Raw genomic sequence first — 72,089 nt, forward strand, 5'->3', positions numbered from 1 at the left:
AAATCTTGGGATTAGTTGGACAGTTAATTTTGTATTGTTTCAAATTTGTGTTTGAAAACAGGAAAATGCTGGTTTCTGGTCATTGGCTTGTGATTTATGATTCTGTTTTGTAAAGAGGGAGAGAGAAAGAGCAGGAAACATTGGTTTGTGTATGTGTGCATGTGTGTGTGTGAGACAAAGAGTTACACCTTAGGGACAATCACAGTCCTTTCAGTTGTTACTTTTACTGGCATCACGTCCCCTGAGCTGGTCTTCAGGAGCTGACCATATGACCCATGATCCAGTCGTACTCTCTGATGTGCTAATGACTGGTCTGTTTTTTAAAGTGGAAATCCTCTGCTTCTGTTTCCTACTCATGTGACAGTTTGATGGTGAATAGGCAGGAAGAGTTAAGTCCTTTTGTCCATAAACTCAACATGTCCTCACTATGAGCTCTTTAATAGCTGGTGACTGATGCGAGGCTGGGGATGTCACTGTGGGTGTGTGTGCCTCTACAGAAGCTGTGTTATGGGTCCCCTGCATTTGGAAGTGCTCAGACAACACACAATCACTGTAGCTGGGTCCAAGTCAAACACAAGTCTTACATGTCCTGTGCATCTTTCGTCGCAGTGTTTGTGAGGTAAATACAGTGTACGTGCTACAAAGTAATCCACCAGCAGGGTTGGATATCATTTGAATTTTAGCGTTTCTGATTCCAATTCAGAATCAGAATCAGAATCAGTTTTTATTATATTGTATGTTTCACATACAAGGAATTTGTTCTGGTGATTGGTGCAGTTGGAGGTTCTTGTAAACAACAGATTTACACAGTTTTAGTTTCTGCCTGTATGTGGGAATCAGGTGGACCATGACATGGTCAGAGTGGCCCAGTGCAGCCCGGGGGACGGCGGGATAAGCACCACTGATTGTGGTGTAACAGTGGTCCAGAGTGTTCCCCTCTCTGGTCGGGCAATTAACAAACTGTCTGTATTTGGGCAGTTCGTGGCTGAGGTTCCCTTTGTTAAAGTCACCAAGGACAATAACTACGGAGTCCGGGTTGGTCCGCTCCACACACAGTATCTGCTGTGGCCTGTGGTGGGATGTAAACACCGACCAGGATGAATGAAGAACTCCCGGGGGGAGTAGAAGGGCCTGCAGTTTATGATGAAGGTCTCCAGGTCAGGAGCACAGTGCTGCAGGATCACTGTCGCGTCTCTGCACCAGCCACTGTTAGCATAAAAACAGATTCCTCCACCTTTCGTTTTGCCGGACAGCTCTGTGTCGCGATCCGCTCTGAAGAGTTGGAAGCTGGAACGTGAAGCACAGAACGGAAGATGAAGAAAAGTCTCTGTTCTTCTGCACCAGTAGCTGAAGTTCATCCAGCTTGTTGGGCAGTGAACGCACCTTGGAGAGAAAGATACCTGGGAGCGGTGTGCGGAGTCCACGCCGGCGGAGACGCACAAGCGCACCGGCACGTTTTCCTCTCCTCCGGCGTTTCACTGCGAGAGCAACGGTCAGTGCACCTCTGACCAAAATGTCCAATAATTCCACAGGTGAGTTGAGAAAGGTGGAAAAAGATCCTCTGGAGTTGTTTCTCTGGTGTTAATGAGCTTTTCTCTGGTGAAAGAGCTCCGGAAACCAAGGTAGAAAACTGAATTTACAAAGAAAATAAGGCAAAAAAGTGCACACCAACACACCGAGGCAGCCATCCGTGGCGCCATGGCAACTGGAACCTGGAATTCTGCCTAATGATCCACAGACATAGATTAAAAATATTAAACAGTAGATTAAAATCAATATAGATCAGTTAAATAAACTAACTGCTAGCTGACCTTTGACCTTTGACCACCAAAATCTAATCCGTTCATCCTTGAGTCCAGGTGAATGTTTGTGCCAAATTTGAAGAAACTCCTCCCACCCTGGACACAAACTCTTTGTGACACTCCCCTCTGGCAGGAGGCTGCGGTCCTTCAGGACCAAAACCTCTCGCCACAAAAATAGCTTCTTCCCATCTGCTATTAGCCTTATCAACAAGGCTAGAGAGCCCCACTGTTGCTGATCAATTGCACCAATCACCAGAAAAAATTCCTTGTATGTGAAAACATACTTGGCAATAAAACTGATTCTGATTCTGATTCTGATTGAGGCGTTACTGAGCAATAGAATGGAATGGACGGACAGAAAACCAAAAACAATAAAATATAATAAAAGCAGCCAAAAATCAGACATTAAATTGTAATAAGAAGTAAATCCACTCCAGCAAGAGAAACACATGTGAATGTCAAACTGCACTTATTGATCCAAGGGTGAATTGAGCCTGGACCGATGTACAGTAGCTGAGCTTTATGATTCACTGCAGATTCAGACGCTGCACGGTCTTTCAGATCGATGCTGTGCAGCTTTGAATGTTTGCTCAGATTTGATGTGCAACCTGTCCTGGAGCTAATTATCTTTCCTCACACTCTGCATTTTGCCTTGTTGTCATTTGGCAAAATTTGAGTGAGGTTCTCTTTTGTTGCCACAGCCTTTTGCAGTGGCATCATCGCTTTGCCCACAAACTGTCTCAATGCAAATGAACGCATGAATACAATTTAACTTCTGTATTTCTGGATTTGGTTGCAGCAATGTGGCCCCACCCCCACCCCTTCTCAGCAATTACGACTAATAGTCATAACTGAACGGCAGCCAATGCTGTGTTCTGTAAATGAGACTCAAGTTGTTAGAAAAAAGAATTTTCCTTAAAGCAGCAAAGAAAAAAAGAGGAGTTTGACTGAAGTGTTATTGCTCTTGTGAAATTTCATTCATTCAAGATTGAAGATTCTCTCTTTAGATGAATTATACCATCGCCGGCTCACTTTGCTTTGACTCCTCACTCTCATCCACTTGCATTGTAAAATCATGTCATGGCTTCAATAAAACTTGTTTCCTGCAGTATTCATGGCGTCCCCATTTCATGGTTCCATTACTCTGAACTCTAATCAAATTTAGATTACTTTACAAATTAGATTGCCTTTGAATATTGAGTGCACGGCTGTACAGTCTGCAGACGCTGCTTTCTGTGGATACAGGAGTCATACGTCATCGTCCCCTCTGGGCACAACTTAATATTTGATATGTACTACTTGCATTGGGTTTGATTGACTTGTTTCCTGTTAGTGTTTAACTTGTTGTGAGCCACATGGTGACTGCTCATTTTTACCACTTGTCCTCGCAAGGTTTCAGGAAGTCTTACAGCATTACGAACTTTACTGTGTGACATCCTCCCTCTAATGAGAGCACACCTCTGTCTATGATTTCACAGCCCTCTGAGCTGGTCAGATTTTGGAGGAGATTTTGTATCATACAGACTTGAGCTAATGAGACATCCCTGTGGCTGCCCTGGAACTCCTTTCTCCACTACAGAGCTGAGTTTACCTGAGATCTTCTCATGTTTAAAGTAAGACTGGGCATCAACTGCAGCAACTGCTCCACAAATTGGTCATTAATTTGCTTTCCTTTTTATAGATTCTCCTACTGGAGATTTGAATCTTTCTGCTCTGTGTTTTGGGTATGTACTCTTCAAAAAAAAAAAAAAAAATCATTCAGCCATGGAGTTTGAGTTTGCAGAGCTTCTCTGTCTCTTGTGAATTTTCTGATGGAGTCAGTAGGGTACACAATAACATAAGTAATTCCTTTTACAACTCTTATTTGTAAAATAATACCCTTGATGCTGTTTTTAATGAGGATGATGAATCGTTGGCTCTGCATCCAGCCAGGAAGCCTTTAGGTATGTATGCGTGTGTGTCTGTATATGTGTGTGTGTGTGTGTGTGTGTGTATGTGTGTGCTTGTGTATATGTGTGAGTATTCATAATTCATTATTGCAATTTCTGCTTATGCTGAGCAACAATGCTGGAGTGGCCACTGGGAGAACCGGGACTTTTCCCGATGGGCCGCTACAAATTGGGTGGGTGGCTCAATCTGGAAAAAAAGAAACATCAGAGCGAGGCAGAGGAAGAGCAAAAGCGCAAAAGCGAGAGAGATAGATGTGTCTATGTTGTGGTGGTCGGCCCAGTGGAGCAGGCCCCAAGGCCCACTGTGGTTCTTTGTGGCGGCCTTCTCCCTCAATATGTGACACCCCAGCAAACTGCGGGGTGACTTCGGTCGAGCATGCACCACAAACCTACTGTTAATGTGTTTGTATCTTTATCATTGTTTAAAGGAGCAATTTCTAAGTTTTGCTATTACTACATAACAAATGTTAGCACAGAGCTGTTTATTACTAGGGCTTTGGCTACCAGAGGTTATAATCTGTCCTCTGAGCAGCGACTGCACACTACAGTGACTTGGTGAAATGAAGAGACTCTCCAGCTGGAAGTGATGAAAATAGAGGCAGAACAAGAGGGTTTCTTTCCACCTCTGGAGACAGCTCCTGGTGAGTAAAGGAGGGACGCTTGATGCTGAACTCACAACATTTAATCTACACTTATAAGTGAAGAGTTATTTATGCTAATGTTGGCTATGTAGCAATAGCAAAACTTACTAAAAGCTCAGTTAAATGCTGTGGCAGGAGCGAACTGTCGCTGACTCTTTTTACATGAATAGCAAAGTTTAAAAAAACAAAGCTGTGAATCTAGCAGCTGCAGCTCTGCAGACGACAGACAGGAGGAGCAGAGCAGCAGAGGTTCAGACGTGGTATTAACATGCATCTTCAGTGATCTGATCACAAGTTGACAGCTCTAAATACGTCAGTTCACACCTGGCATTAAAATGCATCTCCACATGTGTCTCCAGCGACCACTTGTAATCAGATCTGACCTCCCCACTTTATATGCAAATAAACACATATGCCTTGTATTTAGCCAATCTGAAAGACAGCTCTGTTGTCAGTGTGTTTGTGTTTGATGGAGAGAGAGAGAAAGAGAGAGAGAGAGAGAGAAAGAGAGCAGGGTAAGGAGGGGTTGAGTGCACAGCTCTACAATGAATTAAGTTCATTAGAAATTGTAAAATATTTTTGGTTCATTATTAATTATGTTGGGACTAATTAGACTGTGGCAGTGGACGTCAGTTGAGCAGGCGGTCCTTCAGTGGGGCCCAGCGCGCATTTGTGTTCAGACTGCTAAAAGAAAGTGGCCCAGACCACATCCAAATGTGGTCTGAGTGATGGGATCTCAGTGTGTCCTCAATGAGTCTTGGGTGCGTCAACACCTGCACTTTGTGCTGTCCACTTGGATGTTAATGCCAGGTTTGAACAGGGCCAGAGTGGATTCAGGACCACAGCTCCCAGTACAGCTCCCAGCAAGTCCAGGATGAAGATTGGTCTAAGTTTTACAGCATATGTGGTAAGCAGAAGAAGCCTTTTTTCTGAGTTTATTTAGCAGGTTAATATTGTAATTCTGGTTTCATGACTATTCTAATTCTAATTCTAAACACTAATTAAAGTACTTAAAGTCTGTGTGATCAGCTCAGAGCTACAGAATTTTATTACAGAGAGATCCAGTGAAGGAGGACAAAGCCATTCATTTTCAATTATGTCTGGTTTCGTATTTACTGCCACGCTGTCCAGATTGAAATCTAATCTCTCACTCTCTACCAACCTGTGGTTACGAGGTCATTTTCGAGGCTATAGCTACACCGTTGCTGTACTCTTTGAAAAGGTATGTCTTTCTCATACAGTTTTGCTTCACAAAGAACATGAATAAATTCATCATCAAATCTGTAATTGAATAATCTAAATTAAATTGTAACATGTGTAGGTGTTACTATTCCATGTATTGTTCTACAAATCATCATAGTTAAATTAACCTCTGTTTACTGCACGGTCCTTGGAAAGTGTGATATGACTCATAATTCCTGGGCTGATTTTTATCCCCACTCCAGCCCTGGTGAGCAAGCAATGTTGAACCAAGGTCTTGTGGACTGTGCAACACCACCAATTACTGTTTTTCATCTTCAAACCCGTTAAACACTTTTATTATATGTTTCTAATTCTCAGTTAAATTCTGCTTGTGTATGGACAGGCTAATTTCCTGCTCAGCAAAGAGTCACAGTATTAAAAGAACAGTTCAACATTTTGGGGGGATATGGTTATTTGCTTTCTTGTCAAGAGTCAGATAGTCACATATGTATGTTGAATTTGAAGCTTGAGTTGATTCCTAGCAATGGAAAATAAAATAAATCCAGCTCACATTTGGGCCACATAATTGTTTTCTTCTGGCCCAGTATACACCCGGTTACATGGCCTGAATCTGGCCTATATACTGCATGGCTGTCAGATGCTATTTTCACATTAGGACCATTTCTGGAGCAAACACAGTAAATCTTTCAGCTGTCAGTCAATGTGAGAAGATAACAGCCAGACACAGCCCGAATGTGGAGGTGTATGAGCCAAACTCAGGCTAGAAAGCTCACCAATTGGCTCATGATTTGTACAAAAACCAATATGTAAGAAATACAAGCTGCAGTTCTATGGGGAGTTAGTCATCACTGGTTGACTTGCAATCTCACAGTAACAATACAGAGTCAGCGTAGTTGTTTTGCCCTGTCTGTGACCTGTGTCATAGCCATTTTGCTATATAGTATAGTTAATGCTGTTTTATTTGAGGCTGAGAGTGTAGGCAATGCACTGTGCCCTCAAATACTCACACAATCTAACAAAAAAATGTGTCAATGGCATGTACATTACTTTATGCTTCCAATCCCTCAATGCAACATTTTGCATTTTATTGATCGGTGAATGCATGAACGAGGAAGTGATTTTGGACACAGACTTTATGCTAAGCTAACCTCCATGGGTTGGCTTTGACATTCTGCACAGACACATATCAATCCTCTCACCTAACACTCAGAAGAAGGCAAGAAGTGTTGAAAGATGCCTTTAGGGTGTGTTCAATGTTCAGGCTATAAACTGACAACCATCACTTACACTCAGTAAAAGGGCTGTTTGTTCTAGAAACATCTAAGTGAGTTGAAAATATTTCAAAGGGAATTTGCTCCTAGTGAAACTGTGTGACTCAACATTGTAAACATACAGTCACTAGAGAAAAGAGGAGAGAAACGTAACAGAGATAGCGGAGTTACTGGTGAGGTTTGAGATCAGACAGCTAGCTAGCAACAGCTAACGCCTGTGTAGCTGCTTTATTGGCTGTTTGTATCAAGAAAACACTGCTGGCAAAAGCACTTTGAATAAAGCAAGGCAAAATAAGGCTGTGCATTGCAGCGGAAGGCACAGTCAGACAGGATGTTTCCATAATTAGTGGCTGTAAGAGCTCAGTCTTTTTACTTCTGCGAGACACAACTTCAGTGGCTTCAAGCAGAGCTTACAGGCTACTTAGCATCTGGTAAAGAGAAAGTGACCCCTTTTTCTCTTGAAAGACCCTTTGGTTGCAGCAGTGATCATGCTGTGAGCTTAATGGACTGTAAAATCATTTGTGCAATCAGCTGGTTAAGTCAGACCCCTGCTGCAACACTAAATAGTTTCACAAAGACCAGCAAGTCCCAAAGACTTTGTCCTCTCTCCATGTGTCCATGAAATGCAGTGCTACTGTACTGCATAGTATTTTTCACTGGATTTACAGTAACACGGGGTATTACCAAGCGATTACTGGTGAAAAGCATGAAAAAGTTGTTTTTTTTATGAGCCTCTGTAGGACAAAAGCTTAGACCTAAGAGTCCTGACAGCTGTGATGTATAGTGTAAGCTTGACTGTACATGCAGCTCAGTCTGTGAAATGAACTTTAAAAAGGGTAATACAATAAATTACAAAACAGCCTCCGGTGAATTCTGGATGTGGATGCCAAAAAAAATTCAAAGGTTAAACATAGAAAGTTTGCACAAGTGTACAAGCCTTTCATAACTGAAGTGAGAAAATATGCCCAAAACTGTGCATCAATGAAAAGGGCTGAATTAAAGCTGGAAATTACAAATAACATTGTTTTCATTTGAAATGAATTGTTTTGTTCAGTTTAGTTTAAAGATTCATGGTCACTGACAATTTTTAACTATTGTTTTTCAACTAAGTAATCGCCCCATACAGAAATGAATATATGACATATACTTTGTCCTTATATCAAGAATGATGTAAGGGAAAATATTATTATCACATGCATACATTTTCTGGATATATGAAAATATACCTTTATAACATATATGAAATACAAAATATGTTGTGAAGATATATGTTAGCAATACATATTTGATTTATATACACAAGTTTATTGAAACCATAAAAATTCTATATGGTTGGGTGAATTAAATATTAAAATTAAATATTAAATACAATTTTCTCCTTAAAGTGTCATTCATTTTAAACACGACCCTTGTGGTCTCAGACTTTTGGACCCCACTGTATATAATAACGACATTCTGTATACTGACAGGCTTTCTGATGGATTTATTTTTATGTGACATATGTCTACAATATAAAAATACATATATAAATATTGGGCTGGACACATATATCAATATATGAAATTCTACCAATTTCTAATAAGTCTCATATATAAGTTTTACATATGCATATGTACATATATTTCATATATGGGAATTAAATATATGTGCATATATAACATTTGCATACTGGGCATCACTGCTCATAGTATTACAGCCTGCTTCTGAGCATCAAGCCTATGGTGAGTTCAGTGTATTGCTGGGTTAAACTGTTTCAATTCATGTCTGTACGAGCTTATCAGGTTAGTAGCTCAGTTACTCTCTATGTGCAACAGAATTATCATTGTTATTATAATGATTATTACTGATCTGATCAGTGACAATGATGATTCGACATATGCACTGTTCACCTCTAAAATAAAAGCCTTTTATCAGGAAGAAAAACTAAATGCACTGTCTGATCTCTTGATAACAGTCTCATGTGTTACACTTTCATCTGAGAATATTTTTGTGTCCCTGAGTGTGTTATCTGTTCATTATAACTTCCTAAGTGAAATGGAAATGGTGCCATATTAAAACAAAACTTCTAGCGAATTTCACTCAGTTATTCTTTCTCTCTCTATATTATTTTTTTATCCTGGGAAAAAAATGATCTAATATCAATAAGTTAAGAATCTGAACATTTTGAGTTATCAACATCAGTTCTTCCATTCTGATCTTGAAACTGAATGTCCCTCTGTGGTTGTCACCACCTGATATGGATACAAACAACACGTGTGAACCATTATGTTTTTGATCCATTATGTTTAATTTGCACATAGAGCCAGTACAACATCACTGATTGCACCTTTGAGTGAAATAAAAGATCTTTTTTCACTCAAGCAAAAATACTGTAGTACCACTTCCACCTCTGGGCTGTTGTTGCCATGGCGAGGCTGTTGATGCTACACTCATCTAGAACAGCAGCATACATATTCAGCATTGTTGCTGTAGATGCTGCTGAAGGTAACAGCTGCTTCACAGTACAATTTGAAGGCAGTGAACTGTGTTTGATGAAATCTTCTTATTCCCTTTCTGACTTTGTCTTTTTGTGCCACTTGAGTTACTGTGTAGGTTTGGTGGCAGAGAAAATTAGGCAATATATCCTTGTCCTGTATCCTTAACCAGAACTCAAAGCTGAATTGACTTTAAAGAGAGAAAATATATTTGAACTAATTATTATTAAACTGAAAACAGGCTCCATGTAACTATTCTTTGGCTTCTGGCTGCTGAGGAATCTGCTGACCTTGCTTACTCCTGTTTCAAATAGCAGCATTTTGACAAATAATGTGTTAAGACTCTGAGAGATTAAAAGCTACATCATAAGTGACAACACAATTTTCAGTAACATCAACAGGTCAGCCTGTCCGCCTCGGCCCATATTCTCCACCGAAACCAAGTGCACATAAAGCAGCTTTACATTATGCCTTTTGGGAGAAATTCTGAAAGAATGTGCTGTATATTTGATTGATTGGTTTATTTGCTTAGTTGTGGAGAAAATGAAAAGGTTTTGTTTCAGCAGTAATTATGTTTCTGCACACATATTCTGCACATATTCTGTAGACTGTGTGAGTGTAGACAGTGTTTCATATGAGGTGTTTTGCACTTTACGTGTCTGGTTTTCTGAATTGTGTTTAAGTGTTTCAAGAAAATATGTCCTGTTTCCAAAATCATGCTTAAGCAATTGTAAAAAAACAAAACAAACAAAAAAAAAAAACTGTGATAGAATAGTAAACATACAAAGACCACAACTAATAAGGAGCGAGATGAAAAGAATATGAAGTAATTCTGCATGTTGTAGCATGAGGAAAAAAATCATTGTCTCAGTCAAAACATGTTACATTTTAAATTCACTGAAGCCTTACAGGTTGCTATTCATTGTGATTTAATGCAGGTACAGATGAGTCTCATAGGCCTACTGAAGGAAGTGTAAAAGAGAGAGCAGGGACTGATCATAGAGGCAACAGCAGCTCAGCAGCAGACCCCTGAACCACAAGCTGAAAGAAAAAGACAGATGAAGGCTTTTGATGGTTTTGATTACTTTGCTCGCCCCCAGTCACAGGATTTAGATTTTTTTTTTTTTTATCATTTATTATCATCCTGAACAAACACAGAAACGCCCTATACCAAATGTATCCAACAGAAAAAGATGGAACCGACTGTAACTGGTTGACTGGACTGTGAGAAAACAATCTCTGTTTGGCAGTGGAACATGAAAAAAGTGAGATCCACAGAGATAGTGCAGATACTTACTTTCTAAATCTAAACAAGGCAGATGTGAAAAAAAAGTCTGTTGTCTGCAACCAAATGTCATTACCCAGTGAGTAAGTGAAGAAGAAACGTCAGGTAGAGGAGTGCGTAGTGGATGTCATTAAAGTTATGGGAAAATGTGGTCTTAGCTAAAGCAGAGGCTGCTTATGACTTGGAAAACATTGCTGGCAAACAAGTTCAACGTCTTAGATTTGATTCTACTCATGAAGCAAATGTGACCTTTGCCTCCGACGGCATGTAAACAGTTGCATAGAGAATAGTAAGAAGCAGCATCTCTTGTTGCCCTGTTGTCAAGACAGAATCAAAAGCTGTGGATGTCATCAGGCAACTGATAAAGACCATCTATTGGGCTGCATTTTGCACAGCTATGGAAACAAGTATGACTGAAGCTCAATATATGGGCAACTCGATGGACGGTGCAGATAACATGCAGGGACAGTATCAGGGGTTTTCTACACTTCTCTCTGAGGCAGTCTCTCGCTCTGATTCATATGGTGTGACAATAGACTGTATATAAAGATGGAGATAGCTTCTGTGACATCACCCATGGGTTTCTGAAGAGCGGTTTTGTAGCTCAGAGTGGGCTGTTTCGCTGTTGCCATCTTGGCAGTGCCTGACTCTGCCTAACTCCTGGCTAATTGAAAAATTGGCAAAAATGTGGGGCATGTGTGGAGCGCCATGCATGCCAGTTTGTGGCAAACATACACTCACCCACCTCTCACTCAAAGTGGCACGACCTCACTTATGCAGAGCTTTTAGCCTTGATAAATTTAGACGAGTGAGATATATAAAAATAAACCCCTGTACAGTTGTCAAGAAGTAGGGAATTAGCTAAACCATTTGTTGTACCAGGCTGTTTATTTATTTATTTCTGCTGTAAAGTTGGGCCTTTTAACATGGGAGTCTATTGGGATTGACTCACTTTTGGAGCCAGCCTCAAGTGGTCATTTGTGGCACTTCTGTGTTAGCTTCATTTTTCAGCCCTGGAGGTTGCTGCTTGGGTGTGATGCTCATCCTCTGAATCTTGTACTTGCAGACACAACAGGCAGTGTTGTGGAAAATGCATCACTGTGTTCACTGGTTACTAATATAGCAGTGTTCATAAGGGAGTTACACAAGCATATGCAGAAGTGGGAAGAGATGAGGTAGGACAAGTATCACAGATGACTGTGCCCAAAAGGGGAAAATACGTGGTGAAATAAGGATCAGGCTCTTCATGTTTGGGAATCCTCAGGAAGCCCGTTTTGTTGATGTGCTCATGACTTTAGACACCATTCTAGAAGACAGTAGCAAATGTTTGACAATAGAACTAAAATAGCACATTACAGTGCATTTGGGAATTCACCATCCAATAGAACAAAGTCAATAAACACACAGCGAAGACAACGACGACAATGTAGAAGTGGCTCAGGGACAACTCTGTGAATGTCCTTCAGTGGCCCAGTCAGAACCTTGACTTGAACCCAATCCAACACCTTTGTAGAGAACTGAAAATGGCTGCCCACGAACAGTCCCCATCCCACAGAGCTTGAGAGGATCAGCAGAGAAGAACGGCAGAAAATCCCAAGGTGTGCAAAGCTTGTCACCTCAGACCGGAGGCTGTAATCACTTCCAAAGGTGCTTCAACTAAGCTCTGAGTAAAGGGTCTGGATACATATGTCAATGTGATATTTCAGTTCAAAAATTCTGTTTTCACTTTGACATCATGAGGTATTGATTGTAGACTGATGAGGGAAAAAATTAATTCTCTATGAATGCACTGTATGTGATGAGGTGTACAGCTTTACATCCCAGTGGGAGAGACTATAAATGTCCCCTTTTGAGGATTACACTGTCAGGAAAGCCAGTGGGACCCTGGGAAAAGGAAATGAGGAGGATCTTTCATGGAACAGCAGGATGTGGAACTAGAAAGCAAAACGTCTTCTTCCTGTAAGAACTCTTAACCTCCCAACTGATGTCGACCAGGTCATTGGACTGGCCTACAACTTACTATTAATACTGTTGATCACACAAGTAGACTGTGAGAGAAGCTTCTCAACAGTCTCAGGAGCCTATTAACCCAGAAGCACCTGGAAGCGTTCATGCTCGTGCACTGTAGAAAGAAATCCTTGTGTCTTTGGGCAATGATACAGTTATGAAGTTGCAGAGACCAGTGCACAGCTCAGGCGTTTATTTTTCCCTGTGCATGAGTATCTTCAAGGAAACATGGCAAACCCTAAAACATTAATAGGCTATGATGTGCTACATTGCTAGCTACTCAGCTATGAAGACGACAGAGCAGTGGTAGATTGACTCTATTGACTTCCTGCTATGTTATTACCTGGTTGTTGAATCCAGTGCTGGAAAATAAATAAATAACTCCCCACTTTTTTACTCTCCTGTGACAACCGTCATTGTCACTCATTGGTTACATTAACTAGCTAACTAACCATGTAGTTACTTTCATAACTTGTCAGTATTACAATCACAGTCCACTCAGTAACATAAAACAGAGTGGCTAGGCTTCAATGTCATACTGAACAGGTGCAAGTATACTATTCATAACTATTTGACTCATTTACAACACTTACGCTTTGTGTGTTTTTAAATGAAGTATTTTTTAAATATTCAGCTTAATCTTCTGCACCACAGAGTGGCAATTACCCAAATTATTTCATTTCACTTCATATATTTTTTGTTGGTTATAAACGTATTCAAGTTAATGGTATTGCATTTTAGAATTTACTATACACATCAAGTGCATTTTCGTATTGTGATCGCCCATATGTCATTTGTGAGGAAAACTGTGAATTCAGTTATTAGTAACTACTGATAACACAACAGTCAACACCAGAAATCAAGGCTCTCTACAGAAGCAGAACATGTGCCCCATCATACATTCATGACAGGGTTTTTTTTTTTTCCTCTAATCCCCAGTCTCAGATCTTCAGTCACTGTAGCAACATGAAATCAACACTAATTATTTTGTCTCTTACAGGAATAGAAAATTCAGCTAAGCCTCATGAATTTCTTGATCAGTGTATTTGCTTGAGGTTGTACGGTCATTTTCTGTGAGCGTGACTCACAGAAAAAAACATATTTCTCAACTATGCTGTTTAAATGTCCAAAGGTAAAGATAAGGCCTTCAGATATACTGTGACTTTTGTGTTTGTCCTACAGGAATAAGGAGATTGGCCTGATAAATCCCCTTTGTGTTTTTTAACCACAGCCCATATCTCACGTTATCTGGTCTATGGCTTTGATTTTGTTTTCTTTTTGTATAAATTTAAAACACTTTCACCTTTTAAGCATTTATTTGTTTTTGTTGACTCACCGAGCTACACACCCTCCTCCTTCCTGTCTCCTCATTTGTCATGCCTGCTACCTCCAACAAAGACGGTTACTCTGTTATTGCAGAATAAAGCTCCCTGTGTCACCTCCAAGTCTCTCTGTGATCGCTTAAGACTAATTTGCTTTCATCGTAGTCAGTCATGTACTGTAGGTGTCATTAGTGACACACCTTTCTGTTTCTGTGCTCAGTCTTATTTGATCAAAGATCATAAATGCTGCCTGCTGAGGCTTGAAGTATTTTCAGGAGAAAGCAATTCCCAGGTTTGCACTCAAAAAGACGTTTAAAGAGTTTTTGAAAACAGAAAAGACTAAAGACAGATGAAGGCCAGAGGCTGAAACATCATCAGCAGTGATTTCAACATTGCTGTTGTAAACAGCTTTTTAACAGTGACAAGAGTTGTTTTACTTTTTGTCTTACCTTCTTTTTTTTTTTTTTGCTGCATTTAGCCCAAGGACACTTTGACATGCAGACTGGAGGAGCCTGGACTTGGACCACCAACCTCCTGATTGGTGGACAATCCACTTTACTTCCTCATTAGAATATTATTAATATGGACAGAGTATTGATGCTAAGCAGAAGTACATGTTTTTGAAAGGCTGATAATTGCACCAGAGTTTTGTGTCCAAAATAAAGTAGCTAATAATTTTGAAGTTGCAGCGTGTTTGCGGAAGTAGGTGCTCCAGAGGTGGGATTTACCAGCACGAAGTGGATGGGCAAAAATGAAGAACACAACGTGTATTTTCAAATATCAGTGAATTTGCACTTGCTCTGCAAAGCTGTATGTCTGCTCTTCTATAACTTTACAGAATCCTGCCCAGTTGTCAAACCAGGACTGTCTTCACTAGAAAAACAACAGCAAAACAAGTCACCTCTTGTCATCATGTGAATATGTCGTCTCTCAGTAGCAAAGGTGGAAGAAGTGGGATGTTATTATGGTGCTGCAAACCCCAGTTTGAACAGATGGGACATAAATTGAATCTTAGAGATGGCAGATATATAGATAAAGGATGCATATGAAGTCAAAGGAAAGATGCCATCTTTCCCACTGGCAGTATGATTAAAACAAAGGCACATCCATGGCAGTAAAAAAAAGTGTAGCAAAAAAATTGCAATTTGCATCCAGTGGATTTATGATTAAAATTCATGAATATTCAGAGGCAAGAGGAAAAAGTAGAGAAACTGTAGAAAAATAACAGAAGGGATTGGAGTTCCTGGTCAATCGGCACATAAACACACACACACTGCCAGTGTGCCACACTAGCCCCCAGTTTGTGCATACATTGTTAGCTACAGATGGGCCTGAATAAATGATTGGAGAAATGTAAAGGATGCAGATGCTTCCACACAGGTGCACTGTATGATACAATTAAACATGCTTTGTGGCATGAACAAAACTCTTGAACAGGTTCAGTTGATTCTGGTTTTCTATGAAGATGACAAGAGGAAGTGACTTTGAAAGAGGGTTCATTGTTAGGGCACAGATAGCGGGAGCTTCAGTCACAAAGACTGATCAACTGACGGGTCTTTCAATAGGAACAGTGATTAAAGTGACATCTGCATATTTAGATTCATGGGGAAGACGTCAGTAAATAGGTTCAGACATTTGAGGACTGTGATGTTTGTGCATTAGTCTGTTATATAAAGAAAAACAGATGAGCAGCTCTTCCTCAGGTGACTGAGAATGTCATGCAGGATGTGATCGGACTGTGTCAACAACAGTCCCTCACAATTACATAGAGAGGGTTATTATAGTAGGGCCACAGTGCATAAACATCTCATTACAAAGATGAATGCACATTTGAGAATTCAGTGGTGCAAAAACCAGAGGTACTGGTCTACAGTGATGTTGAAAAAAGTGATAAGGTGCATGTGTGGCGTACACCAAGAGAACAGAATATCCAGGATAGAATTTAAAATCCTCCTCCTCACCTACAAAGCCATTAATGGTCAGGCACCATTGTACCTTAAAGAGCTTATAGTTCTCTATTTTCCCAATAGGACACTTCGCTCTCTAAATGCAGGTCAACTTGTGGTTCCCAGAGTTTGTAAGAGTAGAATGGGGGGCAGAGCCTTCAGCTATCAGGCTCCTCTCCTGTGGAACCAGCTCCCAGTGTGGGTTCGGGAGGCAGACCCCCTCTCTACCTTTAAGATCAGGCTTCAAACTGTCCTGTTTGGTAAAGCTTATAGTAAGGGCTGACTCAGGTTCCCATGATTCACTGGGCGCTCTCTCTCTATTTCTGTCTCTCTCTCCCTCTCTCTCTCTCGATGACTTCATGCCATTAACTTTGTATTTCTTCTCTCCCGTAGTTTGTGCTTCTCCTCTCTCTCCCTCTCTCTGTCCTCATTCTGCAGGTCTCTCTGCCTCTGGAGCAGCAGGATCCAGAGCCACCACGACTCATCATTACTATTAACCACTGTTATCTGTCATTATTATTGATAACACCAATACCTATACAGCTGTTCCTGCTCTCTTTCTCTCTCTTTTCTCCTCTTTCCTCCCCCCACCCCCTCTTTTTATCTCCTAAACCCAACCGGTCGAGGCAGACGGCCGCCCACCCTGAGCCCGGTTCTGTTGGAGATTTCTTCCTGTTAAAAGGGAGTTTTTCCTCCCCCCTGTCGCCAAGTGCTGCTCATTGTGGGAACTGTTGGGTTTTTCCTCTATAACAAAGTAAGGTCTCGACCCTAAAGTGCCTCGAGATAATGTATATTATGATTTGGCGCTACACAAATAAAATTGAATTGAATTGAACTGAACAGCACAGGCCCAAATATTTGACCCATACAGTGAGGGGATCCGGTGGCTCTGGCATTTTGCTGGCATGGTTTCATGGGTCCACTTGTCCCCTTAGAGAGAAAGGTCACTGCAAATCAATAAAAAGTCGTTCTGAGTGATCTATCCCAATGGTCTCTTCCAGGATGAAAAAGTCTCCATCCACAGGGCGCAAGGGGATGGTTCAATCAGTGTGAAAACTATGTGAATCATATGTTATGGTCTTCACAGTCACCAGATCTCCACCCAGTTGAACATCTGTGGGAGATTTTGGACCAACATGTTAGACAGCACTCTTCTCCACCATCATCAAAACACCAAATGAGGGAATACAGTAACTTCAGGAATGATGATGATCATCGCTTCATAACATCTGTAGAGTCAGTACTTTATCTGGGGGACAGACTGCAAAAACACTCAGCTAGTCATGTTTGCATAGACAACATTCACAGACCCATGATGTCACTAATAATCCTTCCCTAAGAAGTAGGATAGGTTAAAATGAACCCATGGAATCAATATGTAATCTATAATGGATGTTTACAACTGACAGTTTCAGTAATAATTTTACTGTTTGCTTTTATTTTCTCTTCAAAATAAATAAATATGACAGGCAACCTATGGCTCTACGTCACAAGCAATCAGCCACTAGCTAATGGCTGACACTGATAGCTTACTAGCTGTTATGACTGGTCTGTTGGTCTTATTAATTCAACATTGACCCTTCCTTTACCCATCATTTGTCTTAAACATTTTAAATATCACATTGGACATTGTTAATCCATCTTATGCGTACATATACAAATAAACGTTCAGTTAAAGTTAAAGCAAATCAACTTTACGCAGGGTAAAGGTATTTCCTTGGAAAACTTTGAAACCCCCTCTTACCTGTAAATATTACAATATATTTCTTAAGTTCATTGTTTAACACACTTTACTTTCCTACCTTCAGAGTCTCTGAATTAGATTGAGTCAAGGCTCCATGGATAAACAACAATGTTAGTTTCTATCTTTTGCCTTAAGTTACAGTTTAGCTATGTTAGATAGCTGATAGCTTGCCTTTCATTTCCAGTGTTGACATTTCATCACCAATATAAAATGTCATATATTATCTAATGTTAACAAACTCTTGTGCTCAGTCATGAGCAGTGAGGCAGTGGAGGATTAGTTGTTGTAGAGAAACATTTTGACATCAATACAGAGTTTATTATTTCGTTTTAATAGTATTTTGTGTGGCTGTGATGGTTTAGTTTGTCTTTTACCTTTTTGATATTAGCTTTTATAATAGCCGCCCCTTTGGGGTACTTGTACTTTATTTGATTATTTTCATTTTATGCTACGTTAAACTTCCACCCCATTACATTTCAGAGGGAAATATTGTATTTTCTACTCCATTACATTTATTTGACAGCTTTAGTTAAACAAGCAAGGTACTATGCTGCTCTGTACTGGTTTCCCTTTCGCCCTGGAGAAAAAGTTGAGCCCCCAGTTGTTATTGTATAATTCACACTCTGGTCATAAGTCGTTTTGTAAATCAAAAAACCCATTTCGTTGCTCAGGCATGAGGACCTGTTTGTCAAAGCTCACAGATTTGCTTCTTGTGTTCGCACAGCTAGTATTTGCCCTCTGATGGTAATCTTGTGTCTCGGTTTCTTGTTATGTCCATGTTCAGCTGCTGATGTTGATGGATAAGATGCATGTACATGTGGTGCAGCAGTCAACTCCCAGGAGAGCCTGTTATTGATTTTACCTGACTACCTAGTTTATTAGGGTCAAGCTGAAGGGTGTGCTAGCAGAGAAGCTGCTGGTGATGGATACTTGTGTTTGGAAGTTGAATAAATCTTCCAGTTCCTATATATCCAAGCTTGAGATTTGATCAATCGATTAACCAGACAAAATAAAACCAGCACTTATAAGAAAAAGAGTCATATATCTCCTGTTTCAATCTCACCTTGCAGTCTGCTAATCCAGTTAGTCCATGCAGTCTTATTAAAGCTCTCCGATACACACTCATCAATCATTCCCATTATAGTCTCATAGAGTGAGCCTATGGCCATATGTTATTTATACCTTCCTCACCCAAAGACAAAATTTACTGTAGTTTGATTTTCCTAATTAAGTTTTTAAATGAGCTCGGAACTCTTTTTATTGCATTTCATTTGTCTTGCTGTCAGACAGGAAAGTGGTGAGACCTGATTCAAATGACACATCTGTCAAGTCAGGGGGTCACCAAGTCAGTAGGGTTCATCTTCTGTGGATCATGAAAGTCTGAGAAAAATGTCATTGGAATCCATCAAATAGATGAGATATTTCAGTCTGGACCAAAGTGGTAGACTGGCCGACAGCAGCATACAGTTTGATTGACGTCCAATGTCGAACATATTGTATTATTTCCTGCTAGTATATAATGGTAAAGTATTTTGATACTACATAAATACAGTGGCATCTACAAAAGGTATTTTGTTGTTATAACTGTCTCAGCACTTTGTTGTAAGACTTAATAATTTGTTCTTTTGTTTTCTTTACACATTCATCGCATCCGTTCTCTGTGACCCTTTTTCTGGTCTGCCTGCAGGAAGTCAGAAAGCAGTGTGTGCCAGGTGCTGCTGGACGGACAGCTTGTGTGCGTTACGTGGTCTTGCTGGTGAAGTAAAACAGTGAACGTTATATACCTCTAATGCTTTCGCAGTCTGAATGTGGTAACAATACCAACAGTATATTAATACAATAAATATGTAGTATACAGTGTGGAGAATTAATGTGTATTATGGCTTTGGGACATGTTGATGGTTTCTAGTCATTTCCATTTTGCTTTTCTTGGATCATTGTTAAATCAACGTCAATGAAACCCAACATCACTCGCATTTACTGTGTATTTCACGTTAAAGAACTTCCTGAGGCTCAGTGGGAATACCCCCCACCTTTCCTGGTGGGCTGCTGTCGCTCAGGAGGTAGAGCAGGTCATCCACTAATTGGAAGGTCAGTGGTTCGATTCGATTCGCACCTCCTCCAGTGCTCATGTCGACGTGCTCTCGGGCAAGATACTGGACCCTCCATTGTCCCTGTTGTATCATTGGTGTGTGAGTGTGTGTGTGTATGGTAGAAAAAGTGCTATGAATGTGTGGAAAAAAAATTCTATATGAATGTGTGGGAATGGGTGAATGTGGCATTTGAGTGGTTGACAAGACTAGAAAAGCTATAGCGCTGAAAGTTGGAATCTGTGGCTGTTGATGAATGAAAGATTTTCCATGAACGATGAATGATTTTGTAGAGACGTTCATGGTGCCCAGTGTATGAACTTTTATTTTAGTGCTGTCATTGAGTCAAAATTTGAATTTGTTCAGCTCTTAGTTTTTATGGTTATATACACATAACTGCTACACATCAGCATATTAGAATTGTCACTGAAAGCGTGTTAGCATGCTCAAAGCACCACTGTGCTGCTGTGCCCAGTTCTTAGAGCTGCTAGCACACTGTAGACTAAAATCTTGTTATAACATGCTGCGCTTCTCGATTCAAAGCATATGAAATGCCTCTTTTGTATCATTTGTTTAATATATACTATGTACACAATTTAATATTCAACTTAGCTTTCAGGCATGGCTAATGGGAAGTATAATCATCAGCCAACATTAGAAGTGTGCATTAGCTTGCTGTTAAGTGCTGTTTTGTGGAAACACATGGAGCCTTCAGAGAAAACGCTCTTAAACCTGTGAAATTGAGTGTTATTGGGGAAACAGGGTCTAGTATTGTCATATGATGAGCAAGCTTTGAAGGTTGTCCTGTGGCTGGTTTCCACTGCCTGCTTTTTTGGGTGATGGTGCTTGGGAGGAACAGTAGTAAACAAGCTGAGAATCAAACTGAAGTGTCAAAAAGATGGTTCACTGTGAGGCATCTGTCACCCTCAGCCTGGAGTCCGATGTCGTGAAAGTAGATGCATCCTTTCAAAACAACATCCATATGGAGAGGCTGTGCTGTTGAAATTGTCCCTGGGGACACCATAACAAGCCTTATTAAAAACAGATTCTGTTGTGTGGGGGAGGCCTGTACTGGTGCTCTTGAATTTAATCATGTTTCGGATGCCCTTGCCTAGACCTGTATGGTGAATTTATAAATGAGAAATGAGTTGGGTGCCCACGGAAAATGTATCCCCAGGGCCTTCATCAAGCTATCATCTGTTGCCAGTGAGCTGATGCTATACCTGGGTTGTTACGCTGAAGTTGCAAACAGCCAATGTTTGGTTCTCCGGCAGTTTTGTAATGGAGAAAAAAACCACTTGAGATGAAAAGCCGCTTCAGATGACCCCTTATGAGGAACGTGAAGAACTGCCACAAGCACACACAGATGCACTGAAGCTTGAAGGAACACAGTGCAACAGGTTTGGAACTGTAGCTTACAAAAATACCTCCTGGCTATAGTTTCCAGAACATAGCTCTTACCAACACCTGCATCAGTCTTCTTAAATTTCATATTAGCAAGTGAGTACCTGAATGAGCATGAGTGATGAGCTGATTTGGAGCTCTTAATGATGCCATTTAAGACTTGTGTCCTCACAGATTGGCAGTGGCAGTAGTGGTGCTGGTTGAATGCATTGCAGCACACACACCCATTCCCATATCCATTGAAGTGGATATCATATATGAATCGGGCATTGGTATGATGAGATAAATCATCATTTACCAAAAAACATCATAATGAGTACAGCACCCTGTGCAGTATGTAGAATTTGACCTTGGTTTGAAGTTGACTATAGCTGATATTTGGCTTCTCGGTGGTAACATCCCAGTTCAGTTGTCCAGCTTTAACTGACCAACATGGAAAGCAGTGACACTGTGATTCTTTACCTTCAGGGATGGTCCAGACCAGTGTTACCCTTTGTGCGGCTTCAGCCTCATACAACTTGTCAAGCTTTAACCCTAGAACGCTAACATTACTAAAATTAGTAACACCATCACGAACGTCGGGTGAAAATCTCCTGAACGCATGCCTCTTGAAAAAACCATAGATGGGAGGAGGGAAACAAACATACCATTAATGACATCAATGAGCAGCCTGAAGCTACCCAATGACCCATGCAACTCAGACAGCAGCAACACAATGAAAATCACATGACAAGAATAGTGTGGGTGAAAATCAACCGACGTTAGTGTTCTAGGGTTAATCAGTGGCCAATGTGACAGCAAATAATTATATATTAAATGACAGAATGACCTGAAGTTCTTAACGACTTCATCTTCGTATTTTTCCTCCAGCCTCTGTATGTTTATGAAGCAGATTCATAGAGCCATGAATTTCTATGAATTTTTCACCCAAGTCAAAATATATTAGTGGGCACAGACACATCTTATGCTGGAAACAGACTGCCTTGTGTTGCTGTGGTGTATCTGCTGCATCACTGCGACTGACAGCTCTGTCTACATTGAGGTTGTCTTGGATAATGGCTATCAGCAGGATACTTGAATGTTGGATTTCATGTTTGTGTCATATTCAGATTCAGGCCTTTTCGCTGTCTATTTATGCTGGGAACTGTATGGATTATGAATGAGCAATAGGCGAGACAACAAATTTCTTATTAATGCAACATGAGCCGCAAGGCAGTGTGTCCGCTCTGACCCGTAAACATGGGCACCAAAATAGAAACCAAGACGTTCCACAGCCACACGCACACTATGCTCTCAGTGTGTCCCCGGTCATAGGCTTGGCAAGCACCCTCCCAGGTGAAAATATTATGCCCAGTGGTGATCTTTCATTGATTTTGTATGCACCACTTCTTACTCACATTCTGTCTGATTACTACTACTACTACTGCTGCTATTAGTGCTACAACTAGTGCTTCTACTACAACCTCATTTCCAAAAAAGAGGAAAAGGAATGCAGGACAGTTTTCCATTTCGCCTCAGACCATCTTAAATGAGCTCGGGCCCAGAGAAGTCAGCAATGTTTTTGGATCATGTTTTGATATGGTTTCTTTTTAGGATGGTAGAGTTTCAACCTGCATTCGTGGATGAAGCAACAAACTGTGTTCACAGAAGGTGGTTTTCAGAAGTGTTCCTGAGCCCATGCAGTGATTTTCACAATAGAATCATGTTTGGTTTTAGTGCAGTTTAGGACCCGAAGATCGCGACCTTCTGCCTTGTCCCTTGCACACAGAGATTTCTCTGGATTCTTTTAATGATCTTTTAATGATATTATGAACTGTAGACGCTGAAATTCCTTAATTCTTTCAGTTTTTTTTAAATTCTTAAATTGTTGGACTATTTGCCCACACAGTCTTTCACAGAGTGGTGAACCTCTCCCCATCTTCACTGCACTTTTTTTTAGCATTACACAACTTTTCCAGTCTTTTGTTGCCCCTGTCCTAACTTTTTTGAAATGCGTTGCAACAATTTCAGCAAGTTAACATTTGATATGTTGTCTTTGTTCTATTTTCAATTAAATATGGGTTTACATGATTTGCAAATCATCAAATTCTGTTTTTATTTACATTTTACACAGTGTCCCAACTAGGAGTAGAGTAGAGTAGTAGGATTAGAAGCACTAGCAGTAGCAGTAGTGGTAGTCATAGCACCTCTGCTACTCCTTTCATTTGCATGCTCATTCCTTTCCGTTTCTTTGTAGTGCAACTCCGTACTCTCCACACTGCTGACAGATGATTTCTACATTTCCAATATATGTGCTGACTCAAAAAGGTCAGTTTAATGTTAAGTTAGTCCTTAAAGGTACAATTTTACAGAGTCATGTCCTCACAGAGTGGCAGCGTAGTTGCAGGTCTTACAGGCAGTGGTGTAACCAGAAAGTGGCTAATGGTTAAGCGTGGAAACATCAGGATGGACCTCAGTTTTTTTAAGCTTAGATAATATACAATCATATAGAATGAAGAAAAATGGCAAGAGGGTAGTGAATTTTATAGAGTGTGACGGCAGTAGATACATCACCAGACATAATTTAATTTTAATAGGTTTTCTGCCTTCATTGGATCTTTGTGTAATAACTATGTAGACCTGAGTTAACCACACTGACTTTCAGTATTTGATTTATCAACATGTTAACATTTATAACTGTATGCAGATGACTAACTTTTACTGATGGCTTATGATTTGAAAATGATCCAGTACCTTATACAGTATTTATGACTGTATTAACTTGTTTAACCGGAAAAGTGGTAGTTTATTATCTTTTTAAATGACATATTAATATTTATATCATCAGGCTAATTAGAAATCTCTCGACACCTTATTAATGACATGATTTTTAATGTCTCACCAGTAAGAGATTTTATTTAACCTGGCAAGTCAAAGTATTTGTAAATGATGTATGAACTATTAATACAAATGTTAGTTATAGAATTTAAAGCCACTATAAAGGGTAACTTATGATGAGAAAATGGCACCAGAATGATAATAAGAAGAAATATGTTTGGAGTGTTTGACACATTATAGGTAGTTCATGCTGTTTCAAGTTAAAAAATCCTGCTCAGGCTGCCTTTTAAAATCAGTCAAGGGCAGATGAAGATAAATTTCCTCAATCAGAAAGAAACCATTTGACCTAAAGGAGCCACTGCCAAATATAGGAAGCAGATATATCCGGTAGCAGGTCTTGATATAATCTAGAGGATGACACAACCTTCAGTTGCTCTTCTTCTTGTGTTGTAGCTTATCTTGATGCTTCCATGTTGGTTAGCAATCATTCACAGCACAAACACGTCTACAAGCAGCAGCCTTGCAAGCCAGATGATTCTAGCAAGCTGATGACTCTGCTGGAAACGCCTGGCCTCCTCTTTGATGACAGCGATTTCCCAGAGGGTTGCAGCACAATTTAATGCATATTTAAAGCATTTTTATGTTCAAACCAATATGACTATTATATGACATAGGCACAGTGCTGCTGCCAGGTTTGGCCATAAACAACGTAATTATGTAACCAGCAGACTAGTCCATGAGAGCAGTACTTACAAATTCAGATTTCACTTCCTCCACAGGAATTCCATTTAGATTGTCTTATTGCAATATAGCATGTTGCATGGAAGGAAGTACAGTATTGCAGTGTCATCAGCTTGGAGGCTATGCAACATTGATTTGTCACTGAATCTGCACAAATCTTAATTTGACTAGTCAAATATCTGCGTAGCTGAGCATTAAGATTAGTTCAGCTGAGCCACACAGGCAGTTAACCAGCAGAGGGACCGACATTACTTTTCACTGTCACATGGCACATAAAAGGTAAAACAGCTTTAAACGGGATCTGTTCACGCACTGTTTGACAAAACCACAGAGATGGCAACTGCACCTTTTTGTGCCATGTGATTTTCAAATGATCATGTGCTGGTGGGCGACAGAAGTGCAAATGTCTGAATCCTTTGACACCAAAATTGCACTGCTCCATTTAATTATCAGAGAAACCTCATCTCCCAGACCTCTCTCTCTCTCTCTGTGTGTAGGCTGAGTCACACCAAAGGTGAGTCACCAAAATCTGTTCTAAAAGCCTCTGGATATGACATCATCTTATCTGTGTTTAGCCAGTTATTCACGGAAATAAGATAAAGTCACCAAAATTCACATCAAAAAGAACAAAAGAGCAACCTTTCAAAGGCCCCAGACTGTGAAAGGCTCCAAAAGTTTGATTTACGGTAATTTGGTTAATTGCCCTTTATATTGTGAATACTGAGCACTAAATTCTAAGATATACTTTATGTGACAAGGGTACTGCATTGTTAGTTAATCTTCAGGTTCTGTCTTGTATAAGGACTACTTGAAAACTACTTGTAATACCTTCATTACTTAAAGTTTCTCCCCAGACATGTTTTAAACTATGTAAAAATACTTTAATATTTTGATTAACATGATTTTCCCACATAAAAAGTTAAAAGAAGACGTATTACAACAGTAAACATAGTTATTTGTTTATGTTGTTTGTTAGCTTGTAACTGGCAGTGGCTGACACAGTGTTAGTGGGTCTATTTTGCCCACCCTCCATCCCTGAAAGTTGACAGGGTTGGCTCCTTAGGTTATATGATGTTTGAATCCCTGGCTGTCTGAATTTATTTTCACAAGACTCTCATTGGTTCACTGCAGTTTCAAGGTGGAAATACACATTCAAGGTGTTGACTGCTTATTTCACTCATGAAATGTCTTGTATTATACAATTGAAAAAAAACCAAAACAAAACATATGGATGTTAAGGTTAAAAACTTGACTTTCATCGGAGGGGTTCTTTAAGGGAATACTTTCCTTTTTAAAGTTTCATAAAGGATTTTGTGGTTCAGAGTCTAATAGATGTCCTCAGATGTGTCACTTGAGTCAGCATTTGTTTTGTAACAAGGTTGTTTTCCTTGGCTGAGCACCATAACATCCTAAAGCTTTTGCCTGGCAGCCTCACAGTGACAAAAGATGAAGTCACTCCACCCAGTCACATGACCCCCCCATTAAACTGCAATAACATAACCATAAAGAAATAACTTATCGATCATTGAGCTCTAGAGTTGTGGATTGGTGCATTTTCATGCTAAGCTAACCTACAGTGCCCATCCTCCTGTGACTTGATATTTAATGAACTGACATGATATTGACAGCAAGAGAGGTATGATAACATAAGATATGATACGTGTTTCAGCAGCAAAGTGGACAGTACAATGAAAGTGAATGTATTTCCCAAATGTTAGACCATTTTTTAAAATGTATATTGTGTTTCCATGGTGCATCTGCATTTTAATACATCTGGCAGTGAGGGTGACAGGGGTCATCAGGGGCCCAAACTCCAACTTGGTTAATCCAGCCATGACTTCAAGGCACACCCTACATTCAAGGATGGGTACAACAAAACATAAAGACAAAAAATGATAAAAAAAAAATGTTCCACAACTTTAAAGTTTATTGGTATTTTGCTGGATCAGAAAATCTGTCCTCCGTTCTGCTCCTTTCTTCAGAGTAGTCTTCATATGCCCTCTACCACATTCAAAGCTTGTAATTTGTGTACTTCAGCACATCATTGGCATACTGTCTATTATTTTCAAAGCAATATGTGTGTATGTGCTTGTCTACCATCTGTATCAATATAACCCTGTCATTCAGTATGTTTTAATGCCCTGTTTGTTTTTCATTTATCTCACTGCATCTGTCATTTTAGAAAGTAACACTAAGGTGCATCTATTTGTGCATTAAGAAAGTGCAGCTAAATGTAATTATGTCAACACAGAGCTCATGTGACATTTTTGCCCTCAGCAGCAATTTTGATATTTTGCACAGCTCATTACCACAACCTCATGTTGTACCCTAAGAGCTTTATGCTATATTATATACAGTACTGTAACAATGTGCAACATGCTTGATTGATATCCACTAGTTGCTAAAAGTGAATATTAGCTAACATTCTTCACATGTAGCTTAGCAGCAGACAGCTTCCCCTCCATCATTAGTTTGCCTTCATGTCTGTATATCGAGGCTTTATGTATGGCCCATTAGACACAGCACTCCTGCTTTCACATATGATATACTGGACAATACAGTACACTGCCTGCATCAAGCATCATGTACGTGGGTTTCTTGAACAGCCTCTTCATCAATATTGTAGATGTAGTTTACGGAAATATTCAACTATAAGCAACTCTCTGTCTCTGCAGAAGTTAATATATATATGTTATATATATATATATGTGTCTGGATAAACGCATGGTGTAAGTAAGGTAGGGCAGGTTGGGTATAACATGATGATGAGGCAAGCCAGACTGATAACAAACACCTCAAGTTATGTTTTTATTTATTTACTCATTTGGCAAAAAAGCTGATTTACAGCTGAAATGAAGGTTGTGAATGATATTATTGTAGCTTTAGAAAAGCAGAGCTGCTCAGCTTTATTTATTGATGTATCTAAAGCCTTTGATTGCTTAAAATGGAGACTTCTAACCAAGCAAAGCAAAGGTTCAATAATTATTTCTCAGGCAGAACTCAGTGTTAGAAAGTTAATGGTCTCAGATCAAACTGTGTACCAGCATATTTAATGGAGTATCCCAAGGCTCTGTGCTTGGCCCACTTCTTTTATTTTCTCTTTCTATTAATTCTTCAAGTATTACTGCACATGGAACTAACACTTATGGTTATTATTAGATAAAAGGTTTATATGGCTGTAGATTCTGTCTCATAGATACATTCATAAATTAATTTGTCTTTAAAGGAATAGATTGACATTTTGGTAAATATCCTTATTTGCTTTCTTGCAAAGTGTTAGATGAGAAGATTAATGTCACTGTCATGCCTGAATGACATATTAGCATAAAATAAAAACTGGAGGCAGGGGGGAAACAGCTGGCCTGGTCAGCACCTCTAAAGCTCACTGAAAAACATATTAGATCTTGTTCATCTACTCTGTAAGAAAACTAAAACAAAAAACAAACAAAAAACACAATTTAGGAGAGTCACGTGCTGGAACTTCCACACATTTAGGTTTTGACATTGTGGTTTTGATTTAACAAACCTTTTGCTTCTAGTCTTTACACTAACCTAAGCTCACCTCCTAGCTTCACATTTAGCATGTAGCTGAGAGTGGCACTGATTTTGTCATCATACTTTCTCTGTAAGAAAGAGAAAACTAATTATTTACCTTTTGTAACCTCAATTCATGTACAACAGGTTGTTACTGTTATAAAGGAACAAGGAATTGACAGACATGAGGCTGAATGAATGATGTGAAATGAAACTGCAGTTCAGTCTGATCATCAGGCGAAGGAGAAGAGACAGCTAGTTCGTTACCAAATTAAAACCACTTCCTTATCATTGTGCCTTGTGTTCCTGAGCTGGCTGGCCACTTTATCTGATTGAGTCACTGGTATATTTATTTATGAACCCTCTCTAGATAAATGTTATTTTAGCAAACGTACCACAGAGGTAATCTTGAAATCCTAATCTTAGCTTCTGTCCCTAACGTACCGTGTGGACAGAGGTGGAGCGAAAGCTTTTATGATTTTTGCTCCTGGCACAAATTTATTCAGGATTAGTTCCGCATTTAAATGTCAAAATAAACAATTGACATTATGCACAGGTACGTACTAATGTCTCCAAAGAGTCAGTAATGTGTTTTGAGTTCTGGGACCCCAAGTCTTATCTGTGCACTATGCCAACAATGATCCCCAACACACATTTTATTAACTTTATTTTGCAATTTTGCAGGAATGACAGACAGAAGGGGGAAAAACCCTTATTCCTCAACGCAGTGGCAGTGGAGTGGAACAAGCTGCTTACTGAAATGAAACCTCCTCAGATTCCAGCAGGTATTCAGACAGCAGCTGGAACTGTGTTGAAAATGTCTCCTGAGCAAAAAAAGCAGTATAAACCTGGAGGTGGCTTTGGAAGATGGTTGTTTTATGTGCTGTCCCATTGTCCCATCTGTGTGTACTGTTATTATTATGCATACTGTCAAAGCCGTTTGTCTCCATCTTCAGAGACAGAATTAATTTATTTGCTTGTTTAAATATTTTTTGCCCTCGCATCTGTGTATAATCGCAAAATGCTTTCTATTGATTGTGCCTGTTGCACAGAACTGTGACAGCCATTAAACACATTTGCTTTTGACTTGAAAGCCTCTTATTCTTTTCTCCTTTAGGGCCGACACACCAAGCTGTGCTCCTGCACCTCCCCACTGTTACTGTGCAAGCTGTGTGGAAGCCTTTTTCCTTTGCCTAAACTCATCATCATACTGTGGACCATTAGACACCCAACAAAGCCTAACTGTCAACAGATGCTCCCATCCACAGAAAACACCAGTTAGAAAAAGGTTAGTCAAAGTTTTCTGACATTGCTGGGTGTCATCTGTTATTTAAGTTGCAACACTTTGACCTTCTGGGACACATTTGCCCTTTATCTAGATGGATGGCAACAGTCTTGACATTTTAGCATTTTTAATGGTGAAGTTAGAGAACTCCAAAACTCTGTGGGCTGTGTGGTGTATCAGCTTTTTTATGTCAGAAAGTTACTTCAGAGCACTTCAAGTTAAACACACATGCCGCAACAATCAATGTTTTTATATGAACAGTGGGTTAAATGACTACGAGCGATGCGAAATGTAAACCAACACTCTTGCAGCCCCAACTTCACTGTTTTGGCTCAGTGTCATCACTGTGATCAGAGTCACGTCCAGCAGCAGCAGCGGGCAGCAGCAGCAGGCAGCTGTTTTCAGTGATAAACCCACTGTACACAAGCCGACAAACTGAGCTAAAGGAAGAGCAAATATTGGACAAATATTCATCAGGTGGACAGAGACACACAGAAGAGAGGAACCAGACAGTTAGCATATTAACCACGTCAACTCTACGAGGCCATAATATGTGAAACGTGAGCAGAGCCACCTTGACACAAAAGCAAAGTATCTACTTAGGGCCCCCATGGCCACCCCATGGCCTCTAATAGCTCTTGCAATGTCGCATGAGAGATTTTGTTGGTATAATGATAAATTATATTATGTTGATGTTAATCATACAAAAATTGTGTTGTAGCTGATTGTTGTGCCCCCCCACACGCACATACCTGCTGTATGCATGTGCTGGGACTAGGTTCAGCCCTCAGCTGCCTGAAACAAGAAAGTTATGGTTGTTAATTGTTTGACACAACGTGAAGTAATGGAGCTGTGTGTGCTGTTCACTTATTTATTTGTCACAAAGTTTGCTCCATTTGCAGCGAAGCACCAGTTTTATTTAATGATTTAGAAAGCTGCTGCCACAATTAATTCTGTGGGAAACACTGCAGTGAGTTTTGTGGAGTGAGATTAGTACTCAGACTGGATAGTAAAGCAATAAACACAACAGCAGACATATTTTAATTTTAGTAGTTTTTCCCCCTTTATTGGATCTTTCTGTAATAAAATCCTGCAGATCTGAGCTGATCATTAATTTAGCGTATGAGTATTTCATCTGAAACAACAGCAGAAAATGAAGCCATACATCATCATCCTGCTGAACAAACTCAGACACGACTCCTGTTCTCCTCTGCCTACCGCTTATTCTGTAAAACTGCACTCAGTCTGAGCTGTGGACCTGAACACACCCTGCTGCTCCGCTTCTGTCTGTTGTCTGCAGAGTTACTGCTATTTGAAGTGTTCGTATTTTTCTGGATGTTAAACAAATCAGCAACAGTCCGCGGATGCCTCAGTGTAAAACAATGATAAAGACACAAACACAAAAGATAAGGGAGCTGTAGGACTGTAGTATTGACTGTAGGACTGTAGGATTTTGACCGAATGAACAGAATTTACATTCACATAGTGTACACTGTGTGTTTCAGCGTAGCACCTTATACAACCTGAAATTCCTGATATAAAAGGTACTTCACCCCTGGAGTATTACAGAAATTATCTGACAATGAAAGGTGTAAACATTGCTCCCAAGCAGTATTAATTTTGTCAAGCAGGACATGTCATGCATGTAATCAACTGTTCAGACAGCTGCAGTATAAAAGGAGTGGTTAAACTCACCATCCTTCTGTCACATTGTGTGGTATCAACACTACGGCCAAGCTCTGACCTAGAACCTTTTTCGCTCTGTGTTTTTGGGGATTTTTGGTAACCCTGTTGTTTCCTTTCCTTTTGCTTCAGGTCCAAATCTCTGCAACCCTGTCGCCAGCCAAGCTCAGCCCAGTCTCATCTTGCCTGTTTGGGTTTTTGTTTGCCTGCCCTGCTCAGTGGATTCCTCTCTGTTTACCTTACCTCCGCTCTTATCTGCCAGCCTGCCTACAGGCCCTCCCCCCTCGTCGCCACCACTGGTCCAACTCCCCACATTCTACAAAATTTGCAATAAAACAAAAATTACTTTTGTCCTGAATTGTGTGTTCTGCTTTGTGGGTCCAGATCTATGACAAAAACCTTTCAGATATCTGGAGTCATCATTCGCGCAGGATCCCGACAGGAACAAAAGAGTTTATGATTAAGTGATAAATGATCAGCAGCATTAGATATTTATATAAATCAGTCTAAGAGTTTTGCTGTTGGAGTCTTTTCATGTGTCCACTCTGGGTTTAAAACAGAGCTTCTTACAAACAGAGGAGAGTTTATCACACTTAATAGCTTCATTTGAACTGATCACAGATTCTTTAATCCGACATGATTCCTGACAGTGATGAAGCTTTTACTCTCTTCTTCATCACTGCGGCTCAGAGAAACACAAGGAGACTCTGTAACCAGAACTTGAAATAAAAACTGAAGCTCTGATGTCTTTGATTAGAACAATGATCCACACACTTAAATATTTTGCATTATTAGAAATGAACATGTCAGTCAGACTGACCTCATCAGACATGAAGGTAAAAACGCCCTCATATGAATGCACTTGTAGCCAGATAGGTAAACTCATGGTTACCTGAACTAGATGATAACCAGCCTCATAGTACAGGTTATCCAGGACATCAGTGTTGGGTTAAGTCAAGCCAGAAAATGAAAAGATATCCAGGGTATGTTGAACTTGCTTCATAGTACAGGCCTCAGTTGGGAGTGAGACCGCCCTTAATGATAAACAGCTTGGTGCCTCCAATCACCACCGAAATAATACCCCCCATGTCTCACAATAGTATGAATGGAAGTGAGTATGATCTGTGCAAATCGGTCCTGAATGTGCCTGGTTTGGCTTGTTGTGGTGTTCTGCCCCATAGTAGCTAAACCAACAACAAGAGAGGATCAATGCAGCTGTAATTACCATGCATGTTTTGGCAGTCTTGAAGTACATATATATGTATTCATGGAAGACAAAAATTCAATTGTAGCCCAAACTGACTTGTTCTGCTACGGTTATTAACTATTCCTACAATTCCCAGTAGTCACTGCAAACCCTGGCAACCCCAGGGCGATTCAGGAAGTTGCTGCCTTGCATTCTGCATATTCACAGCAGGAAGTGGGGCATTTGGTCGACCTCATGAAGCACTTCATCGGGATTCACAATTGATTTTGCAGACCTTCATTGATATGTTGTTTTCATGAACATAGTTTGGCTTCATTTGGGCTGATTTGTTAAGATCTACACGCATTATGTTTTTCAATCAGGTTCAGTCTTTATGAGTCTGGTTAGCGATGCTGCTTGCTGTACACACCTGCTGAGCTCCTTACTTTGAAAACTTGCTTTACTACTCAAGGAGGATATGTGATGTTTTCTACAAACCTTTGATACATGCATCAGGAGTCCTTATCTAACCTCCAGGCTACAACAAATCAATCAAGTCTCATTTGTTTTTGAATTATTTCAGTGACAGACAGATATCGATTAAAGAGCATTTGAATCACACTACTGCTGGTGATTGTTTTAGTTCTGACCCTGCTACTGTTTTCTGAGCTAAGACAGGCAGCAAACATTTTCACATTAAAATTAGTTACTATGTTTACCGCAATGATTATAACATAATAAATATTACAAATGCTCTAACACTACTTGAAATAGTCATTTTTATTCTCCTTTACAGATATCTGATACTATGATAATGGTTATATTTGCATCTTTATTATATAGACATTATTTTTGACAGATGTTCAGTTCCAGCATTTTTTAGGAGCATATCAACTATAACTTTTTTTACACAAAAAACTGTGTAGGTCTGCAGGGATACATTTTAGACTTTAGACCAGGTCAAAAAAGTCCAGACACCACACACTCACACACCGCTCACTGCTGCTCATTCAGCTCATTGTTTGAGTAACAGTAACAACTGAAGGTGACTCCAATGACTAGATCAATAGTTTTACCACCTCCGATTTTCTTTCATCTGAACTATGGTGGCTGGACAGCAATAACAATGTTCAGAGAAACGTCAGTAAGAAAATCAATCTGAAATATAAAAGAGAGAGCATTTTCTTTGAAAATTCAACCATCCAAACTGGATTGACTCCTGCTGCTGTTGGAGAAGGATATCAGAGTCATGGTCTGCCATCAGTTCAGCCAGACCAGGCTAAAACTGAAAGATCTCCATCCTGAACACCAGATAGTCAAGGCTCGTATTAGCAATGTGCAATGTGTAGAGTGGAAGATTGAATCTGCATACAAACAGGGCTGCTTGATGACAATATTGTTTTTGATGTGATACAACAGCTGCATTTATTTTGAATAAACAAATATAGAATAATAATTAATTTGGCCCGTATACTCTAATGACATATACATACCGAACCATGAGGACTAGAGCTTGGCCTTTAGGCTTAAGAAAGGCCTAGGGCAGTGATTTTTGTTCCCACCCACTATGTTAAAAAGTGATTGGTAAATTCACCTGCCAAACAAGGCCAAACAAGGCTTCAGGCCTTCTGTCCTGGTTATGACATTTTCACAGTTTTAGGACAGTAACCCTTTTACTTCTCAAGGCAAATTTGATAGACAGAAGAGATTTGAGATTTAGAAATGAAGTGAAAGAAAATAAAATGCAAGATCTTTGCAAAAGTCACTATTTTTGTGAATTTGTGTATTGATTTAAAAATGCTTTAATATATAACGCTTATTTATATATTCTGTTCTCATAGAGCAACATTAACATTAACCAGCTGGTCACTAACTTTGCATGTCTGCTGTTTGGTGCTGGGCAGGTAGCTCACAATGTTTTGTTTTTTTTTGTAGAAAACAGCTGCCTCTTGTGGATGAAACACTAAGTTGATGAGAGTTCCAGGCCATAAAAACAAAACGATGACATGAAAGATGCTAAAATTCTCCACAGAGTTGAAGAGAAAAGCAGTGTCATGCAATAACTCTAATAGTTTGTCACTATGAGTCCTTTTAACCATTGTTAACACGAAAATCTGGATTAGTCCAGCTTCTAAAGTTCTCGAAATTCCATTAAAATGAAAAACTCTACGGCCAAGTGTCCCGATAACTTCCACTGCCACCCTGAAAGCAGATCAAGGCGAGAGTCATGTCTTTGATCTTGTTCTCTCCATTTCTACTGATGGCCTGAAGCTGGCAGTGCAGTCGTGGTGCCCCGGGGCCAGCAGATGTCTGTTACCCCTCCAGTTCTCCGAAACACATCAGCAGCAGGTCACACAAGTTACAGGCACCAATGTGATCAATGCTGATTTACAGCCTTCCTGCACCACAACGTGCTGCGGGAGCTGGAGATTCTATTTAAGCTAATTATGGCACAGTTTGATGTAATAACGAAAGATCTTTGAGTTCCTATGCCATAAAGCATTACTGCTTTCATTTAGACTTTAATCAGAGCAATGAAGTGTCTCTCAGTGAAAATCGAATAATTAATAGCCTTTGTAATACTAATGATCAAAGTAAAAGCATTCTGACTGCTGCAGGTTTGTTGATAGTGTGCTTCTTTGCACTGTACACTGGTAAAGTCTCCTTTATACATCACAAAATATGTGCTCTTTACATTGCAATTCATACCATCTGTTGTTGTTTAACAGTGACAAACCTTGAGTATTACAGCTGGTGCTTCAACTCAACACTGACCAGGGTTTGGTTCCACCCGTGTGGCTTGTTATTGTTAGCCTGCTTACAAATTGGAAGCTCTGTTGAGTTTTCAGCCAAGAGGGTCGAGTGAGCACGCCTAATTGAAAAGCCGATGACGATTTCCCCTGTGCGGTACCTCTCACCCTGAGCATTTTAGAACCCATAGGGGATTTTGGGTCCCACCCACTATCATTCAAAATGTGATTGGTTAATTCACCTGCCGCACACACAGCTGTAGGAGCTTCAGTCCTCCTGTCCTGTTATGAAGTCCTAACCAATGAGTGAGCCAGCTGCCCTTTACTCCACCTAGAGACAACACCAAAAACTGAAAAAATCTGATTGGATAACAATATTTTCATGGTGTTAGGACAGTAACCATTTAATTCCTGGAGCCAATTTCATACAAAATTAGGCTAAAATTAAAAAATGGAAGAGAATAACAATGAAGTTAGAATTAGAAGAGAAAAATTATTAAATGAAAGAGATTAAATACAAGATTTAAAATGCTGATATGTCTGGCCTTCCCTGAAGGCCTGATGGTTCCCCACTGTTATTTAGTTTGTTAATGCGCCGCTATAATTGCTTTGTCGCTGCTTTTGCCTGAAGGTGGAAAAGGAACTGTGTGTTATAAAGATAGCACACATCTACAGCACATATTTTGTCTTAAGCCCTAGGCTTAAGTGGTGTTCCCTTTGGCTGCCTTGACTAATGAAATGAGCCCAGGCCTTTAGCAGTCATTCAATATGTATGGGTTCCTGTTTCCATTAAAGACTAGAATCACTGAGCCATAGTGTCTGAAACGTACCCCTTAACACCGCTGAGGCTCATATCTAGCTGTCGAGAAGTTTGGTTTCATACATCTTGCATCTCATTTTGGTAGTTTTGGTCATCATTTATCTTAGTACTGATAAGACTGTACTGGATTGTTGGCTCTGGGATGAATTTGAACAGATGGTGGAGCAAGAAACACCAGATGATGAGTCAGGTTTTAAACAGATTAGATGATCTCAACTGGAAAAGAAAAAAATCATCACATCACCTGTTAAACATCCATCATTTGCTATGTCCTGATTCCATACTACTTATTCTAAGTTGGCTGTAGTTTGTAGTGTGTTAAAAAGCAGCATCTCATACATTTTGAGGCCATCAGGTTCCTCTCTACTGACAGACCTCAGTGGTTTTTTGTTTTTATTTTGTTATATCTGCCAGGCCATGACACTGCCAGCTGGCTGTCAAGCAGCTAACTTGCGCAGCAGCTCAGGAGATAAGCTTCAACCTTTCCTCTGTGTTGCAGTCGCCAGTGAGTTTGTAGTGTCTCTTAATTGCCAGCTGTCAGAACTGACAGTAAATATCTTGCCTTTTTCTGCTGTCGTATTGCCTTAATAATTTCTGCTGTTCTGATGTTTTTGTAATACAATGCAATACACTGCAGACAGTGGTGAGGTCTATGTCTTACGTATAAAAACACTTTCTCTTTGTGAAGTTTAATTGGCAGACATTCCAAAGTTGCACCTCTGTCAACACTTTATGGATTTTAAAACAGTTAATTATGTTCGTGGCTTTGTATATTAACTGAAAAGCACAGCAAACTCTGGCATCAGTAATAAATCAGTAAAAACTAGGAGTTTTCATAGTCTGACATTGTGGGCTCTCCTCAGACAAAATTGAGACAAGTGCACACACCAAACCATAGGGTTTTGGAACCACACTTCCCATAATGCTTTTGGGGATGTATACTGTTGCCATAGATTCAGTGAGTGATGATGTGGGCTACAGCTTGAGCCCCATTTTTATAGTCTATATTTGTAAATGTTTTGGCACCATTGAAAGTTTGGCTATTAGCACTTCCTGTTTGTAATGCACCCATGGACGTATAAACATCTACCAGTGGAAACTTTGACATGGAGGAAAACTTAAAAACATGATGATTCTCGGCCAAGTTCTGCAGTTATGAGGAGCATCTTTATTCTATGATGAATTGTAGTTTTCTTATAACCATACCACTAACCTTAACCACATGGTTATTATTGTAACCATTACAGTGAAGGTCCTCTAATCTTAATAAAGCAGTAATTTAAACCTAAACCATCCTGTTTTGTTAACCCTAACCGAGTTCAACTTAGACAAACCTTCATATTGTTGTCAAATCATAAAATGGCTTAAATTTTAGTGATTTGTGACAGTTTTGGAACACACACACACACACACAAAAAATAACATCCTGTAGTAGGGATGAGCAGAAAACCCTTCTTTCTGTTCTACAAGAGGGCACAGACAAAACATATTGTATTGTTTAATTTGAGGAAACTAATAATACACTTACCAAGCACACCATACTGGTAGTTCCTTCCCCTGCTCTCAAATCAGCCTCAATCCTTTGTGATGTTGGAAATGTTCCTTTGAGACTCTGCTCTGCAGATTTGTCAGCTGCACATTCATGCTGCTGATCTCTTGTTCTACCACATCCCGAAGGTGTTTTACTGGATTCAGATCCAGAAACACTGAGCTCACTGTCGGATGCACATGGTCGGTAACAATACTCACTATGGCATTCAAATGATGATCGATTCCCCCACACCAGAACACCACCAGCACCCTGGACCTCCTGATCTGTTTTTCTGCATTGCACTGCTGCCACATGATTGGCTGATTGGATGATTGTATGAATAAGCAGGTGTACAGGTGTTCCTAATAAAGTGCTTGGTGAGTTTATTTAAACGGTCAGTAATTCACTTGTTCACCGTTGACATTTATAATGCTGCTATGCCTTAAGGTCTAAATGCTGTGAGGAGAACCTAACCACTGTACTCCCTCTTTAATACTATTTTTCAGTTTCAGATGCTTCCTGCTAATATTAGACTTATTTGTCTTCAGCCCCATGTTTTCCACATTAGGTGTTTGCAGCATTCTGTGTTTAAACACAGTGGCACAACCAGATTTGTCTTGAAAACTCCTCTTATCTTAATCCAGGTAAGGTATCAGACATAGCCTCTGATTCCTAAAGACTGTACTATTCCCTAATGCACTGTGCTACAGTGGCAGAATTTGAACTACTCTGCAGTCACAATAATGTGTCAGACAACAAATCTCCATAGATATTATCTGTAGCTACAATATGGCCCTATTCAGACCTGGTATTAACATCTGTCTTGAGAGATCTGATCACAAGGTGACAGCTCTAAGTTGAGGTGTGAAGGCTGCTAGGTGACAGGAGCTGTGCTTTGTGAAGCAATTGCAAGGATGAGCACTGCTGGTGACGCAAAGTGAAAATCCTCCGTAGACCAGACCGGCTCGTGTTGGTTCGGCCTTCATTGTCAACAGCAGCTATAAAGGGCCACACCTTTGTAGAGCACGTGTACTGAAGGATGCAGTCCCTGAAGTGGGACACAGATATTGTGTTGGCTTTAAGTTGTGTTGCTAAGCAACCAAAATCCAATGTCTTCCTAATGTCTCATACCAACGCTATCTTGACAGTTGTGAGCAAAATCCATCATCTGCTTAATGTCACAATGTCAATTAGTCAACGTTGGGGTTTTGACATCAACCTGATCTTTATTTCTAACCTCCCGTCATCAGAGTCCAGTGGCTTTCTGACATTACTTTTACACCCAGCACCAGCTGGCTGGTTTTTCATAAATGGCTGCTCCATCACCATCGACAAGTTTTTTCTCTGCAGTACTTTTTTATGTGACAGTAAAAATACACAGTCCTAACTTGAATAAGCCCCTTTTCAGAGGGGCTTGTTTACTTTAACACCCACCATCCACACACTGAAAGCCACTCTGCAGATTGATCGTATTTTGCTGATATTATGTGGCAAACTTTCCAGTCTGTTTACCAGTTCACTCACTCCTTCCAACCTGAATGAATTAACTAAAAGTCTTTATTTCGGTATAATTACCTTTGCACTCACTGGATCATTTTGGCTCATTTCCTATTGAATGTCAGCACCAGACCCAATTTCCACACCCAGAGATGAAGAAAACACAAGCCCTGAGTCTTTTTCCGCATCTTTAATTCTTTGTGCTCTCTCAGGTAAACAACCCATACAGGGTCTCATTATCACATTACACGAGGCTGACTGCCCAGAAGAGCGTGACTTAGTTGCTAATGTGAGTCAACAGGAAGGAATACATCGATTGCAGATCAAAGGGTACATCTGCACTGGAACACTTAGGGTCGTGACCTGCTCTGTATTCAAACTTTCAGACATGTTGAGCCTCTGGGACTAAGTTGCAGCAGCGATCTGTAAGTTCTGTAACTTTGCCTTGTTATATTGTGAAAATCACAAAATTAAAACAGTTCACACTCCATTTGAACCAAAACTTGGTTGCTAATGTATGACCCATTTAAAGTGTGGAGTAAAAGAGATATAGTGTGCAGGCGCCACTGTCAAACTAATGAGAGTCAGCAAGGAAGAAAAATATCTCTTTACTAACATTGTCTGTGGGCCAAAAAAACAAAACAATGAGCTCGAAAATACTAAAACTCATCTCTCACATTAGACATAATAATTTCCCTATTCTTCAGGTAGCGTAGGTTTAATTAACCAACAACATTGCAGACTTTAACTAGTATTGGCCAGAATGTACAGAACACAGTGGTACTAGTCTATCATTGAATTATATTCCACAAACTAACAAAATATACCTCAATTTACAAAAGGTTATAAAATAATATAATAAGTTGGTTGGTTGTATAATCAGGTGTTTCCCACTCACAGTAATCTATGAATACTGCTATTTCTACATAAAACAAAGTCATACCTTCTTTATAGTAGATTGATGGCTGACTTTTAATAATTTCTTAAATTATTAAACACATTTTTTTGTATTTCACACAATGAATTCACATGATAAATTATTTCATAGGGTCGTCTTTTTTATTGACGTAATATTGAACACTTTGAGCCTCCATTCAAACGCTCCACCTGTGCTGAAATAATCAAATACCATTTCAATCAATTGAAGAAGTTTGAAGTATCAAGTATCAAGTTTGTGTTTCCATACAGCTTCAACTTAAGTCGAAGAACCCCTTTTACATTTCCACTGTGTAAGTCTACATTTGTGCTGTTCAGTTGTTTTGGTGTGGTGTGATTTTCTTATTTAAGACCAAAATGTAACACAAAGTATAATAATTAAAGTTTATGTGGCTATTACCACACTGTCCTTTTGCAGGTCGTCAGATTTAGAAGCAACACTGTGTCATTTAACAGCCTTGTCTGCTGTTTTGTTAGGCTTGTACTGTCCATGGGTTTCATTTCTGCTTTGACTGATTAGAATTACTGAGCCGTAATACCACCTATCTCTCATACTCTGACAGCGAACCAATTTCCAGACTACAACACAACACGGCTTCACTGACCAACACTGACAAAGGCGTGCTGATTGATTAAGACATGTGACCCTTGTAGCTCATATCAGTGCTGGGGCTCAAGTCAGGAGAACCTGAAACATGCCTGTTTTACCACAGTGTTTCCACACACTGAGCTGAAAACCATACAGCTCGTAAAGTGGTCATCAGATGAGTATTTTCACTCTAATCCAAAGCTCTGATACCCCTGGTCAATGCACAGGCCACTCAGACACACATGTGGTTTCTGTCAGGATTCTCTCAGGCCATGTTTTCCTCTGATTTGTTGCCAAAGCTAGCCCTCAGCAAGAGACCCCAATCATCGCAAAGCAGGAAAGTAGAACATGGTCAGCTGTGATGGCCCAGGGACAGCCCAGACTCCAGTCCAGACATCCACAAAAGAAATCTTCTATGTTCAAGAATGTGTAAAAGTTCTGTCTTTTTTCTTCTTCCGGCTCCCAACGAAGGCGGACGCATCTTCCCCCTCTCTCCTCTCCCTTTTTTTTCCCTGCTTTGCATCTCACGTCTCGTCCTGTCTTGTCTAAACCTTGGAAGCCTCTCTCCGCACTGCTCTCTAAATCTAAAATCATGGAATTGGTCAACTGGTCTCTCAACGCAATTGACAGGATCTTCTCGACGAGAAGCCCGGGTTCGGGGGAACCTGTCTGCCCTGGCGGAACGTACGCCGCTGGTTACATGAGGGACTCCTGGGAGCAGTGGAGGGTCGTGTGCCTGGCGAGTCTTTCCGTTGAGGACATCGAAGATCTCTACATATTCGGAACTGTGATATCAGGCTTTCTGCTGATTGGATTAGGCATTGCCCTGGTGTATCGGAAAATTCAGAAGACGGTGACAGCAGTCCAAATCCCCACGCTGCCCGACATAATTGATGGAGTGAGTAAAGCTGTAAGCACTCAGACTGTGATTGTGAACCGCAACTTGGGAACCACCTTGGAAGGAGCTATTAATGCTCAGACTGTGGTCATAAATCGCAACATGGGTCACATCTTGGAGAAGCTTGCAGCTTTGAAAAGGAGAATGGATGGAGATGACCAGAATGGACTAACAGAGTAAGCCGTGTCTATTGAAATACGACTGCTCGCCCTAACCCAAACAATCATAATCTAATCTGCGTTCCGGCCCCCGCAGCACCAGCCTTGGCCAAGGCCGGTGCTGGAACAACTCCCCCACGAGATCGCTGCAGTGAGACGCTTCTACTCCTACCCCCCCCCCTCCTCCACGGACACCTGTGGATTGTTGACTCCGTTCAGGAACCGATCAAGGATGTCTCCATGGCAACTTGCTGTGTTATCGCGATGACACCCTGCGAACTGAGGCACTGATTGTGAACTAGACGAAGCGACTCCCCAGGCCTATGCACACACACACATTCACGGACACCTCTTACATGTACATATGCAACTCACAACCCAACCCCATCCCACGCCTTCGCTGCTTCCTCCCATCCAGCGCGGCGGGCGGGGTCCGATAGCTGCGCCTTAAATGGCAGCGGCTGCGGCTGGCTGCCTGTCTGCACTGGAATCACCTCCTCCCCCCTTTACCCCCTCCCCTGGAGCAAATTGTCTTGAGTCACTGTGTTGTAAGATGTGTTTGTTTATATATGCCTATGTTGCTGAGGTTTTTTTCCCGAATCCCACACTGTACCCCCCCCCCCCCCCCCCCCAGGAGTATAGTTTGGGTTCTGTTATTTTTTCTCCTCTCCTCTCCACTTGTTTTTCCCCATTCCTCCTTTTTAAATGGCGCCGCAGATGGCTGCCTCGGTGTTTTGGTGCGCTCTGCACCATTCACCAGAACAAATTCCTTGTACGTGAAAACATACTTGGCAATAAACCTGATTCTGATTCTGATTCTGATTCTGATTCTGAGCTTATATCCCTTTAAATTTCACTGTCAGTACCACAGAAAGATGGTACTGACAGTGGCTGTGAGAACCATTTTAGTTCACAAAACACTCTGCAGAGGAGAGTTTAGGTGGCAGACATGGCTGAAACTACATTATTCAAAGCTGAGTGCACCACTTTTACGTTTCAAATGGACATCTTGAGTGTACTATCAGGAGTTATATCAAAAAGGACTGCGCATTCCCATAAACTGTAATTCTTGCAATCCTCAGGTTCTCATCATTGCCATAGAAAGAAAACAAAATTGCAGGCTTTCAAAATAATTTTCCTCATTGCAACTGCATTTCCGCCATTCCACTTTATGGTCCCTGTACTCGCCCTGACTTTGATGCGACTGACCTACAGGAAACACTGAGGGTCAAAAGCTTGGTAATTGTTTGGTGTTGCTTGTCTGGGGTATTACTTCCCTGACACATAAGGCTCTACAATCTACTTCAAACAAAGTGACCCTTACATGTGATGTTACAGATAACCACTACATGCAACCGTTACATACTGTATGGCCGTATGTGACATTACCTGTGACAGTCACAAGTTACAGTTGCATGTGACCCTTACTCATTACAAAAATGATTCATACGGACCATTAACTGATCTGCCACCACAGTGGTTAAAGTAAACTGACACATTTACGTCATTTTCAGATTTTAATGCATTGCCACAACATCTGCAGATCACCTAGAATTCTATTTTATCTGCATAGCACACTTCTTACAGTCAAAAAGCTTCACATAAATCCTACAGATTTATGCAGTAATAGAATACAGGAATAAATGAAGAATCAAAAAAAAAAGGAAAAAACAAAACATGTTTCATCTGCATGAGCAGACGTGTATATTTTTTTAACCAGCCAAATTGCAATGATCCATCATTTCTTGTTACAAAAACATTGGCAATTTCGAATTGATAGCAAGGTATCAGTTATTTGGCAATGATGTACTGCTAAACATGTACTTCCGCAAGAAAGTGTAGATCATTTTAAAGCCAACCTGAGCTACAATTACTTGTTTTATGTTGACTCATATCAGACGTATAGGGAGCACATATTTTAATGTTCTAACACGATGTAATTCTGTACATTACTGGTTACCAACTATTCCGTAGGTACTGTAATGAAATTGCTATATCCTTATTCTCTTCTAAAATACTTACTGCAAAGGTTTGTACAGAAAAGCTGAGCATAGAAGGTCAGGGGAGGACATGCAGAAAATTGAGAGAATCTAATACATCTATCAGCTTGGCACCTTAATGTTTAATCACAAAGTCAACCGCCCTGAAAATGTGAGGCTTTTAACCAGCTAGGGCCATTTGTCATTTGCCTTATATGCAAACAAAGCTGGACACACTGTTTAGTCCCATTCAATAAAGAGCATTTTAGCTTGTGGTGACCCCTATGGTTGGTGATGGTATTGTACACCTCTGGTCATTAGTGCTTCCTGGTGACACCTGGGCCCAGTGTTCACCAGCCTATAAAAGGCTTCTGTTATTCATTTGTTTATTTTATGCACCTTACAACACCTACAACCATGCCCACTCACACAACATACACTTCACACTGACTTACTGATTGTAACACTCCATGAGTTAGGTTTTTTGGTTAGGAATTATGACTTTATTGCTTTGATTCTTTAATAAACAATCCTTGTTTGACGTTAACATGGTGTGTCTCCCTCTTTGTCATGGCTGTGAGAGCCAGGCTGTGACAAGCTCAATTAAGGCAGTGAATGCTAAAAACCATCATTCGAGTCAAGGCATGTCCATGCTGAAGAATCATTAACTACTTTGATACCAACTGTAATTATGACTAAATGAAAAATAGTTGTGCAACAAGTTGCTATAATCGATAGTTTCATGTTAAAGAAATCACCACATGTAATGTGAGAGGTTTTCGCTCATAAAGACAAACCAACAGTAAATTATCACTAACCTCTCCAGTTCTCCCGATTTCTATGTTTTGGCATCTTTTAGCTAATTTTTTTTGTTTTTGGTCCACAACTTAACTGTATTCATTTGCTCTCGCTCCTTTCATCACCATCATTTTCAGTAGCAGCAACTAGCTGTTTCCAGAAACATGACCCTAATTTAATGCTAACGTTACTGTGCATCTACTGGATGTCCAAATAGGATGCAGACTGTTCGCTAACAAATGAAACTTATCAACTTAAAAAGTGATAACATGTCGCTGTTGTGTTTATGCTTGTTTCTGCTTCCATGGATGGGTCAACACAATACAAAAGCCACAGCACTGATATAAAAGCCACAACTCAAATACAAAAGCCACAACACAAATGCAAAAGTCACATTACAAACACAAAAGTCATAACAAGAATTCAAAAGTCACAACACAAATACAAAAGTCACAACAGGAATGCAAATTATGCCTTGACGGCAGTTAAGCCACAATGGAAGTGAGATTTTATGTATTTTAAAAATGGTCAAGCTATTGAAACCTAATGCAAAGGAACAGTACATCCAGTCTGCCATGTTTTCAAAGTAGCTGAGTAATTTCCTTGGTAAAATAACAGAACAGAAGCCTCAGTTACCTCAGTCCGATATAAAATTACAGTTATTGTGAAGAAAGCAGCATGAGTCTAATAACATGATGAACAAACCAGATTCTCCAGAGCTGTTGTCACAAGTAGTTTCATTATGTCAGTAACAGTTAACCTGACTTTGTATATTAAACAAATCTGCATAATTTTATTTTGATTTCTCTGTCTCTGAAATGCAAAAATATTCTCTTTTTATGGCGGTGCCATAACTTGTAATCTAAAGCTTTGCTTATCTTAGGTTATATTTTGTCCATTTTATGGAATAAACCTTCAACCAGTCCTGTCATACTGCGACTTTTGTGGCAGAAATGTTCATTTTTTAAGGTGTCTTCAAGATGATATTTTGTTCTGATAGTTGGTCCTTTTCTTAAAGATGATGGGTTGCTGTGTTATTTTAGGACTACATACTGTAAATTATTCATGAATATACCGCTTAGGTATGGTGAAACCCATAACATCCAACCCATGTTGAATGCAATAAATGAAATATAGTATTTCATATTTCGTTTCATTTCAAACTTAGAAAAAAAGGAAAAGCAAATCCCTCTATTTAAAGCGGGATTTTGTAAAAAAGGTTTATAACTCCAAAGTGTTTGAATCAGCCAGCCTCAGGGAGAGAATACTAAAGGAACAAAGAGAGTCTAAATGAGCTCTCCCATGAACCAGCTTCCATTTTACTTTTTATTTGTCAAATCTTATTCAAATGCAGTGCATCTTCTTGTGTCTAATATAGTGTCCTCACATACCCCTCAGGCCCTGAAGCAACAATAGCAGATGAACTTATCCATATGTATTTCACAGTGGACCATAGTTCTGAAATAATAATGGAAATAATAGTGGATCTACTGGCAACCATGCACAACATTTCAGTGAGTCTCAGCACAAAGAAAACTACAGGATGCAGACCTGACCTGAAGGACAAACTACACTCCATTATCTACTGTGCAGGAAACTATTTCTGAGGAACTTAAGGGATCAGGGAAGCTCTTAGGTTACCATGCAATGTGACAGACTGTGAAACAGTCACAGAACTGTGACGTTCTCTTTGATGGATCTGTCTGGGATAGAGATCATTCTAGATGCAGGTTTGTCCTTAGAGAACCCAAAGAAATCTGGCATGTTAAATGGGTAAATGACCTTTTGGAATTGCCGTAAGTGGCTGTATTGTTGGCTTCTTAAGAAAAAATATATGGCTGAAATGTGGAAAGTCCAACAGTGATCCTGATATCATTGCTCAAAATTACATCAAGTGTGTAGCTGAGCTGGAGTTTTTCTAATGCGTCTCTGCACAGACTGAGGCACAGAAAATGAACTGACGGCAGCAGGTCATTGCTCCTTGAGATCAGAGCATGTGGATGAATTTGCAAGAGCCAAAAGCCACATGTAATGTAAGTGTATGGTACTTCAACATTCAACCAACACACTGAAAGCTGGTGGTCCTACTTTCACAAACAAAGCCTTTTTTCCCATATTCTTAATTCGTCATTGATTTATGCTCTACTTAGCCCCACATTTTTGTATTTACTGTATGTGATTATGCCGATGAAGGCAATACTCACTTTCGCTTGGTTGCTTTATATGTTGTATTAATTTAATGCCAGCTTGAGACTACTTGTGTGCCATACACAAAATTGGATTTTTCAAAGCTTATTTATATCACCGCACCTTTAAACAGCACAAGTCAACCATCATTGAGTCTTTTACAGGGACAAGGTATTATATTGTATGACATTATAATAAAATGTGTGTTCTCTAACTGGGACTATCAACTTTGGATGGATGTGTTCGACGATTTGCAGGAGAGTCATCTGCTCAGTGGCAGCTATAAACACGTTTGCTGCATTACTGCTTCTTCAGTGTCCTGCAGAAAGAACAAATACAAGGCAATAATGGAGCACTCACTATTCGTTCTGTTCAGCAATCCCATCTGGAAGAGAGGCCATGTATCATTGCATTTAATCTACATGTGAGTGAGGTGTTACAAAACTTTTGATTGGTCGTGTACTTGAATGCAGAAATAATTTTTGATATTTATTATAAAACATAAAAATGCATCATGACAAAAGAGTTCAAGGAAAGCGTTTGTAATAGATGATACCATGATAGAAACTGCCCTGTTGAGCACTCATCTCACCACTCTCACTAAATTGGCAGTCTCCCTGCCTCCCTGCCATCAGGCAGAAGACACCAACATGGTCAGCACCACCAGAATCCACAATAACTTCTTCCCTGATGCTGTCACTTTGAAATGCAATGAAGCAAGTCATCTTTGAAAAGTTACCCTCAGTTGTTCCAGGCTTGTCAGAATGATACAAGAATTTGATGTCCCTGCAACACAAACTGCAGAAATCTGTTTGAGAATGCAGGCTGAGTCCACAAAAAGGACAACGCATTGTACTCTGTAATAAAACCAATTAGGTGTCATTAGGCAAGCAACCAGAATGGTGGACCTTTCTAGGAGATCTCTAGTTACCAGACTGGAGCCACTTAACATGAATGGAATAGGACATATAACACCTCTGTTGGCTTAATACAATTGTGAGGGAACAATAATAACAATTATGTGTTGTTTATCAATGGTCTCTACAAACTGTACCACATCATGTTCAATAGTAGTATTGTAGTAATGTTAACCTTTTTTTGTGCAGTGGGAGAACATTCAATATATAGACTTATGTACAAGAGATCTAAATAAAATTACGAAGCTCTGTTCAATATACACAGTCAGGTTAAATGTTACTGACATATTGAAACCACCTGTGACCATCAACTGTTTTCTCTTTGGTTTGTTCATCATGGTATTAGATTCATGCTGCTTTGTTCACAATAACTGTAATTTTATACCGGATTGAAGCAACTGAGGCTTCTGTTCTGTTATTTTACCAAGGAAATTACTCAGCTACTTTGAAAACTGGTTTTCCACACATGGCAGACTGGATGTACCGTTCCTTTGCATTAGGTTTTAATCGCTTGAACATGTTTAAAATACATAACATTTTCAAAAAACAGTCTCTACAGTTGATCTACTTTCACCCTAACGTTAGTCTAATATATATTTCCATACACAGTTAAAGCTTTACATTCATCTGATTTACTAACATTAGCTCAGGTTACTGCATAGTTAGCTCAAAAAACGCTGGATGGCAGAGTACATAAATATGAGAATATAAACACATTGAACAACATTGCTCATTTGTGACAACACGTAGCAACATTAATCCCAGTTATCTAGCAACAACATTTCACCTACTTCTCAAACTTATTTGAAAACTTTCCCAGTCATAATAATCTCTCCGTCTGCCAGCAATTATTGCCCCCTGGCAACCAGGGCCAATTATATAAACGGACCACTGCTCACTTCCGTTGTGGCTTAACTTCCATTGCAGCATTCATCTTGTGACTTTTGTATTGATGTTGTGACTGCGTTGCTGCTACTACCAGCTCTCTCTCTCTGCATAAAGTTTGCTGGTTACTGGAAGGTTGGATTTCTTTTCATTATAGATAAATTTCCTTTTTAATTTTGACAGAAAATGTCACTGAAATGCCAGTGTCTCCACATGCAGCTGCTAGAAGGGTTAAAAAATAGATTAAGATTTTTTCTTGTCTGTGTCATATTCAGTTGCCTGGGCATAGACAACTATAGTGGAAGGTTTCAGTTTTAATGTTGCTGGTATGATCTCAATATCACTGTCAACATGTTTTTTTCTCTGTCTACTTTTTGCTGGGAGATCCACATGTTATTCTTATTAATAATTATTTTAATGGAGGAACTTTCTCTGCTTGTGTATTCCTTTCATGTTATCTTATTTTAACATTTCAATCCTGTTTGTTTTTGTGGTTAGGAAAGGAGTATTTACTGTCCATGTGTTACAAATAAAATTGGTTTAAAAAAAAAAAAAAAAAAGCCCAGTGAAAGTTCAGTGAGATTCTCTTTGCGTTGCTTGTTGTCTACTTTGACTTTTCAAGGTTTTGTATTTCATATTTTCTTGAAAGCCATCTCAGCACACATTCCTGCTCACATTTCATCAACCAGTTGATGGAATAGTCAACAAATTCAGTTCTTTCACTTGAGACAAAGCACTTTGGTTAAGGTGAGTGAAAGGTGGTGTTTTTACCATACACACACATTCATACACCAATGTTGCATTAGGGGCATTCTGGGGTTCACTATCTTGCCCACGGACGCTTCGAAATGTGCGCTGGAGGAGCCAGGAACTGAACACTGACCTCCCAATTAGTGGATGACCTGCTCTACCTCCTGAGCACAGGAGGAGTAATGGGAGTGTAATAATGCTATAATGACTACAAGTTGATATTTTACTGTCATGAAAAAAAATATTTCTATTACACAAATCAATACATTAAATTTCGTGACTTTACCTGCAGTGACACTGGGCTGCAAATTGAAATACATTCATTTGAAAGCTCTTCATGAAAGAAAAGGAAAATGTTTGCCTATGTTTCATGAATAATTTACAAACTGCCAAAAGACTGAATTGGGGGAAAACAGATCAATTAAGCATGTAACTGGATAATCTGTTACTCGTTCCCATCCCCAGTTTAAAGATGACTGCAAAACATGTGTATCACAAACTTGAGAGAAAAAAACTTTAATGTGAAGCAATGCTAAACCTACTGGTGGTGTTTAAAGTAGCTTATCATTGGCGGCCGGTAAAGACAGTTTTTTTCGTGCCTCATCAGAGATCAGGGTGGCTCCCTCATTTTCATTTCACTCTCACTTCAGAGCAGCATCTGCACTCTGCTCCTGCAAGGTTTCAGGCAGAGGGCTGTTGATAATAGGGTTCGCACCTATTCACCGCAGGCCAATGGGGCTCGAAGAAAACCCCCCACCCCTGAGCGGTCTGTCTGTGCCTGAGATAACCTGACCACTATAGTGACCTATAGCAACACTTGAATGCAAGGTCTTTGCTTTTAAAGTCACCTCTCATCTGGGACTTCACTGTGGAATGAATAAAACAGTTGGATGCAGGAGCATGAAAACGGTAGCTGGAGGAAAATCATATCAAGAACAATGGCTGAAGAGAACAAAGGCAGAATGGCTGCGTATAATAACCATGAAAAAACAAAGTCAAAGCAGAGCAGGTGGGTAAAAAGCTTAAAGCTGAAAGGAGAAAATTGCCTGAGGGGATAAAGGTAGCTCAAGAATGAAAAAAAAGGAGGCAGAGTTAGCAGACAGATACTAAAGTCTGGTCTGGCACTCTTTCCAAAAGTGTTGAGTGGAAGAAAGTGATTTAAAAAGAGAGAGAAGAGGCAGTCTTGGCAGATGTGGTGGAGGCACCGGCACACTCGTTCTCAGTTCAATAAATCAGTCCTGTGGAAGACTTCGGAGGGAGACACATCATGACAGCTCATTCACACCGGCTTCTTCTCTGCCTATCATCATGTTGTGATCTCCTCTCATCCTGTAATGGGGCAGTTTTCATATGATCAAACAGAGGGAAGAGCTGAGGACATTTCACATGTAGTGGACACTAATTAAAGAGTGTGTTTCTGTGTTTAAAGTTGTAGCAAGTTCTGACATTAACATCAGTCTGAGCTGATTCGTCACTGTTTCTGCTCTTGTGAAGATAAGAAGGAAACTGCTTTAATAAGAACAAGAGAGCTGTGCATCCGATCAGCGTGCACGTCAGAAAGACATCTCCTCTTTCTATCACCATCACTCCATGAATGGCAGTGTTATCCATGGTCATCAGCTGATCCAACACTTTGTTTCCAGACTGAAATATCTCAGGAATTATTGGACGGATAGCACTGAAATTTTCTTCAGATATTCATGGTCCACTGCGAATGAATCCTGCTGACTCTGGTGATCCCCGACTTTTACTTTAGGGTTTGAAATTTCTTGACAACTATTTTAGATTGAAGCAAGTGTTTCCTTAGTATATTCACTGTTGGTAATAACCTGACTTCTTATCCAGCCCCATCAGGTACAGCTCTGTATATTTGATGACATTCCCATTAGCCTAAGCTGCGTTTTGTGTTTATGGCTAAGTAGAAATTGTTAGCGAGGTAATATTCTTACAGCTTGTTTACACATAAGGCCAGGAACACACTGGATGCATCGTGTGTGCGTGGCAGCTGTGGAAAGTCTTGGTTTTCAGTTTGGTGGCCAAGTTAACAGCTTAGAGGGACACGCTGTCTAAGAAATCCAACATGCAAGTATCCTGCAAACTGTAGACGCACACACCATGCAGCCAGCGTGTTACTGCAGCCCTACTTGTATCTTCCTTCAGTTTATGTGTATAACTATAATCATTATTGGGCTTTGAGCACTGCCAAAATGTGGATGACCTACAATCAGTGCTGTGTTTGAGCACCTCCTGTGTAAACAGGGTGTTGCTCAGCACTCACACGTACGCCCCTCACTCACTTTGAATCGGGTGACGTCATGCGTTGCAGAACTGCATTGGGGTTGTGTTGCTTCGCTTTGCTTGCGTTGCTTGTGGCAGAGGTTGAGAAAAGTTCAACTATCCAATTTGATTGGCTGGTAAGGCACCAGCCAATCAAATTATGTTTATGCCAATTCAATGTTCAAAGGCCATAAGCAGAAACTACATGAAACAGATTAATAAAGAATAACTAAGAATGAACAGCGGAACAGTGTCGTCAGCGTTGCTGTCTTCCTCACTGTTTCTGCAGCTGACAGTGCACATGATAAAGAGTAAATGAGACAAGTTCCAGATAAAGAAGTTCACTCAAACCCTCTGCTAAAATCCATAAAATAAGTTGATAAGACAAATTAAAGTCAGAAACCCATTATTCAAGTCAGCAAACAAACCGCAGAGCCGCAGGCTCCTCTAGATCATTTGTAGGTGATAACGAGGGTGAAGACAGAAGAGGAGGGATCACGGTGGAGGACGTCATTAGTGTTCTTACAGATTGATGGGGTTGTGTTGAAAGTGAAACTGTTTTTTTGATGGTTTGATCAATGACGGAAATGTCTTTTATGCATATTTTGAGATGCATACTGATGAATGTAGTTGTTTGACCATTGTCTGATTCAGTGTCACATTCAAATATTCAGATACATTAAAAAACTCAATAATAACACACTTTCCTTTTAACACTAGCGAACACAGAGCTAGTGTTGGCTGTTCCACCTCCTGGCTCCTCGTCCAGGCTGCCGCTGTCATGAAATCATTGCCCTCCATCTATTGATCTTTTCCTATTGATGATTCTTCTGCTCAACTTCACACTGTTGGCTTACGTGTGGTCAGGCCTGCGGTGTCTGCTGGAGGGTGATCAATCGATCCCTTCAGGCTCCAACATCACATCTCACCCACATCATTCAAAATTAGCCCCCCACCCACAGCACCCACTGCATCCAAAAGGGAACTCCCCTTAGGGAAGATGCTCTCTCAGCACCTGACTCTGGGACTTAACTTCACTTAATTTCCTCTTTACGCCATCAAACACTCACATATCCTGAGCTATTGATGTTTTTAAAACCACAAGCTCCACAACTCAATATTTCAGTAAGAAGGAGTTGTTGATCACTTTCATGCGTTCGCCAACCTCCTGCTGCAGCAGGAGAAAAACAGGTCATAACTCCTACGTGCTGTCAAAATTGATTAATTAACCACTAACAGAAGCATAAATCAGTTTTGGGAGATTGGTCTTTTGGTCAATTTAACAGTGAAGTGATGAAATTGTTTCTGTAACCTGTGAAATGAGCGTGGCCTTTAAAAGATGCATGTGTACAGCATGTTGCTGTTATGCCTGTCACACGGGCTTCTCATTTCTAGCAGACAACTTAAATAATGACAGCTGTTGCTAACAGCTGCAGTTAGCTCACTGATTAAATACTAACTCCACCTGAAAGAGTTGACCGAAAGAGTTGATCGTCTCCACATGAATTTTTAATCTTCCCAGCTGACTCATTTTTTAAATAGCAACACTTTAAAAGTTTCTAGGGTAAATGGAATGGATGAAACATTTTTGATGTTTCTGTCTGTATCTTGGAGCCCTTTGGAGCCAGCACATTCAAAATGTAAGACAAATTAGTTACATGTGTCTGGTATGAAGTGGTGTAGGTGTTATCTCTGCAACAAAAAGAATGTTTGCTGTCTTTAGCCTTCTGCTGAGAGAAAGTAAACATATGTTAACCTCAACTTCAACATTTAACTTGACTTGACTTCACGAGAATCCCTTCAGTGAGCTTTATTCTCTAATTCACAGACATTTGTATTGGGTGAAGATAAATTAGGATTAAAAAAAAAAAAAAAAAAAATCCTTCATCAGCTGATGGTCTACGCAGAAGACACAAGAGCAACATCTTGTCAAACCCTAACATATAATACAAGAATATACATGAAATATATTTATAACTTTGTTGAACATTCAGTAACCAAAGAAAAACATAGAACACTAAGGTGAACAAACTTTTACAGGAGAAGAGCCACTTACAGTGAGACACATTAAATGTAAGTGAAAAGCATTCATATATCATCCTCTACACTACTTGGTCCCCAGTGATGTATATTTACAGTCTTAACATGCAATGGTTGTAAACTCATATGTCATAGCAAACTTGCAAAGCATTCCCCCGAGCAGGAAGCTACATCTCTAACACGTCATGGTACTTATTGCCTGCACACCTTCCAGTATTGTATAGTGTCTGAGTCTGGCAGTGGGCAGCACAGTGGTATATGGCTCAATGCTTAAGTAATATGTGAAGTTATAGCTGTACCTGGAATGGGAAAATCAAATCAAAACTCAATATATCACAGTGGGACTGAAAAATAAGCAGTGGTGAGATTCTGTGCAGCTTTTTTTCTCAGGTCTTTCCACTCACTGAATCCTGATGTTGTGCTTTTTCCATAATTTTCTCTTAACGGCTCAATATTTCTCCTTTCCCTGAAATTGTAGTAGCAAATCAGGCTGTCAATGATACTGTTCCAGACACGTTTTAAAGTTGAATGAGATGGGGGAAACGCATTGTGTAATAACTTTCACTGCTAAACAGCTTTTCGATACTTTTCCAAAAAGACAGAATTCAGCAAATTACTGCATGATAAACCTGGATGTTTGGTGGTTTCTACACAAGAAGGGACAAGCTGTGATGTCCTGAGACTGCACGCTAACCCCACAAATCGCATCAGGTCTAAATGAAGTTGTCTTTTCTTTTTCTCTATTAGTTCAACATTTTGGGAATTATACTTATTCTCTTCTCTTTAGAAAGATGAGACTATTTTCATGGCTGTACAGTAAATTTGAGGCTAGAGCAAGGAGACGGCTAGGTTAGCTTAGCAGGAAGACTGGTATCAGCAGGGGAAACAGCTATTCATGTCTCATTTGTTTAATGTGTGAAAAAGCCTGAGTGCTACTGACAAGTTGTGGTTTTGTGGTGGTTGTGTGCTAGACCGTCTCTCGCCCAGGTAACTGTATCTGCCTGTAGCTTCACATTTAATGGACAGACATGACAGGTGGAGCAACATTGTCATTTGTCTGGAGTTGTGTTTCTGGCCACCTGCCGAAACACAGTGAGCTGAAACTCGCTGATAAGCTTCCATATAGCTGAGAGAATATACATAACTCTCTGTAGATTTGTCATTACAAGCAATCCCTGTCACATTATCACATTGTTTTCATATTGTCATTTGATTCATTGTTTCTATAAAAAGTATGGATTATTATTATTAACATTTATTCAAATCACCAGATGTGAGTATAATGCGAATGGTTTGCTGGCAGCATCAAAACCCATGAGGATTATACAGCTCACACATTTACTGTCTGATTGTGTCTTACGGCTCTCAAGACGTGCTCAGGCAAATTTTGAACATTCTTGAAAATTTGCTTCAACTTTTGTGCCAACAAACCTTCACAAGTCCCTCAGGCAGCCATTTCCAGCTAAGAAGTTAAGCCAAGCCAAGACCTTCTACCTATCATCAAACAGCAGAGAGACAAAGAAGAAAAGAAAGAAAGTTAAGTTAAGAAAGACAAAACTAGAATTACCACCTCGCAGTTGTACGCCTCCACCAACCAGCCAAGTTGCAGGAACTATGGTCACAATCTTCCCTTCCTCAGTTAGAGCAGTGAATGAATGGCCAGAAGTGTTTTTATGTCACAGTGAAGTTGACCTTTGGCCATATGGATAGAAAATGTTATCACTTATTTTTACCCTTGGACATTTGAGTGAAATTGTGTCATAATTAATGTATGAATTTCCGAGCAATGGCCAAAAACATGTTTTGTGAGGTCACAGTGAACTTTGACCTTTGATCACAATTTCTAATCATTTCATCCTTGAGTCCAAGTGAATGTTTGTGCCAAATCTGAATACATTCCATCAAGTAGGTCTCAAGATTTTTGAGGTCACCGTGACATTGACCTTTGACCGGCAAAATCTAATCAGTTCATCTTTGAGTCCTAGAGAATGTTTGTGCCAAGTTTGAAGAAGTTATGTTTAGGTGTTACTGAGATATGGCATTCACAAGAATGGTTGATGGTTGGACAGACGGATGGAGAACCCGAAAAGTAGCTGTCGCCAGCGTGGAGGCATGAAAAGAAAGAAAACCATAAATGTACATACATATATGTAATATGTATGTAATATGCATAGGGCAGGGTAGGCTAGCTCTTTCCCCCTGCCTCCGATTGCAGAGATCTCAATTCTGGCGTTTAATATTTAGACAGACTTGAGTGTGGTATCAATCTAATCATCTAACTCTGCAAGAAAAGAAATAAGGATGTTTCCCAGAATGTAGAAGATTTCCCTAAACTAATATTTGTGGTGAAATTTTTTGAACTTCCCATGAAAATCTGTCATAAGATTGAATTTTATGGCTTTCAGGATACCCAATTACTCGCAAAGCAAATTTTACATAAATTTTCTTTTTTTCACCCTCACATTTTGCATGTTTTTGCAAAATGTTTTTGCAAACATTTGCATAACATGTAACATTTAATCTTTTAGTAAAATAAAGGGGTTAAAAAGGGTTTGAAATGTTCTCAGTATGGTAAACTGTAGTAATCCTTAATTAAAATAGTCAGTGTATTTGTTTCTTACGAGAGCATAAGAACTCAGTTCAAAACTATAAAAAAAATGATCTTAACTTGATATCCATCTTCAAGCTGTGTCTCATCTTGAGCTTCTCTTCATCCTTTTGTAGAACTTTTATTCCCACGATGAAGATCAGTGTTAGACTCATGAAAACAGCTCTGTCTTCATCATCATGAAACCATAACACTACAAATGTTGAGGATGACAAATTTTCACTCCTGCTGCTTCAAAAAAGAGGCAAAAAAAAAATCTGATTTTACAATTTTTAAGTTACATAACATAGGTAGGATAAACAGCGTTACTGATCTTGAAACTTATTTTGTTATATTATGCTGGACTACAGTTTACATAGTGAATATTTAGCTCACAAATCTGCTACAAAATCCATGACATAATAATCAGGGCTCCTCTACAAATCAAGAATCCCCAACAATGCCAAGTCAATGTGGTGTTCAATACTCTGAATTGATTATTAGGCCAGCAGAAGAACACCAATTACATGAGATTTCTTCAGGGAATACCATAGGAGGATGAACAACAGAGGCATATATTGTTATCTTACAGATATTATCTTACTTGCTTTTATCTACTCCTGGTTTACTTCTTCTCTCACTCTATTAGCTCCACTCATTTATCCCTGGAAATATCCTGCATTTAAAGAAGAATATATAAAACAAAAAAGTAATGTGAAAGGTTTAAAAAAAATGAAATGCATATCTGCATCTCTTCTCACATCTCATTTTCTATTCTCTCCTTCATTCTTTTCTTCACTTTCTCTTTTATTCCTCTCTTCTCTTTCTCCTCCTCACAGGTCCAGACTTCCACTTCTGTCCTCTTCTCACCAATTCTCCACTTCCTCTCCTCCTGGCTCCTCATCACACATTTTTTCCTGGATGAAGCCTGCCACCTGCAGCAGTGTCACTGATGCCATGAGGTGTGGTGAAAATGACATCTTGACATCTTGAAGTTGTCAGGTGGACCTATACATACACTATATACATACATACATATACATATATATATATATATATATATATATATATATATATATATATATATATAGAGAGAGAGAGAGAGAGAGAGAGAGAGAGAGAGAGAGAGAGAGAGAGATTTCCCCAGTAATAGAGCTCCACTGATTTGCTGGTCCAGTCAGAGAGACTGGGGAAAATGACACAAAGTTAAAATGATTTCAAAAGCCTAAACATTTTGCAGGGAAAGCATCCAGGGCTGGAGCCAAAACCCCAAATCTCAATTTACTTTTCACTATTGAGTATCTGTTATGTAGGAAGTAGTGGACGAGTGAAGTGGGGAGTGGTTTTACAACCAGTCTACAGCCATGCTATGGTAGGGGCTCTGTGATGCTTTGCTCAGGCACATTAGTGCTTTGAGCTAATGCTAATTTCAGCATGCTAACATGCTCAAAAATGACAATCATAACATGCTAATGTCTACATTTAGGTATTATGTTAACCATCTTAATTTAGTATGTGAGCATCCTAATATTTGCTAATTGGCATTAAATTCAAAGTACAACTAAGCTCAGGCACCCGATAGTTTGTTACACAGAATCATCTGGGAAAGCCTCGTTGGAAACTGTTGAAAAAAATACTTGACAGGTGATTAGATGAACCACCTGTCTATCATATGACGTAGAAGGAGAACAGCAACGAGGAAACATAAGTCTGAGGATTTTTGAAACCTAGTTAGCATGTCATTAGACAATTCTTGTTGTCTGGGTAAGGAAAAGTTGTGCTTAAGCGGTACTCTTAGGAATACCAAAACCTTTTCATAGCTTCCAGTATTTCCCCCCCTGCCTCGCAAGGTTAAATTACAGCCGAGACTGATGGGAATGCTAATGTAGCCTGTGGCGCTCTTGTAGCTTCATTGTTGTGGATAACACCATTTTCAACACATAGTTTGAACAGAGAGATGCAGGTACTGAACCTTTTTAAGAGCAGCTTATCTCATACCTTGTTACAGTCCTAACAAAATGTTTTAAAAATGGGTTTAAAAAATTGCTATAGACAGGATACATACAATAAAATCAAATATGCCTTTAACAACCATAAACCCACCAAGTTACCTTGGAATGTTAAATTTCAGACGACACTTCCAAAAGTGTCCCTACTATTCCATACTAAGAAAGTACATTAGCATCACTGAAGCTTTATTCATGCAGACATTATCATAACCCTTAAGTTAAAATATTGATAGATAACTTAAAGGTATTTGTACGTGCATATTTTAACCAGATATCTACATATTTACCTTCTACTTTGCACAAAGGATTCACATCATCATGCCAACCTCCAGGTTGTCCGCACAGAGAGTAAGAAAGGCTTTAATGCACTTTGTGGAGTAGCAATAATCTTGCTCAACACTGCCACCCAGTGTTTTAAGTCTGAAATAGCAAGTAAAACACTGGCAGCTTGATAATGTACTTTACATTTTACCTAGATAACAAAACAGTATCACTGATGTTTGCTAGTAAGCTGAACTACATTTCGTGGCAGTCCATCCAATAGTTGCAGAAACACTTGATACAGATTACTGCATTAATATATACAAAATCAGGGGATCACCAAAGTTAGGAAAATGATTTATCCCCTTGGGTCCATGAATGTCTGATCAAAATTTTGTGGCAATCCAATATTGAGAACTGGATCAGTGAGAACTTTATCCTGGAAGCAGATGAAACATCACAGGAAGATCAGAGTCTATAGGTGTCATCCTCTGGGTTCAATGGATGTCTGTACAAAATTTCATGAAATTCCAATGAATGGTTGTTGAGCTATTTCAGTCTGGACCAAGGTGGGGGAATGACTGATCGACACCCGGAGGTATGTTCTTAGCTTGGCTAAGAAAACAGACTTTAGAATAAATTTCATTAAATAAGGATATAACCAGCTATCGATATGTATGTATGTGTGACAAGGCTTAAACAAGACAGGTTGAAAGTGAATATTGTATCAATGAGTAATGCACCTCATAAAACAAATTAGACCCCAGATTTGAGCCCTGGTGAACTCCACAAGACAGGGCGGCCTTAGAGGGAGACACCTCTCCTAAAACAGCAGAAAAAGGCTAAATAAACCCAAAGCTGATTCACTGATACCAGAGCACTTTATAGTTGATTAATACACTATGGTTCACCAAGTCTCAAGATTAGCTTAGGTCAAGGAAAATTTGAACTGAACAAGCATGAGATTTGACAGCCACTACGAAAATGATGCTAGACAAGACTATCCTTTAAGAAGCTAAGTAGACTTGATGAGAATGAGCATTTGGACACAGAAAAGAGTCTATGTGAGGATGCAGAATTCAAAGGTTTGTTTTATAGATAAGCAAGGTCAAGAAGGAGGAAATATTGTAAGTAATATGTTTATATGTTATGTCAGTTTCACCAACATTATAGTGGAGAGGCTGGACTGAATAGTACAGATCACAAAGAAAAGTACCCTGGGTAGAAAGGTGCCATGAATAGAAATATCCTGCCTCATTTATAGTGACAAGCAGACAGGGAGTGTGTTTAAGGACACTGAGAGATTATCTTTTTTGACATACCCTTGGTCTTTTTAAGCCTCTGATGTGGTCATTAAATAGGAACAGGGACAAAGCTCTCAGTCTTTTTTATCTAGAGAAATAGACTAGACAAAGGTCATTGAAAATGAGGACTCCCAAGGAATACTGGAAGCATCAATGAACAGAAGCTTTTGAGAAAGATTTTAAGCAAGATTACTGCCTCTTGCAAATTTACATTATCTACATAATAACCACAAGAGGCAACAAGGTTGAGGACATGACCCTTGGAGGGGTTTTTAGATTACATTTAGTAATAAAAAGGAGGCATGTCGGCCCCAGACATGGATATTGAACACCACAATGAGAGCTGTGTCATATTGAAATGTGTACTGATGGGCTTTAAAAGTCCAGAATGAGAAATGTTTTAAATTCTGTGAATCCAAATCAGCAAATGTGAGTCTTACCACTGACATTAGACAGAATTAAATAATTTCAGTGGTGAAAACCAGCCAAGAGAGAAAGAGGAGCAGATGTCTTGGGAAAGCACCAAGCTCACATAGATAAGAGCAGCAGATATTTATAGCCAAACTGTGTGATTGCTTCACTGGATCCGGAGACTTCAACATCTTTGTGATCCAAATGCAGCCTTACAGCCGCCATTTCTTCTTCTTTCATCAACAACATCTGGCGGAGGAGCACTTAGACTGGAGAAGCAAAATGAAGAGTATTTTATAGGCACACAGATGATGGAAACAATGGTTATACTGAATGTCTTATCAGCTGGTCATGATGACTTCACTTCATTTATCTGGCAGCTTTACTTATTAGGTAGTTTGCAGATTATTATTGATTAAGCTAATGGTCTAATGTAATGTAGTTTAAATTAACTCCACCTGTATCAGCTGCAACATGAGAGCAAGTGATGTTTACAATTTAATGCATCGATAACTACAAGCTAAATACTTTTACTTCAGTAAAAACTGCATGCTTTCATGAATGACTAACAGAGCATTTCAACACTAAGGACTCAACTTTGAATGTACTAGTTCTCAAGTAGAAGTATCATTGCAGAGGGCTCCAACAAGAATACACAGGATCAGCCAGCAAAAAAGGTTATTATTGTCAGAAAAGATAAAAATAATTGCTGCCATCTGTATTTCTACATTTATTTATTAATTATTTAGTCATTTCTGTATTTGTACATTTGTTTCATACCAGCAACATTACATATCTTTATAAAACTGTCATCTTTCACTATAGTGTAGGCTATATCTTAATATGACACAGATATGAAATAAATGTGAATTATATTCTGTTTTGTGGTCCTTTAACAGTCACATGTGGAGACAGTGGAGGCCACATGTGCGATACAGTCATAGCAGAAACCCAGTGTAGGCTATTTAACAGGTGAAGGGCAGAATTTTTCTGGTGCTCTCTCTCCCCCTGTGTGAGTGTGTGTGTGTGTGTGTGTGTGTGTGTGTTGCTCTGAGCAAGTGTATGAAATCTTTTCTCCCTTTAACTAACTACATTTTGCAGAGTAAATGGGGAAGCAGCACAGTCATGGTGACCATAGAAACCAGTGGAGGAGTGCAAGACTGGTTTCTAGTTTTGCAAGTATTTTTTTACTTCTCTATCCAAACAGCTGTCTACCTCCAAAAAAGTAAACTACAAACTTCACAGAGTGTTTTTGAGTTCATGGAACTCTTGGAAGGTTTTCTGTTATGTATTCCTTTAAAACTATTCCAAAATCCAAAAATATCTAAAGAAAACTTGAACTTAGCACAGAGAAAAAGGAGCCAGTGCTTGAGCAAGCACTGATGAGCACTCTTGTTATTCTGTTTAACAATTTATTAAAGCAGTTCTGATGCAGCCTTCCTTAAAACTGCCTTTATAAGAGCTTTAAAATGAATGTAACTCAGTAGACATTAAAGTCAAGTAGTTTACTCTGTCTCGGTCCAACCGCGCTTGATCTTATGGTTCAAATTCTGAAAAATGAGTGTTTTTATTACTTCAAAAGGTCCTTTTCACTTTTTAATGTGTGAACTGATTTTTAGTGACTTTATGAAACAGTATTCCCTCAGGAAAGGCCGTCTGTGGATCGTTGTGATGTTTTATCTTCAAATGTTGGTATACTGATTTTAGTAAGACATGCAGTTATATTAGATATAGTACAGCCTATACAGTACATACATATATGTGAGTGTGAGTGTGTGTGTGTGTGTGCGCGTGTGTGTGTGTGTGTGTATTCAATCAGTTTCTGTCAAGCTTTCATTGCCTTCTCAACATCTTCCTCAGAGGACTCATCTGGTTGTGTTTCGTTCTCTTGGTGTTGGTCTTTTGTCAAGCCTGTGAAACGCTGGGTGACAGCTCCAATGCTCAACTCTGCCAAATAAATCTTGGAAACCTGCATTAAAACCCCTCATTAAGCCTTCTTATTCAACCTCTGCTTTGATGGTGATGTTCCATCGTTTGCACACAATATTTGCAGAATAATTCCTACCTTTCCATCTGTTGGCACAGACCCCGCCGAGTACTGTTTTGTTTTGATCAGGATAGATGAGACTTTGATGGTGCCATAATTTAGGCGTGACGTGTTGGTAGTCTGTGCATGACTGTATTGTATTGGAACAGACAATAGCATCAGTCTGCATAGACATGATGTTACAATCCTCCAGCGACACGTGGATTTTCACCAGACAAAAACATTTTGCATTAATGTGGAAAATGTATCAGTTGGTTTGCTGTGTTTTGCAATATTTATTCATCTGAATTCAGATTACATATGGTGCCAGGACGGCAGTGCCAGGACTGCAGGGTGATACTGCATGTTGTCACTTGTTATCCATATTTTACAACAGAACAGACAGAATATCTATCATGGTGTAACTCATGAGTCACAACAAAAGAGAGAGATTCATGGGCCTAAAGAAGATCAATGTGTACTTGTATTTGCAAGTGAGTTTTTTTTCCTGTAAAAAAATTTGCCCATAGCTCACTTGTGCAGTTTTGTTGTTAGGGGACATCTAGTGGTCATAGTAATTATGACAGGAGCAAAGGGAAAAGTGCAGTGATGTAGTTTATAGAGCGACAACGTCCAGGTCAGGAGGAGGGTTGGGTGGATGGCTGGATCGGCAAAATACAGGAATATGAAAGGTGTTCAATTCCCATGTGAAAGTAGCAGTTTATGTTGTTTCTTTATCCATGACCATTAAACAAAGTCTACCATGTTGGAATTACTGTAGCCATGACAACAGAGATGATCTAATATTGAGGAAGTACTTATTTTAACCCAAATCATGATCTTTTCCTAAACTTGACCAAGCCATTACGGTTATTATAGTAACCATGGTAACGAAGGTAGGTGCGCCGCTCTTGGTACAGTCTGCATGTTTATTATTAACCATGAAAACAAATGTACAGTATGCTCGCCGTCATAGGGGAGCTCTTTCAGGAAACACTCTTATGGGTCATATCAGATAGAGCTCAATAGAACCTATTTGCTCACTGGTTTCATTTGACTTTACTCTTTTATCGATTATTTTTCAGATGAAATGGCACCTGAGACAGACTCAGTTAGAGAGTTTTATTATCAAATCAGAGAAGGCAGTGCAGCTGGAGAGGCAAATGGGAAGGGCTGGTCCGGCGTGGTTTTTTCCAGACAGGCTTACTGACGACTGGAGCAGGCTGGACGTGGCGACGGGACCGGAACCAGGAGGCAGGGAACATGGAGAGGAGAACGGAGGTTAAACAATGAAATGCACAACGATGAAAACTAGAGATAGCTTGGCCTGAATTAAATACCACTGTGAGTTCCACAACCATATGGTGAAGACTGAAGATGAGAGCCAGGTGGATATACTGCACAGGGTGGACTCTTGATTGGATGATGAGCGGCAGGTGTGTAGCTGGTCTTGGAGAGAATCTGAAAGTAGGTCAACCACGCCCAGCCTACTACACACACACACACACACACACACACACACACAGACCAAACTAGGACAAACACACACAAGAGGGAGTGGGAAACACAAGCCGGGAGCTGAAAGCTGCCTAACCACAACAACGTGACAATTCCAGTTCCATCAAATTTGTGCAGTATCCATGAATGCAGGCACTTAGATGCTCATTCCTTTATTTTTCCAATAATGCAACATTAATTCTTTCAGCAAAAAGCTCTGCCAGACAAAGTTAGCAACTAGCTGGTAACATATATACAGTATGACTCAGCAGTGGGTGGGGACCAAACCAGAGCTTAAAGGACAGTAAATATTTGATTTACTTTCCTCAGGTGGTCACAAACACAACTGCAAATGAATGCTTATTATGCTACTTCTATCACTAATAGGGATGTAGGTTCAAGAGCATCATCAAAGTCAGCAAAGTCAAATCTGTTGACATTTATCTCTTACTTTGTTTCCTACGTCTGTTTCCCAACAAGTTTAAAGTAAACTGATCATGTTTGAATGTGGGAATATGACAGTGGAGTCTCAAATAGGAACAATCTATCTTATCTAATCTTATCCCCAGAGGTACAAACAAAGGTAAAAGTAATGCTGGCAAGGATACAGTAGGCCGCTTATTATGCTCTATGTTAAGCTATTTCATTTTGTCACCTATCATGAAATGTCCATTGTTATTACAACTGATTGGTCAGGTTAGTGGAGGGTTTTCCAAGGCAACACCTCTGTCCAGCTGCTCTGCTTCTTTATTTGGACTCTGGTTTGTGCTTCTACTCTGCTGTAGGAGCTCATGTGTAATAAAACTGCCCTTTACAGTTTCACACTCCTCCACACGTTTCCTGTAATATATAATGCAACATTAACAAGCCAAGTGAAATAAAAAAACAGACAGTGTTTCTGATGCATTAGTTTGCTCCAGTGAGACCTGATGATGACCATTCATGAATTATCTTTCAGGTTATCGTTTATCTAAATATTATTACTTTTCAATTTAAAAACCCTTCAGTTTATTCAGAAACTACTTATTTATTCTGAATCAGTCAGAAACATACAGTCAAAAATTAGATGCCTTCATTAATAATGAAAGCCTGTTTGTTTGCTGAGAGCACTCAGAACCAGTTACATTTCCATGTACTGGATTATTTTGTGTCCCATATTTTGTGTCCCTATATACTTGCGTAATACAAGTCCCTTTAAAAGCTGTTAAATCATGCATGCCTTTTTTAGACACTGACAGGGACTCATATCTTCCAACAGGCAATGACCTTTTCATCAAGAATGAACAACAAGGCTTCAGAGAGTGGGCTGCTCAATTTAGCCAGGACCAATATTGTCGAACCAAATGTTAACATTTGGTGGCTTTGAACATGTTAATTATTTTGGCATTTACTTAAATTCCTCTTCTTCTTCTCTCCTCCATCTTCATTTCTTATTCTCTTTGTGCCTTTTCAACCTGTAATGGTTTTGGAACAGGTAAAGCCAAAGTCAGAATGCGGTGCTTTTCATGAAAATTACACAAGGATAGTAAGTTTAGCTTAGCTGGCCCAAACATATTGGTAGCATCATTTTACTTGTGTGGTAACCTACTGGTACCTGGTAAAAGTGAGTGATACCCTCCCATCATCAGGGTGACGGTTCACTCTATATTTTAGTTGCTAAGATTAATAGCCTACTTGTTTGATGCTAGTGCTAGGAGCAATAGTTTAAAATGGAAATTACATTGAAAATAAATCAAAAAATTAATCGGGACAAACAGTATGAGTTGTCAGCCAGCTTTTTAAATTCTGAGAACACATTAGAAGTTAAACTGAGATGAAGTAACTTCTGAAAGAGCAAACCACACATGACTGATTCTTGCAAAGGAAAAGTGGAATACATAACCAGTGCTCAGTTTGATACACACAGGGGCTTTGCTGGCAAATTTTAGCCAGTGTTAGTGTATTTTAAAGAGATGTAGCTGTGTAACTTCTACCAGTAAATCAATTTGCTGGTTTTGTGACTTTTGTCCACTTGTGCTAATGTTCCACTGCATTTGAGCATAATTGGATTAATTGTCAAAATAAAACAAGAAGTAAACACAGTCTCTCACCACGAGACACAATTGTTGTTTACTGGTTGTGATCAGAATCAGAATCAGAATCAGAATCAGAATCAGTTTTATTGCCAAGTATGTTTTCACATACAAGGAATTTTTTCTGGTGATTGGTGCAATTGATCAGCAACAGTGGGGCTCTCTAGCCTTGTTGATGAGGCTGATAGCAGATGGGAAGAAGCTGTTTTTGTGGCGAGAGGTTTTGGTCCTGAAGGACCGCAGCCTCCTGCCAGAGGGGAGTGTCTCAAAGAGTTTGTGTCCAGGGTGGGAGGAGTCAGCTACAATCTTCCCTGCACGCCTCAGAGTCCTTGAGGTGTACAGGTCCTGGAGGGACGGAAGATTGCAGCCAATCACCTTCTCAGCAGAGTGGATGATACGCTGCAGTCTGTATGATCCCATTCCCCTGTGAAGACTTCAAGTGTTGACCTCACATCTGGGGACCCTGGGTCTGTGAGCCAATGTGAAGAGGGCAGGGTCCCCACAAGTTAGGTATTTCACTTCCTTTTCTGTAGCATTATTATAAAATTAAACTTAATCAGACTTGTTTAAAATCGGAATGAGGGTAACAGCACTGTCTTCTTCTGTGTAAAAAATACTGTAAATGAAAGAAAAATACAAGAAAGCCACACAAAGAGTGAAATGTTCAGTTATAGGTGGGCTGAGCTTTTGCTAGTTATACAGTTTTCTTCACCAGCTAGTTGCTAACTCTGTCTGTCTTGTGTTTGGTGCAGGGAAAGTGATCAGTTTATTTAAATACCTGATCTTTATTTTAATGGCCCAAGTTATTTGTAGCTATAGGGAAAATAAAGCACCTATAATAGGGAACATGAGCCAGAGAAACTAAGTAATTGTAATTGTCTATGTTTATTGACTTGAAAATGATGACAGTGGAGGAGCGGTGACCTAAAATTTAAACATAAAACATAACTGGTATATATGATTTTTGAGACAAGCACCAGACACCTTTTAAGCACAAACTTAGCTGTTTAAACATGTTTGGATCCAAGTTAGGAGACAACAGAGCAGCAGAGAAGCCAACCTTTACTTCCCCCAGCTTTCCTGTAAACACTAAGTCCATCTGGGAAATCTAACCCATCCAGCCCGAATCACTTCATCTTTACGCTGAGGTTCATGATGATTGCTGAGCTCCTCACCTTGTCACATCTCCAGTGTGCTCTGGAGACGTTTGCACCTGTCAGAATGAAGATCAGCACAGGTCTGAGGTCACATGGTTTCGTGCTGTCAACAAAACTAATTCCCAGCTCACTACTTTGGGACAACTTCTCTTCAAAACTCCCTTCAGGAAATTAGAGCTGTTGTCAGCAATTTGTTTAATCACTCCAAATGAACAGAGCCGCCGGAGATGTGTGCACGGAGGAGTGTCGAGTGTGACAGGAGAGCCACAGACTCCAGCTGGAGAGGTAAAAGCAAGATGGAGTAAACCTGGCATTTGGGTAGTGACAGATATTAGTCAAACAAACCGAGGAACAGGTATGTGACATTTATACAGCTACTGTAGTACAAAACTGTGGACATGGCTGACTCTACTAAAACAAGCTTTCCTCTGTGTATTTGTGGTATTTTGCTTTATATCTAAATATCTGATTCCAACAGAAAATGGCTAATGACAATTATTTATTATTAATTATTAATTGTCTGCACAGATATCCAATAATAATCACAATAATGTAATGTTTATGACCTCAGAGCAGTAACAATTGATCTTTATGACTAGTGCCACTCTACAGCTCTGTTATAGCTAACATGTTAGCAAAAAGAAATTCTGAGCCTGTTTATGTAGTAATAATAATAATAATTATTATTATTATTATTATTATTATTATAACAATAATAATAACTCTATTCATACAATACTTTTCTTAACAAAGTTATGCAGTCCGTTTCAAAGGAAATAACAAGGTAAGAACAATAAACGAATAAAATCAAATAAATAGGAATAATCAGTCAAATTTCCAAATGCTTTCACAAAGAGTAAAGTTTAAGATGGGATTTAAAAGAAGCTAAAGACTTAACATATCAGAGGTAAACAGGCAAGGAGTTCCATAGTCTGGGCTCTAATGAGGAAAGCCTAGTCACCCTTTGTCACAAACCTGGGAGTAACCAGCAGATCCAGTGGTTGAGAGGGCAATTACAGTACCAGGTCAATAAATCAGAAAGGTCTTCAGGAGGCCATTGAAGTAAAATTAATGAAAACAGGGAGCCAATGTAAAGAGGCAAGCACAAGGGTGATGTGATCATGCCTCTTTGCAGAAGCATTTTGATAACTGAGTAAAGTGCATAAGAGTCAAGACTAGAAGTGATAAAAGCTTGTGGAATTGTTTGCAGAGCAGCAGAAAGACCCAATTTTAGAGCATTTTGGACTTCACAACAGAGGTTAGTGTCAAAGACTATCCCAAGATTTCCTACGGCCTGCTTATTATTGTTTGACCGCCAAGGTTAATGGTAGGTAAAGTTACTGATACAGTTCTGTTAACAGACCAAACACAATAACCTCAGACTTTTGTTGATGAATTTAAGGAAATTAGAGAAATCCAGGATTTAATATCAGAGAGACAAGAGAGCAGATTTTCTAGGCTGCTAGGATGTGGGTTTTTTGATGGCATGTATAACAGAGCGTCATCTGTGTACAAACAAAAAAGAAAAAACAAAAAATAAACAAAAAACATTGTGACTTTTAATGACCCTGCCAAGAGGTAGCATATATATGGAAAATAGAAGGGGGCCAAGAACAAAGCCTTCAGGGACACCACATCTCAATTGAACCTTCAGGGAGTTTCTTGGAGAGACAAAGAAAGTTCTGTTTGAAAGATGTGAATGTAATAAGCTATGATACTTGTGATTCCAACATAAGTATGGACTATGATCGGCAGTATTGACCGTAGCACTTAAATCTAAAGGAACTAAAGTCGAGCAGTCACCTCTATCTGCAGTTAGCAGAAGGTCGTTATTCACAAGGGCTGTCTCAGTAGTGCAAAGTGCTCTGAAACCAGACTGGAAACTGTCAAAAACACTGTTATTCTTCATAAAAAATATCAACTGAGATGAGATTACTTTTTCCACAACCTTAGATAAAAAAGACTGTTTGGAGATTGGTCTATAGTTGTCAGCAGAAAGTGGGTCAAAATTAGGTTTCTTTAGCAATGGGTGAGTAATGGCATGTTTAAAACTATCTGGAAGAGAACCACAGGCCAGTGAATTGTTAAAAATAAAATTCTTCTAACGGAGGAAAATACCTTGTGGAGCAGCTTAGTGGGGTTGGTATCAAGTATGCAGGAGTTCATGTGTACTCTCTAGCATTGAAATTGTAATGGGCTGAAAATGGTAGAAATCAGAATTAACATGAAGGCTGGAAAGAATGGAGGGCTCAGGCTGGATATGGCACCTGATATTCTCCACCTTATTTACAAAATGAGCTGGAACATTTCAGACAGCTCAGCATCAGGTTCCAAAAAAGAGGTGGTGGGGGACCACTAATAACAGAATGAATTACTTCAAAAAGAACTTTAGGGTTGTGGCTTTGTTTGGATTAAGCTGATCTTGCGTCCTTAACTGCTTTCTGGCTTGGTTTTTAAGTGCAATATGTGTTAATTCAGACTTATTAACCTCCCATTGCCATTCAGATTTCCTGCGTCCTTTAAGGGCTTGAGTGCGATCATTCAACCAGGGCAGTTTATTTGATTTTTCTTTCCTAATTTTAAACGGTGCAGTTTGGGCATGGATAGATTGGCATTGATTGATTGAACAAGTTGTAGGGTAGGGACTAGGAGCGAACAGCAGTAGTGGGACAGTAAAGACTTTATGGTGAGCCACAAACATGTCTGCCAAGTTAAGAGCCTTGGGAGAGGAAACCAGATGATAGAACCGAGTCTTAAGTGTGACCTTCTGAAGGTGTGTCTCCTTTAACAGATTGAATGAGGTTAAGAGTCCACTCACTTTTATCAATACTTTGACAAAAGTGAGTGGATAGTCATACCAGACATAAAAAACTGCAAGATCATCCTCTCTTCCAGAGTGGGCCTAGCCTCAACTAGAGGAACAGTTTCAGTGACAGCCATTAAAAAACAATGAGGCACTATAGAACACTCAGATGCTGAGGTGAAGTGCATAGTTGGAGGTAATTCTTCATCAGCACTTTTAACATTACACATAGTCTTTTGATCCATTGTTAGAAAAATATCGATTAGTGCAGCATTAAAGTCAGAGTTTTATATGTTTCAAGTTAAGGAAACTACCACCAGGTTGTGTCTCAGATATGGATGCTTCTGAGCACTTAATGAGTTCTTTCCATTAGTTTTGTAGCAAGCAATGTGATTATATCATTCTACAAGTTGACGAGATTCGTTTAAGATCAGTGGAGATCATTTTGTAATCAGGAGAAATATTCAAGGCTGTTAAAGAAAGACAAAATCATTGCTTAAGATTTGTCGAAATAGCAACATTCACAATATACAACTATGATTTCAGCACTTCCATCAAATCCCAGTTGTGATTTACTGTTATGATGTGTTAAATTTCAGTCACAGACTAATCATTGTTTATTTAACAATTATTACATGATAACTCACCATATGACCTGTAATGCAACTGCATGTCAAAGCATCTCTAGAGACCTGGACAAAGTGTTCCACCACTTCCACCATCTGGCTTCTCTTAATAGCAAATGCTGCTGAAATGATATGAGCTCCGATCTGCACTTTCATGAACTGTTTTTAAAGCAGATATCCTGTAACATGCAGCTGTGACCACTTATGATTTATGGTCATCCAGTGTCGGCCATGATTTTCCAATCTGTGCATCCCCATATGTATTGTATAGATCAGTGTCTCTCAAACTTTTTCAGGCCAAGGACCACCTAACCACTAAAACAAAACTCACAGGCCACTTAACACCCCAAACATCCCCAAAACCTATAAAGCTTACTACTTCAGATGTGTTGTGGCAAGCTTGTGCAGAAAAGTGTCACCTAGGACACAATTTTCTTTTATTGGGCATTTTATTGGATTCAACAATGAAGAGAGACAGGAAACACCAGCAGAGAGTCAAACTGAGACTGGTGAGGCTACGTGAGTAGACGTTGTCGCAAGATGGCCGGTTAGAGTGAAGTCTGGCAACACTACAAAACAGCCAATTCAATATTAATGTTTGAATTTACATATGAGTTGATTTAAAGCAGGCTCTGTGGTCGCTCTCAGACAGTTTGACAAACAACTTAAAAAATTATATCATGACAAATTTCCTCTACACTTTGAGAAAGGCTGGTATAGATGGAGAAAGTAACCATCCTGAAAGCACCAAACTGGATGCCTGAGCAAAAGCCTTTAGCTGGTCACTTTTTCAATTATGTGTCTACAAAACTGCCCCATTTGGAAGAGATCAGGTATCTGTGTACTCTCGGGCTCTAAGATTGACTCTGTTGACTCTGTTGATGATGGACCTCAGGAGAATAGAAATCATTTCTGCAGCCGCACCACACTGGTAAGTGCAGTCTGTTGATTCAGAGGAAGAAAAAAAATTGCTTTAGACAGTGAGGTAAACAAAAAGCAAAGCCAGTAGCTGGAAGATAGGAGTGCCCCTGGAGACACTGTGTTTATTTCTTTCATATAATAGAACATTTACCAACAAATCAGACTGTTTTATGAAATATTGAAAGCAATTTCGAAAGAAGTAAATTGTGTATTATTATGTTATTCAAGCATATTCTTTTTCTTTTTTTGCTGCTGTTTTTCTTTTCCTTTTGCAAATTTGCATGTAACATTGAGAGTTACATGAAGATGAACATGACTACACCCACCTGTCCCACTTTCTATGATGTTGATATGTGTAAACAGAGCAATTTCAAGTGATTATACGCTCAAATCAAGGCAGCGGAGCAGTACAATCTTACAGTACCATAACAGGTGAATACTGAGTCCTGGTGTGTACCTTTTGAAGGAACAAAGAGGTTGGTAAAGGAAATAGTAATTATGCTTTGTCACACAATATTTTGTTAAGTGAACCCCTCAGGGTAGTTTATTGTGAAATTTGAATAATCAATTCTTCATGTTAATGAAAGTAGCACACTAATTAGGGCCCCTGAATAGTGCTATGGAAAAAAAAAAGCTCTCACCATTACAGAGACGAGGGACCCAGCAGAGTTTCCTGCTTGGCCTGGTCATGGTGTCTGGCAATACAATCTCCAACTGACATGACCAAGTTAAGTTTTAATGTAAGCTCAAGCTTGGGTAATGATGCAGGTTTTATCTTAGGACACCATCATTTGACTTCATATGTGCTTAAGACAAACAGATTTGGAATTAATTAAATTACCACACACTTGCCACGCTGTGAACCTGGACTCCTCTGAGGATCTGGAGCCCACGGGCCGAGCTCACTCTGCACAACCTGCTCTCTGAGTGTGCCTTCTTTGCATGATCATTTGTCCATTTATCAACACAGTGAAGAGTTATAGCAGCGGTGGCTGTCACATTCAGCTTACAATTTGCAT

At 39.6% G+C, this 72,089-nt stretch overlaps 2 long non-coding RNA genes across 3 annotated transcripts; both read left to right on the plus strand.

Annotated features, from left to right (window-relative positions):
- Positions 1-3,571: 3,571 nt before the first annotated feature.
- On the plus strand, positions 3,572-12,316 carry LOC139634599 (uncharacterized). Of its 2 annotated transcripts, XR_011693995.1 has the most exons (4): positions 3,572-4,392; positions 5,203-5,299; positions 5,568-5,614; positions 5,838-12,316. It is a non-coding gene; the product is annotated as an uncharacterized lncRNA (long non-coding RNA). The 2 variants fall into 2 exon arrangements; XR_011693994.1 differs by having other exon boundaries at positions 5,203-5,614.
- A 16,109-nt stretch (positions 12,317-28,425) lies between these two features.
- LOC139633560 (uncharacterized) lies at positions 28,426-31,633 on the plus strand. Its single transcript, XR_011693781.1, has 4 exons — positions 28,426-28,786; positions 28,915-29,015; positions 29,348-29,518; positions 31,359-31,633. It is a non-coding gene; the product is annotated as an uncharacterized lncRNA (long non-coding RNA).
- Positions 31,634-72,089: the final 40,456 nt, after the last annotated feature.

The sequence above is a fragment of the Trachinotus anak genome, unplaced genomic scaffold (genome assembly GCF_046630095.1).
Source record: "Trachinotus anak isolate AG129_WGS33_773 ecotype Australia unplaced genomic scaffold, CSIRO_AGI_Tana_v1 ptg000016l, whole genome shotgun sequence".
Classification (NCBI taxonomy): Eukaryota; Metazoa; Chordata; class Actinopteri; order Carangiformes; family Carangidae; genus Trachinotus; species Trachinotus anak.